General features: G+C 36.0%; 1 protein-coding gene across 2 annotated transcripts; it reads left to right on the top strand.

The window, feature by feature from the left end:
• Positions 1-54048: 54048 nt before the first annotated feature.
• Positions 54049-57283, top strand: LOC140883488 (germacrene A synthase-like). Of its 2 annotated transcripts, none has more exons than XM_073289979.1 (7): positions 54049-54181; positions 54362-54632; positions 54953-55331; positions 55645-55812; positions 55982-56120; positions 56205-56450; positions 56914-57283. In XM_073289979.1, exons 1-7 carry the CDS (start codon positions 54083-54085, stop codon positions 57208-57210), a joined length of 1599 nt encoding a protein of 532 aa, XP_073146080.1. In that variant the 5' UTR covers positions 54049-54082; the 3' UTR covers positions 57211-57283. The 2 variants fall into 2 exon arrangements, with proteins under 2 accessions (XP_073146080.1, XP_073146079.1); XM_073289978.1 differs by having other exon boundaries at positions 55594-55812.
• The last annotated feature ends 14806 nt before the right edge of the window (positions 57284-72089 follow it).

Genomic DNA, 72089 nt, shown 5'->3' with positions numbered 1-72089 from the left:
TGATCTAGAATACATGAACTCTCAAGTATAAATTAATACTTGACAAAAACAACCTATACAAAGGTTCTTGCTTTCTAACATGTTTACCAAATAATAAATACATGTCATCTGCTTAAAACCCGAATCACCACATGCTATCTCTCTTCTCAAGCTATCCAAGCCAACTCTAGCTTGATCATGCCCCAACCTGATACAATGCACACATACAAACAAAGCAACAACCGGATAACTCCGGTGAGAATAAATCTCAGTATGAAAGACATGCATATACATCATTAACGCATATGGAATCTATATGCCATAAAACTCTAAAATCATAAAACATGTAATAACATGTAGATCATAGAATCATCATCGACGCTTAAACTTTTAACACATAATGATTCATCTAAATCAATAGCACACATTCATATCTAGAATAGTGTATCACAACATGCTATCATTTATAACTGCATAATCTAAACCATAGACAACTCTAGTTTAATGCATAAATGCAATGCATGTGCCAAGGAATAGGCTATCAAATCTGATACCAATAAGCCTAGTTCTTGGGATCCCGGGGAATAAAATCTTTAACTAACCACCGACTCTCCCAATCGAGGTGGTGTTAAATATCTCAATTTCCCTGACTTTGGTGCAACTATAGTGAGTCATCTAGCTCTGGATATAAATCTATATTCCGTGCCATGAGTCATCTGACTCTGGAAGTAAATGTACATTCCATGCCACTCAACTACAGTTCTCCAAACGTCATATGCACTCTAAGCCATTCTGCCCTCTGTGCTATTCAAGGTAGGGTTCAAGATGAATGCAACATAAGCTGTATGCATTAATAAAATAAATACTGATAAACATCTTGAACACATAAGTCAATATTCATAGCAACAAAAGCAAGTAAATCACATAAGAGCACTTAAACAACTAAGTATGTGATTTCAGGATAACTCGAAAACCACCACGTTCTCGAGTTGTTCTACCTGGCAAGAATAATGTCAACTCATACCTTTCATCGCGATTCAAACATTTTGAATCTGTTGTCAATGCTGAGCATCTCAAAACTAGCCAAATCGGTCATACAATTTTGCTCATTTCAATCAGTGCTACTTGAAGGTAGTCTTTGATTCAACTTCAAACACTTCAAGTCATTCGAACTCAAACTCATCGATTCAACTTCAATAATCTTCAATTCAAATCTGAAATAGATTATAACATATCTAAACATCAATTTCCAATCTGAATCGATGTTTCTTTAAAGCTTATACAATTCAAATCGTGCTACTACAATCAGAATTCAAACCGACGTCGTAACTATTCGAGTCCGATAAATCTTTTCGATTCAAATATCATTATATCTTCATTCTCAACATAATCACATATTCAATTCATCCACAATAACTTGAAGATGAGCTCTAGACATTGAGAATGCAAAACAATTCAAAATCTTGAACCGGCGGCGTAACGATACGATTTCAGTCTTTCCAAAAGCATAAACATCAATATGATAATCATATCAATCTCATATCATCACCAATTCTACAGCTAAAATTCGAAATATGCAGCCCCATAATTTCAGAATTTCAACAAGTCTTTCAAAAATCGGAAACATGTTCAAACGACGATCTTTTCACGATCCGTCTTAGATATGCTATCGTCGTATATGCTAGAACATGTTTATACAATAAAATCTTAATTCTAACAACAACTTAAAATTCAAACATGGTAGAACTTCACAAAACTTACGTCAAAACGTAGCACTCGGAGCTGTGATCGCAAATATATGTTCAATCGGAAATTCTACCGGGCGGATTGATTTTAATCGGGACTTGAAGGGACAAAAATTGGCTTTGGAACCCTTCTCTCTTTCTCTCGGCCACTTTCTGATTCCTTTCTGATTCACACGTGAAAGGCTAGGAAATATGTGAATTTTGGATATATATTGGCCTATTTGCAGTTTAGTCCCTGAACTTTGGCTTAATTGCAATTCAGTCCCCGGACAAGCGATGTAATTCAATTTCAATCCTAAATAATTTAAGAAGATTAGAATTTAATTCTAAACTCTAAATATTCTCAAATTAAATATTCTCGGATTAAAATTAAATCATTTTGGACCTTATCGCATTTTAGTCCTTGAACTGGTCAATATTTGCAAATGGGTCCCTGCTCGGATTTCATCCTCAAATTAAATCCTTGATATTTATCATCTTGGAATTCACATCTTAAATTTCATAAATATCAATTCAAATATGTTTCATCTTTTAATTTAAGAATTCCGGATATTAAAATCTTAAAATCCGAAAATCCTCAAATTAAATATTTCTGACCCGAAATTGAAATCTCTAATTTTCATAAATTCTAAAATTCATCTTTTCTCTTTTATTCGGAATTTAAATCTTAAATCCCGTAATTAATAACTTAATATTTTCGGGCCTTACAATTTATAGATTATAACATATCTAAACATCAATTTCCAATCTGAATCGATGTTTCTTTAAAGCTTATACAATTCAAATCGTGCTACTACAATCAGAATTCAAACCGACGTCGTAACTATTCGAGTCCGATAAATCTTTTCGATTCAAATATCATTATATCTTCATTCTCAACATAATCACACATTCAATTCATCCACAATAACTTGAAGATGAGCTCTAGACATTGAGAATGCATAACAATTCAAAATCTTGAACCGGCGGCGTAACGATACGATTTCAGTCTTTCCAAAAGCATAAACATCAATATGATAATCATATCAATCTCATATCATCACCAATTCTACAGCTAAAATTCGAAATATGCAGCCCCATAATTTCAGAATTTCAACAAGTCTTTCAAAAATCGGAAACATGTTCAAACGGCGATCTTTTCACGATCCGTCTTAGATATGCTATCGTCGTATATGCTAGAACATGTTTATACAATCAAATCTTAATTCTAACAACAACTTAAAATTCAAACATGGTAGAACTTCACAAAACTTACGTCAAAACGTAGCACTCGGAGCTGTGATCGCAAATATATGTTCAATCGGAAATTCTACCGGGCGGATTGATTTTAATCGGGACTTGAAGGGACAAAAATTGGCTTTGGAACCCTTCTCTCTTTCTCTCGGCCACTTTCTGATTCCTTTCTGATTCACACGTGAAAGGCTAGGAAATATGTGAATTTTGGATATATATTGGCCTATTTGCAGTTGAGTCCCTGAACTTTGGCTTAATTGCAATTCAGTCCCCGGACAAGCGATGTAATTCAATTTCAATCCTAAATAATTTAAGAATATTAGAATTTAATTCTAAACTCTAAATATTCTCAAATTAAATATTCTCGGATTAAAATTAAATCATTTTGTACCTTATCGCATTTTAGTCCTTGAACTGGTCAATATTTGCAAATGGGTCCTTGCTCGGATTTCATCCTCAAATTAAATCCTTGATATTTATCATCTTGGAATTCACATTTTAAATTTCATAAATATCAATTCAAATATGTTTCATCTTTTAATTTAAGAATTCCGGATATTAAAATCTTAAAATCCGAAAATCCTCAAATTAAATATTTCTGACCCGAAATTGAAATCTCTAATTTCCATAAATTCTAAAATTCATCTTTTCTCTTTTATTCGGAATTTAAATCTTAAATCCCGTAATTAAGAACTTAATATTTTCGGGCCTTACAATCTGCCTGCGGGTTCCATCACTACATGGACCCAACTTGTTCAAACTTTTTTGAACAAGTATTTTCCTCCTATGAAGATGGCGAAGTTATTTTTTGTAACGCCCCGATTTTATCTTAATTGAGATTATTTGAGATAATCAGAGTTTCCAGAGTTAAAGAGCCGACTTTTTATTGATCGGGGTCTATTTTGCAAAATTAAGATTTTTCAGAGACTAAAACGCAAATAATGGATTTTATATCCTTTTTTGACTTTGTCTAAGTCACCTTCGTCTTCCTCCTTGCACTCCATCTCCATTAGAGGCGCCCCAAAGTTCCTTCGAGCTTCCAGATTTCAATCCGAGCTCGATCCGTCCGTTGGAAATTATTTCTGAAGGCAGTTTAGCGATCACTGCAGCGAGAGCTTCGTTATATCGTAAGTTTTTCTACGATCAGATACATTCTATTTTTCGGATGTTGTTAGAATCGTTCGAGATTCGAGTATGTTGTTCTTGACAGAGTTCTGATCGTTTATTATCTGTCGGTTTTGAAATATAGCAACATTCGGAATTTTTATGATTTTTGGAAGCCATTTTCGAAAATGAGGTTTTGAAATTTGTTGGAATTTCCTTGTCATTGTTGTATTAGCATTGATACGAGTTGATATCGATATTGAACTGCTGTCCGCGTTTATGGTTTCTTCAGTTAATAGTCGTTATGCCGCCGATTTGAGTTTTTGGAGATTTGAACCGTTTTGAGTTGTTGATCTTTGGCTTGTGAATTGATCGTCGTTGTTGATCATCTTTTTGTATCTGAACAGTTTCGTTTGGAGTGGTCAAGACCGGAGTTAACAGTTGTTGATCGTCAAGAGTTGGACGAAGATCGGTATAGAGATTATGATGCAATCATGGATAGCTCGCATGTTGATCACGTGGCTAAGGATACGTTGGAGATGCCTAGAGGACCAATTACGAGAGGTCGAGCTAAGAAATTCAAAGACGCACTTCAATCATTGCTGATGAACTGTCAAGAAGGCATTGGGAAGCTCGAGGATCACTTTGAAGGATGTTACAATATTATTGAAGTCCAAAGAAGTCCAGAAAGTGGAGAAAATGTCAAAGAGAACACAAAAATAGGTGACACAGCCCGAGACACATGCGCGCCCGCGCCTTGTTTCACGTGCACCCACGCGTCCTTGCGGATTTGAAAACTTTGAGGCAGAACGTCATGCGCGCTCGCGCCACTTCCAATGTGCGCCCGTGCATCAGTCCAGAGAGCCATGCGCGCCCGCGTGTCCATATCGCGCGCCCGCGCCTCGGAGTTTTACACACAGTTCGGTGTGTTTGTGTGCGTGCGAGATTTTTTAAATTTTGGGCATTATTTTCTTATTTTGAGTCTTTTATTCCTATTAGGAAAAATTTAGGAGATATCTTTGATATCTTTATATATATTTTGAATTATTTTGCGATATCTTTTATTATTTTGTAGTTGTATTATAAATACAACAAACATTCATTATTGAATTAATTAAGATTTCAGATTTTATACATAAAATTCTTTCTAGAATTTTTATTGAAGCTTTGTGCTTTGTTCCAAAAATCAAACTTATCAAAGTTCATACTTTGTGGCGTTTGTCGATTAATTATCCTCGTGGGTTGTCAGAAACAGGTTTTCTGAAGGTCCCGTTGTGATCAATCGTTTTTTTCTCGTGATTGTTTGTTGCTAGTTTCAAGTAAACTAGAGGTGAATAATCCAAAATTTTTACTTGTTTTCAGGATTGGGCAAATTTATTGATTTCTTTTGATATTGGATTGAGGGTACGATTTTAATATAATCGTGTTTGCCTTCCATATATTAAGAATTCATATCAGATTACCTTGAGTCGTTGTTGTTGTTGTTGGATTGTTTAATTTTTTTATTAAACCTTTTATTGTAGCATTTCCAGAGTTGGAGCTACTGCATTGAAAGGTAAAAGCAGTCATCGTTAGTGGGATAGCATACTCGGGACAGTTGGTTCTCGAGTTTCCCTTAAAATCACATACTTGCATCAATACTTGTTCTAGCACGAGAAACTCGTATTTTGTTGATTGATTGAGCTCTTGTTATGTGTCTTATGTTTTATGTTTTCTTATGCATTCATCTTGAGCCAACTTTAATTTCAGCGGGCAGAACAGCCCTTTTTGTTTAGACGTTTTTGGGGCTATACTGTGAGTGGTCTGGGTGTAGAGGTTCACCTAGAGTCAGCATACTCCTTATAGTCACACCAAAGTCTAGGGGAGTGGGATACGTAGCACCACCTCGATTGGGAGAGTCGGTGAGTAGTTTTGTGATCTCATCCTCGAGATCCCAAATGCACAGCAGCAATCCCTTGTTTATCAGAATTGATATCCCTATTTTAAAAACATGCATATCATCCGTTTATTTGATTATGTTGTCTTGAAAGCACGTTGTTATTATATTACATGTATTTCTTGTTATGTTGCTTTTACTGGGAATATCATTCTCACCGGAGTTATCTGGCTGTTGCTTTGTTTTGTATGTGTACTTGGCAACAGGAGGGGCAGGACCAAGTCAGCGAAGACCTGGTTAGCAACAAGAGGGAGAGCTAGTAGTGGGACTCGGTTTAGAAGTCTTGTAAGCATGTCTACCTAGTCTATGTTAGGACATGTTTAGATCTTGAACTTCGTTGTTTATGTTGTATCAATTATGTGAACTTTTTGGTTGCATGTTCTAGCCTTGTGCGTAGTTGATCAACTCCATAACTTCATGTATTAATCGGAGAATTTGTGATTGTAATGCATGATTGTATTGTGAATGTATTGGACTTAAGTTTCTAGCAAGTTTTCTGCTGTTTTTGCTTCAGAACTGTCACCGCTCGATCGGTGAGATTTAACCGATCGAGCGGAGGTCTTTTGCTGAGTTTTTGTTTTGCAGTTTTGGTGGCCGCTCGATCGGTTGGATCTTACCGATCGAGTGGAGCTGGATGTTTTCTCGGGCAGTAACTTTTGCTAAGTTGCTCGCTCGATCGGTTAGATCTTACTGATCGAGCGAGGCACTATTTCAAAAAAAAAAATAAGTTTTTGCTTTGCTTTTAGTCTTGGATCTTGAATGCTTAATTATTGTTTAATCTGAGATTAGTTGTTAGAACCGAGGTCTCACATTAAGTGGTATCAGAGAGTTAAGATTCTTGGTTGAACTAGAGTGAGCGGGGTAGTTCGAGTCCGCATGTATTGGCTCCTCGCATTTGTTTGAGTTATTTAAATTGTTTATTTAATTCCATGCGAGCATGCTTTATTAATTGAGAAGTATTTGAATTACAAGATTTTGTGATTTAATTTATAAAGCATGAACTACTTGAGATATAACTGTTTTTTTTATCGGCGAGTATCCGGTATTCCAAGCGGTTGTAAGGGCACCGAATTGTAGCGATTGAGATATCGTGTGTCCTAACCTTTGATTATCAGATGGGTCCTCGTCGAGTGATAAACAGAAAATCACCGCTAGTTATTCCTACAACTGAGCAAGCTAGTACTGAAGTTCATCAGTTGGATGCTACAGCGACGCCTATGGAAACCTTGCTGAAGAGGTTCCAGTCACTTAATCCACCATTGTTGATGGTTACTGAGAATCCAGTTGACTGTGAGAGTTGGTTGGATGACATTGATCAGTTGTTCGATTCCATTGATTACACAGATGACCTCCGAACCAGGTTAGTCATTCATCAGCTTCGTGGTGTTGCTAAGAACCGGTGGATCATGACTAAGAGATCCATGGAGAACCGAGGTACAATTTTTAATTGGTCTCTATTCAAAACTAAGTTTTATAAGCGGTTTTTCCCTGTTTCGTACCGAAAGGACAAGGGAGCGGAGTTTTGCAATCTGAGGCAAGGGAATCTGAACATTGAGGAGTACGTAGCCAAGTTTGACAGCTTGTTGCATTTTGCACCGCACATTGCCGACAGTGAAGAAGCCAAAGCCCATCAGTTCATCAACGACTTGAATTCTGACATTTTCACGTTGGTAAACACTGCTAGACCTGATAACTTTGCGGATGCCATGAATCAAGCAAAGGGAGCGGAAGCGGTTTTGTGGAGACAACGAGGAAATCAGATGGTACCTCAGCAGCAGAGACAATCTCAGAACCAACCGTCTCAGTATCAGAATCATCCACCTCAGTATCAGAACCAGTAGCAGAGGTATGAAGGTGGAAGCAGTGGGGGAAACAGAAGGGATCAGTACAAGGCAAGAGGGAAACAGTTCAAGAGGCAGGGGAACATTTATTCTAGTTCCAGTGGTTCCAAGAAGTTCGGTTCAGGACAGAGTTCTGGATCATCATCCTTATATTGCACCAAGTGTGGAGGTAGACACTCACCAGATCAGTGTGTAGGAGTCTTTGGTAACTGCAACACCTGTCAGCAACCGGGACACTTTTCTAAGGTGTGCCCTCAGCGTAGTAGAGACCGAGCTCAGAGTGGGAGTTCATCTAGACCTACAGCTTAGCCTGAGAGACAATCTTCTGTAGTTCACTCTTTCCAGCCTCAGCAGCAGAATAGGCAGGGAGGTAACCCTAGTGCAAACCAGCCTCCGAGACAGCAGGCTCGAGTCTTTGCTTTGACAGAGGATCAGGCTCAGGCAGCACCTGACGATGTTATAGCAGGTAACTGTTTGATTTTTGGTTATTCTGATCATGTTTTGATAGATACAGGTGCTTCCCATTCTTTTATCTCTGAGAAATTTGTGTTATTACATGCTTTGCCTACTGATTTGTTGCCTACTGTCGTAGCTGTGACTTCACCTTTGGGTGGAGGAATTATTTCTGTCAGATTAGTCAGGAACTGTAAACATTTTTTTGAGGGAAATTTGTTAGAGTTCGACTGTATTGTACTTGGACTGTCAGATTTTGATTGTATTGTCGGTATAGATGCTTTAACCAAGTACAGGGCAATAGTCGATTGTTTTTTGAAGGTTGTCAGATTCAGACCTGAAATGGCAGACGAGTGGAAATTCTTTGGTAAAGGTTCTCAATCTAGAATTCCTTTGATTTCAGTGTTATCTATGACTCGTTTGTTACAGAGAGGTGCTGAGGGATTTTTGGTCTATGCAGTTGTTGTACTTAAATCTAGCCCTGAATTGGTTGATATACCAGTGGTTAGAGACTTTGCTGATGTGTTTCCGGAAGATGTTCCTGGATTGCCACCTATTCGAGAGATCGAATTCAGCATTGATTTGGTGTCAAGTTCTCAACCTATTTCCAAAGCTCTGTATCGTATGGCACCAGTTGAATTGAGAGAGTTGAAGGAACAACTTGAGGATTTGATTGCCAAGGGATACATCATACCTAGTGTATCGCCTTGGGGTGCTCCTGTTCTATTTGTTCGGAAGAAGGATGGTTCTATGCGGCTCTGTATTGACTACCGCCAACTGAATCAGGCTACAGTCAAGAACAGGTATCCTTTACCCTGAAAAGATGACCTTTTTGATCAGCTGAAGGGTTCTTCTATCTATTCGAAGATTGATCTGACGTCAGGTTATCACCAGCTGAGAGTGCGAGAGGAAGATGTTCCTATGACCGCATTCAGAATGAGGTATGGTCATTTTGAGTTTATAGTCATGCCGTTCGGTTTGACTAACGCTCCAGCGGTTTTCATGGGTTTGATGAACCATATCTTTTAGTGCTATTTAGATGAGTTTGTCATTATCTTCATCGATGATATTCTTATCTATTCGAAGAACCGTACTAACCATGCAGAGCACTTGAGAATCGTCTTGTAGATGTTGCGAGTTGAGCAGTTGTTTGCCAAGCTGTCTAAGTGTGAATTCTGGTTAGATCGAGTTGTCTTTCTCGGTCACATTATTTCTGGAGATGGGATTTCTGTCAATCCCAGCAAGATTGAAGCGGTTATGAATTGGCCTAGACCGACATCAGTACCTGAGATCCGAAGCTTTATGGGTTTAGCTGGTTATTATCGCCGATTTATCAAGGGATTCTCTTCTATTGACAAGCCAATTACCCAGCTGACATAGAAGAATGCGCCTTTTATTTGGACTGCAGATTGTGAGGCTAGCTTTGTTGATCTGAAGAGGGGACTGACCAGTGCTCCGATTCTTTTATTCCGAAAGGTACTGGATGTTTCACAATCTATTGTGATGCTTCTAACCGAGGCTTGGGTTGTGTTCTTATGCAGCATAAGCATGTGATAGCGTATGAATCGAGGCAGCTGAAATAGCACGAGACTCGTTATCCGGTTCATGATCTTGAACTAGCTGCGATTGTTTTTGCTCTGAAGATCTGGCGTCACTATCTTTATGGTGAGTCTTTCGAGATCTTTTCTGACCATAAGAGCCTTAAGTATTTGTTTTCACAGGCAGAGCTGAATATGAGACAGAGAAGATGGTTAGATCTGTTGAAGGATTTCGACTGCGAAATCAAGTATTATCCGGGAAAGTCGAATGCAGTTGCGGATGCCTTTAGCCGAAAGCTTTGTTCTTTATCTCTTTCTACTATTGATGTTTCTCAGTTGATCGATGATTGTTGCACTTCTGGTTTAGAGTTTGAAATAGATAGGGAGACTATCAGAGTATTTTCTATTCAAGCCGAGCCGGAGTTGTTTATTGCGATCAAAAAAGAACAGAAGTCTGATCCGATCATTCAGGTTTCAGTAGAGAAAGTCAGATCTGGGCATCAGTACAAATTCCAGGTTAGAGATGACGTTTTGTTTGTGAATAACCGTATTTTTGTGCCTGATATTTCGGAGTTGAGACAGCGTATTCTTCGAGAGACTCATTTCAGTTGGTTCAGTGTTCATCCTTGAGGTCGTAAGATGTACAACGATCTGAAGAACCAGTTTTGGTGGAAGAAAATGAAGAGCGACGTTGCGAGGTTTGTATCTCGATGTTTGAACTGTCAGCAAGTAAAAGCAGAGAGGAAGCGACAGGGTGGTCTATTGCACAGTCTATCTGTTCCTGAATGAAAATGGGATCACATTTCTATGGATTTCGTCACGAAACTACCGCGATCTGTTCGAGGATGCGATGCTATTTGGGTAGTGATCGGCCGATTGACGAAGTCTGCTTGTTTTATTTCGTACAGGATGACGTATCGTCACAATCAGATGGCTGAGTTATATGTTAGCAATGTTGTGAGACTGCATGGTGTGCCGAAGTTGATCGTTTTAGACCGAGACCCTAGATTTACTTCGCATTTTTGGCATAGTCTCTAGGAGGCACTTGGTACTCGATTGAATCTGAGTACAGCTTATCATCCTCAGACTAATGGACAGTTAGAGCGGACTATCCAGACGTTAGAGGATATGCTGCGAGTGGTAGTGCTAGACTTTGGCACTAGTTGGCAAGATTCTTTGCCTCTTGTCGAGTTTTCTTACAACAACAGCTTCCAAGCGAGTATCGGTATGGCGCCTTTTGAGGCTTTGTACGGTAAGAAGTGCCGATCTCCATTGTTTTGAGATGATTTGTCCGAGTCACCTGATTTGGGACCGGATATGCATAGAGATATGGCAGAGCAAGTTAAGATCATTTAGTTGAGAATGAAGTCCGCTCAGTATAGACAGGCAAAGTATGCGAATGTCAGACGTAGACCTCTGAGTTTTGAGCAGGGAGACTGTGTATTCCTTAAGATTTCTCTTTTCATAGGTACTGTCAGATTTGGGAAGAGAGGGAAGTTATCTCTGAGATTCATCGGACCGTACGAGTTCTCGAGAAGATAGGCAATCTTGCCTACAGACTTTTACTTCCTCCGTCTTTATCTGGTATTCACGACGTTTTTCACGTCTTTATGCTGCGAAAGTATCATCCAGATCCTTCTCATATTATTCAGCCTGATGAAGCCGAGTTAGACAAGACTCTGAGCTACTTTGAGCGACCGATTCATATCCTTGATCGGAAGGAGAAGCAACTCAGAACCAAGTTGATTCCGTTGGTGAAAGTTCAGTGGAGCCATCACGGAGTCGAGGAAGCAACTTGGGAGACAGAATCCAACATGAAACAGCGTTTTCCTGAGTTATTCGGATGACGTGAGTTCTTACTGTCTTTAGTTCTTTATTCTATCTTATGAGTCGTGATTCTTATTGATTTCGAGGACGAAATCTCTTCTTAGAGGGGGAGAATTGTAACGCCCCGATTTTATCTTAATTGAGCTTATTTGAGATAATCAGAGTTTCCAGAGTTAAAGAGCCGACTTTTTATTGATCGGGGTCTATTTTGCAAAATTTGGATTTTTCAGGGACTAAAACGCAAATAATGGATTTTATATATTATCTACTCCTTTCTTGACTTGTCTAAGTCACCTTCTTCTTCCTCCTTGCACGCCATATCCATTAGAGGCGCCCCAAAGTTCCTTCGAGCTTCCAGATTTCAATCCGAGCTCGATCCGTCCGTTGGAAATTATTTCTGAAGGCGGGTATCATATCACACTGATCTGAAAACGTGTTCCAACAGATTAATCTGCTCTTGTTGTAAATTTCAGGAACTGATGAATCGCTCGATCAATCTCCTGAATTAGTTGTTTAGAACCGAGGTATCACATTTTCTGACATTATTTCTTACAAGCAAAAGAAGGGAGAGTCCTTACATGCAGCATGGACTAGATTCAAGAAGATGATGATGATGTGTCCTCAACATAATCTCACTCAGATCCAGCAGAAGCGGACATTCTATAATGGAGTCGATACATCAGTGCGTTCTATGTTGGATGCTGCAGCCAGTGGAAGTCTATTCAGGAAGACACCAGCAGATTCTTGGGAAATAATTGGTAATATGGCAGAGAGTAATATTGGGTGGCTGGATATGAAGACAGAGAAGAAGGCTGGGGTTCTAGAGGTCGATGCTTTAATGGCTCTGAATGCAAAGATTGACGCTCTGACACACCAAGTGGCACATATGAAAAAAACGCCAGTGAATCAAGTACAAGGGAATCTGCAATAAGAACAACAGTTGTTTGAAGTTGAAGTGGCTAATTTTGCAGGAAATCAAGGACGGCAACCATACAACTCATACAACAACACCTACAATCAGAACTGGCAGAATCAACCTAAGAAAGAGGTGCAGAAGCCGAGCTTTGAGAAGATAATGATGAAGTACGTGGCTGTACAGAAGCTCGGCTATAGAATCAAGAAGCTATGCTGCAGAAGTTGGAGGCTCAGATGGCTCAGATAGCAACCCAACTATCTACTCGTCCTACTGGAGCTTTGCCGAGTAACACTGAACCAAATCCCAAAGGCGTGAATGCTATCATGGTCGTTACTCGAGCACAATTTGAAAAACCTAAGAAGCAGAGGGACGAAGAAAATATTAAGGATGGGCCAAAAAAATCAGATTCCAAGAAGGATGCGCGTGCTGAAAATTCCTCCACGGCAGGTAAGAAAGGTAAAATCTCAAAATTGGAAGTTAATACTGATGTTAATATTTCTACTTTACCTTTCCCTCGGCGAGCTAAGCAATTATTATTTGATCTTCAATTCAAAAAGTTTCTTGAAATTTTCAAGAAACTACATATTAACATATCTTTTGCAGACGCTTTAGCTCAGATGCCAAATTATGCCAGATTTCTGAAGGATTTACTCAGGAATAAAAAGAATTTGAATGATATAATGCAAGTCACAATTAATGAGGAATGCTCGGTGGTGCTGAAAAATAAGCTTCCAACCAAATCTCAAGATCCAGGGAGTTTTTCTATACCTTACCAAATTGGAAGTTTATCAGTTGATAATGTTTTGTGTGACTTAGGATCGAGCATAAATTTGATGCCTCATGCACTTGTTAAGAAATTAGGTATATGCAACATTGAACCAGCAAATATTTCTATTAAATTTTCTGATGGATTTATTAAATACCCAAGAGGAGTCGTGAAAAATATTTTAGTCAAGATAGAAAATTTTATTTATCCTGTAGATTTTGTTATTCTTGACATAGATGAAAATTGTGAGGTTCCTCTGATTCTAAGGCGCCCGTTTCTTGCTGCTAGTAGGGCCTTATTGGATGTTGAAAAGGGAGAGTTAGTGTTGAGATTGAATGATGAGCAAGTTGAGTACAATATGTTTAAGTCGGCTAGCGATAGCTCAAATTTAAAATTTTGCTCTGCTGTTAATTTTATTGATGTGATTCATGAAGTTGGGGAATGTCAGCAGGTTCAGCTCTCTGAAGGAATTTGTCCCTTGCAAAATCTCTATAGAGATGAAGCATGCAGTTGTAGGATTGATCTGAGCATTTCCAAAATGGTAGATAAACCACCTTGAATGTCGCCACTCAAGAGAGGATTATAGTCGGGCTATAGACTATAAATTTAGCGTTGACTGGGAGGAAACTCAGTGTTCTTACCTTGTTTTTTAGTTTTTTTTTGTTTAGTTTTATTTTTCTCTTTGTTTTATTTTTGTTTTTTATTCCATGCCAGTTTCCCGTGAATGCCAATTCACCCAGTCTGCTACTGTCACCTCAAAAGATGTCGCTGCTAGAGTGTGAAGTGGAAGAGAACGATGGAGATGCCAGCAAATTAACCAGGGGAGTTTCATTTTTTTTTCATTCTGTTTTTGTTGTTCATCTTGCATTTGTTCTTTGTTTGTGCATACTGTTTGTGTTTCTAGAGCATTAAGGGCAATGCTTTGGATAAGTATAGGGGTAGATTAGTTTTGTTTGTGTTGTTGTTTGCATTTATTTGGTCTAGTTTATTGCATATAGTTTGTATTCATGCATCTCATTGTGTTTTTGTTATGTGAATAAGTAGAATGATGAATGTTAGCCGATGATGATAGAGTTGTGGAAAAAAAAAATTTGTTTTTGGAAAATGTTTCTTTTGATTGAACATGAGAAAATATTAGTTGAATCGTGAATCATTTTAAGCACGCATGTTAGACTAGTGTAGTGTAGCGATGTAATTGATGAAGTTCGTGTTTGCTTCACCATTGCAAGGCAATAGATGTTTGTTGATCATGATAGTGTCTTCGAATTCTTGATGATTGTTAAACATTGCATGTATGATCTTGGGTGCACCTAGAAAATTTTTGACAAAATTTTTTGAATAATATTAAGTTAACTCCATCCGGGTTACGAGTAGGAGATTGAAATACTAATTTTTTGTTCTTGACTAAGTATGCGGATTCTATGGGGTTAAAACAATTTGAAATTTTAAAATAACAATTCCATCCGGGCTTGGAAATTGATTGAAATTCTAATCAATTTTCCATAGCTAAGTTTGCGGGCTAAATGGGATTTTAGCTCCATCCGGGCTATAGACGAGGGGATTGAAATTTGAATCCTATCTTAGTTATAGCTAAGTTTGCGGGTAATTATTGGGGCTTAAAAAATAAATCGGGTGCGAAATCCGGCAGTGCATAATTAATCTCAAGAAAGTGAATGTTCTTGTTTGGGATTGTGGGGATGAAAGAGTGCTGGATTGTGACGCTTGCATTGATATGTCATAGGTCGCGAAGCATTCTTAGGATGGATTCTTTTGAATTTGCACGAAACTGAAATAACATGGCACACACGCACGTTTATGTTAAACTAACAGTGTAATGTGAAGAAAATTTTTTTTTTTGGTTTTTAGTTGTTGAAGTTGAACTTGTCGGAGGCTATGTTGTACATGATTCATTCTTACTTATGTCGTTGTTTGCATATTGTTTTTGCATGTTTTGCTCGAGGGCGAGCAAGAGTTAAGTATGGGAGTGTTGATAAGTGCATTTTGTATGCATTATTTCGTGATATTTTTATATCTATTTTGTGTGCATTCATATTGTTTTTGTGTTTTTATGTGTTTTAGTGCATGTGTGTGTATTTGACTCTCCGGGTTAAATTTATAGGAAAATGGATTTTTGAAGAATGAATTACGGAGCAGCCTTGGTAAAAAAATTCAATTTAATTTTAGAGAGATCCAAATCCAATCTCCACCATTCCAAATAAATTCAAGATGTTTTAAAGCTGCTGTCCAAATTTCAGCAAGATCCGACAGCTAGAACTCCGGATATGAATTTTTAAAAAACATTGCGCGGAGCAGAAAAATCCACTCGCTCGAGCGAGATTTGCACTCGATCAAGCGAGCAAGACGTGCAACAATTCCTCCGAGACAGAAATTTGCTCGCTTGAGCAAGAGTCATGCTTGCTCGAGCGAGCGAAGCGTGCCCAGAAATCCTCCGGAATAGAGTTAGGCTCGCTCGAGCGAGACTTGTGCTCGCTCGAGCGAGCCGAGCGTGCAGACTTTTTAAAAATAGAAAATCTTGCTCGGATTGGATGCTATATTTTGAAGACCCTTGGGCATATAAATAACTCATCCATCAGATTAAGGTTTACACAGCGCATTCGAAGGCAAGAGGCGGCTGAACATTATCTTCCATTCTACCTTTCTTCTTTTCGTTTTATTTTTTATTTTCAATTGATGTTTTGGATTAAAAACTTTGGTTTTTGAATTATGTTGAACTTTGAGTAGTTTTTCTCTTTCGATCAAGGCCACGTGATTGGACCAGACAATTTATGTAGAAAACTTGGATGTTTATTTGAGATTTTTAGAATTGATTTTATTTTATTGATTATCGAATTTATATTTGTCTTGTGAATGATCTGGCCAGTTATTTGCTTGCATGTTAATCGATTCCAAGTCGACAGAGGAGGTTTTGATTTTGATCACTTTGATAATCAACATATTGTAAAATCGACTAGAAATAGAATTCGGTTTCAATGTGTGGTTTAGGTGTTTACTGAATTTTCACAGTTAGTCATGCATTCAAATTTGATTAGAATTACGAAAGATTAATCCGTCAATATTTGAATAGGTTTGATTGTTCTAGAAATAGTCCTTTGAACAAAGTAGGAGAATTTCCGTGAATTAAAATTAATTCTGAGTCTTGAATCAACTAATTGTTACATAATTTTTCTGGTACCTACGTGAGTCCTTGATCGAGCTATTTTCCTATCGAATTTAATCCAAAAATATATGTTGTGTTTTGAGTTGAAATTTATTTGTAATTTAATTTCTTAGTTTAAAATCTGAAATCACTCTTATTGATTAGTCTATATTAAGTAGGAATAATCATATTTTGGTATTCATACTGATACAGTCCCTGTGGGTTCGACATCTGGACCTTTGTCCACTTTATTATTTCTTGACTTGGTACGCTTGCCAGTAGATTTTTAATCACACCTATTTAAGCGGTCACGATGCTAAGTACTTTGTATGGGATAACCCATATTTGTGGAAACACTGTGCTGATCAAGTCATACGACGATGTGTACCTGCAAGAGAGGTAATTCATATCCTCACGTTATGTCAATCATATGCTTGTGGTGGGCACTTTGGAGCAAAAAGAACAGCAAGGAAGGTGTTAGATTGTGGATTTTTCTGGCCATCCATATTTCGAGACGCTTACGTTTTCTGTAAGTCATGCGCTCAATGCCAGAAGACAGGTAATATATCCCAGCAAAAGGAGATGCCTCAGCAACCCATTCTAGTTTGCAAAATTTTTGATGTGTGGGGCATCGACTTCATGGGACTATTCCCTAGTTCATATGGATTTATTTATATATTACTTGTTGTGGATTATGTCTCGAAATGGGTGAAAGCTAATGCCACCCGTACTAATGATTCTAAAGTGGTTGGAGAGTTTATCAAGCATAATATTATCTCTATATTTTGGATTCCAAGAGCCATCATTAGTGATAGAGGAACTCACTTCTGCAACCGCACTGTGGCTAGCTTACTGAAGAAGTACCATGTGACTCACAAGATCTCCACCGCATATCATCCGCAATCAAATGGCCAAGCTGAAGTCTCGAACAGAGAAATCAAATCTATCTTAGAGAAAACAGTGAATCCGACAAAGAAGGACTAGAGCTTGCGATTGGATGATGCCCTGTGGGCTTACAGAACCGCGTTCAAGATGCCAATTGGAATGTCCCCATATCGTATGATTTTTGGGAAACCATGTCATCTGCCCGTGGAATTGGAGCACAGAGCATATTGGGCTATCAAGAACTTTTACATGCAGATAGATGAAAGTGGCGAGCATCAAAAGTTGCAGCTGCAGGAATTAGAAGAGATCCGCAATGATGCATATGTCAGTTCCAAAATCTACAAGGAAAATACAAAGGCCTTCCATGATAAGATGATTTTTAGAAGCGAGTTCGAAGTCGGTCAAAAAGTCCTGCTATATCACTCAAGTCTTCGATTATTCTCAGGTAAGTTGCGTTCTAGATTGATTGGACATTTTTTTATTACTAATGTCTTTCCTCATGGTGCAGTGGAGATTCAAAGCTTGGAGACCTCAAAGATATTCAAGGTGAATGGACAGCGACTGAAACATTATCATGAAGGGGTCCAAGCGAATGATGGAGAGGACAAGCCTGATCTAACACTTTAGGCTCCACCAAAGATTGAATAAATCGCAACATACTGTCGAGCTATAGACTGTCAATTTAGCGCTGACTGGGAGGCAACCCAGTGTCCTTCGCCTTATTCCTCTTATTTTATTTTCCAGTTTTTATTCAATGCTTGATTTTATTTCGGATTTTCAAAAAATACAAAAATATATTTTTGGATCTCGCTCGATCGGTCATATTTAATCGATCGAGCGAGAATCTCTTTGGATCGCAGAAGTTTTGCAACTTTTGTCTCACTCGATCGGTCTTCTTTAACCGATCGATCGAGAATTTCTCTGTAACCTTATTGTTTGATTTTAGTTGTCTCGATCGATCGGTCATATTTAACCGATCGAGCGAGACCTCTGTTTACGCGAATTAAATCGCAATGCCCTTTCTCTTCTCTCATTCTTTCCTTCTCTTTTTGTCGTCTGAAATCCCTAAGCCCCAAAACCTTTCATCATAATTTTCTCATCCTTTGTCTTTTCATTCGCAGGGCTTCGCAATATATTCCGGTCACCATCTTCATTCGTGCCGGAATTTCTTTTCTCACTTCTCGGTTGGAAAAATCTCTGCAAATCGCTCCCTCGCAGACGCCTCACGACTCCGCCCCTGTTCTGCCAAGAATCGTCGTGCCTCTGAATTTCCGGCCGCCATCGTTCTCAGCGATCTACCACCACCTGCTCCGATTTCGTTGTCGCCTCTCTCCACCGCCCCTGGGCTTTCTGAGCACACAGTAGCACAGCCCGCCGTCCTTATTCTTGCCCTTCACTCGTTTAATCTCACTCCCATACTATGTCGTTCAAGCGCTCTTGTATCTCCTGTGAATCATCTCAAGTCGCGGCATCTGCTTCCTCAGTGCGAATTTCCGGCCGCTTCGTCAATCAAGAGGCTCGTGACAGGTACGACTTGGATAAAATTCATCGCACACCAATTCCCGAACGTGGAATTGAACTTACTTTTCGAGATGGTCGAGTTGCAATTGATATTGGGCGTCGGCATTGGCGTGTATTTTGCCAACAACCAAAAGCGGCTATAGTCCCGCTAGTGCGTGAATTTTACGCTAACGCGACTGAGAGGGAGGATGGTACGGCTTCTTTACGGGAACAACTTATATATTTTGATGAAAACATGCTTAATGAATTTCTTGATACTCCTGCGGTTGACGATAGTTTGTACACGAAAATCTTCTCTTATATATTTGAGTCCAAAGGTAGATGATTTTTTTAGATAGAGTCCTACATGAATAAGAAAACATTGTTAATTAGGGATAAAACTCAATCATATATATCAAACCATATCTTGACAATATCTTACAAATATATATCTATTATATACCTTATCAAGATGCAATTTAATCAAGGTAAATATCTATCCTATATATAATTCGAATTTCATAGAATATTTACCATATTTCTTATCTTTGTTTAGAATGAAAAACCGAATAATTATCAATTAAACCAAGGTTGGAAATTTCAAGAAATTAAAATTCCTTTCACACAAGTTTAAAGTATGTATTTAGAATCAGAGAAGAACTCCATTAAATACCAAGCAGACGGAAGACAAAGGCATCGATCTTTCTCTTCATTTTTCTTCAAAATAAATTTGTAATATTTTCTTTTAAGTTTATATGTATCGGTATTTTTCGTTATTATAAGTTGGTAAACCATAATCTCCTCCTCTATAAGAGGTTACTAATTTAATAATATTTCGTATGTCTTAATAAAATTTTCGACTTTTGCCCCTCTCATGTTAATTTTATTTACCAATTAAATATATTACTATACGTTTTGATGTAGGAAATGAGTTAAAGATGTGCTAAGTGTTGTTGAAATATGATGTTCTTAAAAAAAACAAAAAATAAAATAAAAATAGAAAATAATGGTAAAATGAGAATTCAAACTGAATTGGGAAGTATTTCGAAGCAAAAAAGACTAAATTTGACCATTAATAAGAAAAGAGATTAATTTGAGAATATACGTACCTAAACAAAGAACTAAAGTGAAAATTATCCCAATTAAATTAGTAGCGTGTGTCATCGATTTTTATGTAAAATAATCTAAACCCATTTAAAAATAATGTATATTCGGAGGCGTGTCTGCTGTGTCATAGGAGATTGTGGGAAATTAATAATGTATTCTCCCGTCGAGCATGTTGGTTCCGAAAAGATATTTGAAATGACAGTTGGCTACAGAGCTTATTATGGGCTTAACGATACCACATACTTGAATCTTGATACTGCCATGAACACAGGGAGAGAGAGATGGTTAAGAATATTAATATATATCACACAAAAATTTCAGGAGATAATTGCAAGTTATGCTGGAAAAAGTCACTATTTGAATATGCTGGAAAAAGTGCTAAATCTATTAACCCGTAGATGGTACTCAAAAGTAGTGTTGACAAATTTCAAAGGACGTACGAGTCGAAAATGAAAATGATATTCATGTCACATAATTAACTCGTGAAATGATATAACAAAAGTTTTTGTATTATTATTCATAATTCATAAAATCAAGGAGCTTTTAATTATAATTAAAAAATAATATTTCTAATTTTCAAAATTACCACGGAAGAACATATCAATAACTCAAGTTCTCTTTGGGTATGTGCTTCAAAAACGTTTTTCATGTTTTATAAGTAACAAAAAATTTAAAATATGTGTTTGAATAAAATTAAATTCTTACAAAATGTTTTTGAAATTTTTTTTAAAAAGTATTTTTCGAGTATAGTTTTTTTTTTAAAATGCATTCTCGGAGTATAGTTTTTAAAAAATACTTTAAATATATTTTTATAATAGAACTATGAAAGATTAAGATAAACAACATTACTTTTGAAATATTAAATATAGAATTATTTTCTAAACACATATTTATTTCTAAAACAATTTTTAAAATATTTTCTAAAAAGTTTTTTAAAAATATTTTTATAAAACTTTTATACGTAGATATTGTCCAGACGGAACATCCTGAATTTTTTATTATATGTACTTTTACGAAAATCAATGCAAAGTAGCGTGCCTATATCGATTTGAATGTAAAATAATAATATATATAATTGGGAGGAGGGTAGTTTGTCATGGGATATAATTGGGAGAAATTATTAACGTCTTATCCCATATATCGACCATGTTATATCCGATTAATAAATTCCATAATCCATTATCGCCCGGTACGTAGCGACAATTTTTTTAGGGTTTCGATGTCGTAGTAACGTCTTATTGTGAGATTGCATTTGTTTTAACTTAGGACACAAGACGTGGTGAGAGAATGATATAATAGACAGTCAAGAACAGCAAAACATTAATAATTTCTCCCAATATCCCATGAAAAAAAAATGATTATGAATAAATGCTTGTTATATAGGACAGACTGTTAGGACTTGCTTATGAGAGACACCTTTAGAATCTTAAAAAAAATGCACCATAAGTCACATTTTGGATAAAGAATGATTATGATGCCCGTATATGACATTTGCTGGAAAAAAAGATAATTTTTATAATTAATTACAATTGACTCATATAGCAAATAAGTTAATAATTTTCATAAAACCAGAACTTATACGAAATAGTTACCAAATAAATCTATTATACTATCTCTTGTGTGGGCCCGATCTCAAAGCGTGTAAAGTAATAAAATTTAGAGAAAGTATACGATGAGCCAAAGTTAGGTCATAGGTGGAATATCCTATTATTTTACTATATAAATAAAAAAAAATTATTTTTTTGATCCTGTATATTTGTCACTCTGCGATTTCAGTCCTTTATATTTTCAGATTTCAGTTTTAGCCCGCTATCTTTATTTTTTTGGCAGTTTTAGTCCTTTTTTCGACGTGATGCTGACGTGACACAAATTCAATGCTGACGTGGAGCTGACGTGTACAGTGTCACGTAAGCATTTTCGAGTAAAAAGGATCGAAATTGCCAAAAATCGAAACATGCAGGACTAAAATTAAAATATGAAAACATAGAGGACCAAATTCTAGAACTCGTCAGAAGATTTATTATAATGATGAAGCAGAATGGAACAAACCTTGGCTTCGATGACCGAGCAAAAGTTTCATCACAGTTCCTTCTCACTAATTAAACTAAATGTTAATAGGAACATACAGTTACAAGTGACGGGATTAGAAGGAGCGGAAGGGAATTAAAGAACACTTGGTTTAGTTGGACAGGGGGGACGTGAAAAGCGTCTTGATGGGTTCATTAGTAAGACCCAAATCTCCCAGTCCATGTAGCCACAACACAAAGCTACGTACTTTTGGATCGGTTTCAAAATGTAAAACCCTGAAAGATTAAGTTTTTAATGATGTCATTGATATTTAAATTCCGAATTTTGGAAAAATATCAATTAGATAATTTATGAAAATTAGAGATTTAATTTTCGAGTTGGAAATATTTAATTTGAGAATTTACGAATTTTGAGATTTAAATTCCGGGATTTTAAATTAAAATATGGAAATATTTGAATTGGATATTTATGGAATTTAAGAATTAAATTTCGAGTTCCGAGAATTAAATTTTCGATTTAATTGCAAAGATAGAGAAGTTCAAGGACTAAAATGCAATAAAGTCCGAAATTATTTAATTTTGATCCGCGATTATTTAATTTGAGAATATTTAGAGTTTTGAATTAAATTCTTATATTCTTAAATTATTTTGGATTGAAATTGAATTAAATCGCTTGTCCGAAGATTGATTTTTAAATAGGCCAAAGTTCAGGGACAAAAGTGCAATTTTCTTGCAAGTGGCCTTTTATACGTGTGCTATGTATGAAAAATGATCAGAATTCGCAGCTCATGAACCGTGCATATCTCAATTTCAGATTCCAAATGATTTCTTCTTCTTAAATCTTTGATATCTTTTACTCCGTTCGTCCGATTTCAAAACCGAGCATAGTTCCGGAATCCTTGCGACAAGAGTTTCGATTTGGAGTAAGTTTTATCTTATTTTCAGCATGTTTTGAAAGTTGGAAGTTGGACAATCAGAATTGATTAAGAATAATTGTTCTTGAGTTTCTATACAGTGTTATATCGAAATCGGTTCGAAAATTGGATACCGTTTACAACTGTTATGATGTCCAGCATTCATTCGAACCCTTGTACATCTGATAGACTAAGATTTTGGATGTATACTTGCTGGTTTTATGTGATATATGCTGATATGAGATTGATATTCGAGTTCGATATTGTTTCTATTACCGATTTTATATCGTTATGCCGTCGGTTGAAGATTTTGATCATGTTTGAGTTTATAGTGCTTGAGCTGAGTTAGATAGGAGTTGAGTGCTGATATATGCAGCATGTTTACACTTCATATCAGAATTCATTTGAATGTTTCGAGTTCGAGAAGCTATATTTCGAATCGTCCAAGAATTGAACAAAGTTTGCAACTAGTTTTGCCTTGAAGTTTGAGATGTGATTGAACATATTTTTATGTGAGTTCTTAGCTGATATAAATAGCTTGATATGCTATATTTCAGATGTCTAAAGAAGCGATTCGGACTCGAGACTGTAGCTTTTGGGAAACGAGATCGAATAGCTCAAGGTTGAAGTTATGCTACCTTGAAGATTAGATGATGAACTTGAGTAGATTTGATTGATATTCTTTGAAGTAGGTTGTTCAGATTTGAAGCAACTACGACTCAACGAAACGAAAGGTATAAGATGACATTGAGTGTCAGGGATTCGATACTCGAGAATGATGCTTCTTGAGTTATCCCGAATAAATCACATACTTGTTTATGTACTTGTTCTTGAGTTAAAACTTATGTTATTGTTGATCCATCACAGGTAGTGGATCTTTAATTTCGATTTTGATATGATATGATATATTGATTGATTCTTTTGTCAAGGTCAGATGGACATTATTTTCGAGTTTGATGAGACGATGATAGATGGATATCCATGTCAAGATCCGATACGAAATCTTGATGGCAGATATTGATATGAAACAATTCTTGATAGCGCGCTATATAAATCTTTTGATTTGAAGTATGATTTGAAGTCTTGATTTAGATATGTCTTATATTACTCTATCCTTGATTTGAAATGGTTAGAGTTGACATGTTTATATTTTAACGCATGTATATGTTTTTTATACTGGGAATTATATTCTCATCGGAGTTTATCCGGCTGTTGTTTTGTTTTGTATGTGTGCATGACAACAGGTGGAGCAGGAGCTAGTCTGAGACGACAAGGGTAGCTCGGGAGAGAGATTTATCATGTGTGGACTCGGGGTTTAGATGTTGAATTGCTGTAACAGATTGAGTTGGAATCAAGTATAACATGTTTATATACTTGTAAAACTTGTTGTATATAGTTCCTTTAATAGCTTTTGCATCATTTGTTAATGTATAAATGCATGACATGGTGATTAGACTTGATTTATATATGGATACATATTTTATACTTTAAATAACATGTATTTGATTGATGAGTTGTAGTTAAGAATGCTTGGAATCAGATTTGACAGCAAAAGAAATTTTGCAGATTTTTGAACAGGGCACGCACGCTCGATCGCATGAACTCGTCGGATCAAGCGCGACATGTGATTTTATCAAACAGAGAATTTGATTTTGAGGCCCGCTCGATCGGGTGAGTTCGTGGGATCGAGCGCGGCCAAATATTTTCCAGACCCGAGAGCTGATGATTTAAACTCGCTCGATCGGGTGAGTTTACCCGATCGAGCGAGGTGCTGAACTTTAAAAAAAAATATTTAAGCTCTTGGTTTAAACATTCTTTTATTGTTTAATTATTTTTAAGTAATCCTTAAATGATTTGAGCCTTAATTAATCATGTTTAGTGATTAATTACCCCCAAGATTTGATTAGCAACCCGAGGTCCCCACAACAGGTGGTATCAGAGCGAGAAAATTCTGGACTAAGATAGAAGAATAGTGAGCGGGGTAGATTGAGTTTTCTTCCTTGCTTAGTTGTATACTAGCATGAGATGATTGAACTACATGTTGAATTACATGCTTTAATTGCTAGTATGGTACATGTTTTCGTATTATGGACTTATCACATGATATTGTGTTTTCGTTGAAAAGCATGTTTTAATATTGAATATCACCTGCTACCTGAATATCTGAAGTGATTGAAAGCAGGTATACTTGAATTCTTTGATCTTACATGCTTACCTGAATCTCTGAATCGAGTGGAAGCATGTGTATTTGTCTTCAGACATCAGAACTAAGTACTGATCAGAGGTAAGCTGATGAGGAGAGAACTATGAAGTTGATCGCAATATCGAGTTGATACATTTGATAAATTTTCTATATGAGAAGAAAGCAAATATGATTTTGAACTACGGAGATCACTGCTTTGATTTGCAGTGTAGGAGCTAGTGGAATTGAGAAATGAAACTTAACTCCTATTGATTTTCTCTGTTAGCTGAACATTCTTGAGAATAGATATGCGATGATGTCGGGCAATACAATGAATGATTATGAATTTTAAAACCTGATTAGGTGATGTATAACTTGATTATGGCATATAGATTGTGGCTATTTGTCTGAGATTGACTGCAGGTTCAGCTCATGAAAATGATGACGCATCTCCATAAACCTGAAGTATAAGCGGAAGAGTTTTTTGGCTATTTTTGTCATGAGATTGAGATGACAAGGAGACCATCCTATATTGAGGGAGTTGCTCTATCAGCTTTGAGAATTTATTAAGCTGGGATTGAGGTAAGATTTAGTATTTTTCTGATTAGCAATATTTGACTTGATTTTGTTAAAAAACCTCGAATCTCTAGCATAATAATAACTCTTCGATATGGAGAATGTCAGAAATTTAGAGTCCTTCAAGATATGGTAAGTGTGAGACCTCGTTTCTAATCCACTAAAAATCAGAGAAGCAAGCGATATGTAAACAAGAAACCAATAATTTATTTTTTTTTTTAAAAGGAGGCTCGCGCGCCTGCGCTGACATCAGCGCGCCCGCGCCTAAGCCCCCCAATTACCAGTGCGCCCGCGCCTAAGGCAGCGCGCCCGCGCTTATGCTGCGCAAAGACTAGCGCGCCCGCGCTCTAAATAAGAGCGCCCGCGCCCAAACCTCGCAAGGAGGCCGCGCGCCCGCGCTGTCCCCTCGCCCAGAAAAGTGAAAGCACTGAAATTTACCCAATCAAAACCTAAACACTTGCATTAAGAGTATTTGACATGCCAAAACAATACAAGAAAGGTTTAGGGAAGAGAAACATTCAATACGGTAGTACCTACATCGATTCTTGCTTACAAAACAATTACGAGAAGTTCGAATAACTAAACATGTTCGCAAAACATAACTAGGTTGACATGCCGATTCGACTTCTAAACGAGTCTCACTTCTATCTCTTTCTCTGGACGCTAACCAGGTCTATGCTGACTTGATCCTGCCCTTCCTGTTGCCAAGTACACATAAAAAAAAAACAAAGCAACAACTGGATAACCGGTGAGAATGATAATCCCAGAAAAAGCAACATATCAAGTAATACAACAATAACCATGCTTTCAAGACAACAACACAATCAATAACAACGTAATGAAATGCATGTCTTTAAACCGGGATATCAAGTCTGATAAACAAAGGATTGCTGCTGTGCTTTTGGGATCCCGAGGATGAGATCATGTGACGACTCACCGACTCTCCCAATCGAGGTGGTGCCACATATCTCGCTCCTCTAGACTTTGAGCAACCATAATGAGTATGCTAGCACTAGGCGATACGACTACGACCTAGGCCACTCAATCATAGTTCCCAAACGTCCACACAAAAAGGGCGGTTCTGCCCGCTGAATCAATGTAGGCTCAAGATGAATGCAGAACAGAAACATAAACATAAGCCACATAAACAACTCAAATAACAACCCAAAATACATGTTCCACATTCTAGAACAAGTATTGATGCAATATGTGATTTGAAAGGGAAACTCGAGAACCAACTGTCCCGAGTATGCTATCCCGCTACGATGACTGCTTTTACCTTTCAATGTCGTAGATCCAACTCCGGAAAAGCTACAACAAAAGATTGTATCAACAACTATACAACCTAAACAACAACAACGGTTCAAGGTAAAACTCTTTACCGATATTCGTCCAACTCTTGACGATCAAAATGTTGTTAACTCTGGCTTGACAAACTCCAAACGAATCTGTCCAGATGAAATACAAGATCAATAACCAAGATCAACTTACAATACAAGTTCAACAACTTCAAAAACGGTTCAAATCTCCAAAACTTAAACCGACGGCATAACGGCTATAACTGAAAAACCCGACAATGCAGACAGCAGTTCAATAGAGATATAACCTCATAACAATGCTAAGACAACCAAAACAAAGCAAACCCATCAATCTCAAAATCCACATTTTCAAAAATGGCTTCCAAAAATCATAACAAATCCGAACGTCGCTCTAATTCAAAACCGACAGATAATAAACGATCAGAACTCTGTAGAGAACAACATACTCGAATCTCAAACGATTCTAACAACATCCAAAAACTAGAATGTATCCGATCAAAGAAGAACTTACAATATAACGGAGCTCTCGCTGTAGTGATCAATAATCTGCCTTCAGAAATAATTTCCAACGGCCGGATCGAGCTCGGACTGAAATCTGGGAGCTTGGAGAAACGTTTAAAGCGTTTCAATGGAGGGGAGGCGGCTAAGGGAAGGTGATGAATGAATAATACAAGTCATTTCCCTTATAAATATCTAATAAAACCGATATTTGCGTTTTAGTCCCTGAAAAATCCAAAATTTTCAAAATAGACCCTGATCAAAATCGAGTCGGCTCGTGAACTCTGTAATCTCCGATTAACTCAAATAAACTCATTTAAGATAAAAATGGGGCGTTACAGTAAGACTTCGCCAGCTTTGAATGGAATTTATATTCTTCTGAATTGATTAATTCAGGTATAAGTTGTAGGCTTTGGCATAAGGTGTAAGACACTCAGAGACCAAAGCTAGCGATTTGCAACATTTTATCTTGAATAAATGAATCAACTTATTTCTCTTGCTCAACATTGAGATATTCCTAGGTAAGGCATTGAATTTACGATGTCCTTGGGATTATGCTAGATGCTTGTAGCAGTATGATGATGGAGATATGAATATTGTTTATCTACTTAGCTCTGAGATGAGTTGATTATGATAATTGATTGAATCCTGAGAAGTGATGGTAGTATGCAAATCAGGTGAAAGCTAGTTGGCATATCTTGAAATGTACTGCATGATGCGATATTGATTTTACATGATAGATGCGACGATTGAGTTTTAAATGGAAATGTATGAACTGAAATGACTCACAGAGAGAGTGAATGAAATGGGAGAATGAATCTGATATGTTTCTCCTCTACTTCTCGAGAAGAAGAAAATGACTTTTGATGTCCCTTGCTTAAATGGTAACGATTGATGTGAAGAGCAATGATGAATTCAGTTATAGTTGAGCCTTTCTTTAATTATTTGACGATATTTAATGCATGCATTTCTTGATTCACATGCTATTGATCATTGATGAATTGCATGATCTGAATTTTGAAGCTTCTTTCTCTTCAGTATCGATTACTAAATCCTAATTCTGGACATTGATATAAAATGAGGTACACTTTGAATAATTGAATCCTTCAATTTGAATTCTTTCTGGTGATCTGGAGTTCCTGTTGTACTATCTGAACATTCCTTAGGACGGTGTCCTAATTGATTAGTGTGTGTAGATATCTCATCATAAAGCCACGCTGTCAACCTTGATTTGGGGTATATGGGGAATAGTACTGATATGGACTTGAATCACCGATGTGACTATTTTTCTTTGGTTCATATTCTTCGATTTATCGAACCTTGATTTGATTTTTCACCTTGAGTTTTGAAATGCAAGTGAGTTGTTTTCACTTAGCAACGATTGTAGTCCAGAATTTATTTGATTTGACGATTCAACTTTGATCACTGTCCTTTGATGCTATCTGATTCTTGATTTCGAATCGATTTTCATTGGCCATTGTTATGCTATCTTTCATCGAATTGGATATATTGATTCCATATATCCTGATATTTTTGGCTCGTAACTGTTCGAGATTGATAGCATTACTCGATTTGAGTGTTTGATGAATATCAACTTGAAACTTAAATAGCATTGATATGAGATCAAACGAGTAGAATTTGAATGAAAATGCTAAATCACGATGTGAGATAAGACAACGGATCAGAATGAATGAAATTAAAGTGTATAATCTGTTGATTGTGCTCGATGTTCTTGATATGGAATATCAAATTCTGAAAAAGCACATTACCACAGAATTAATATCCATTCAAGTGTCTCTAATGAGTATGAATTGTTGGGAAATTAGTACTGATGAAAGAAAATGAAAGCAGATATGACAGAAGTGACTTTGTGATATGAATTCTTATGAATGAAAGGCAAGCACGATTATAACGAATCGCACCCTCAATTCGAATACAAAAGAAATCAAATATTTTGTCCCGACTTTTGAAACAAGTAACAGATTTAGATCTCTACCTCTAGTTGAATCCGTAACTAGCAACAGAGAATCACAATAGAAAAACAATCAATAATTCAATTAGACCTTCAAAGGAACCTGTCTTGACAACCCAAGTGAAAAATCGATTGACAAATGACACAAAGTTGAAGAACTTTGATAAGTTTGATTTTGAATAAAGCAGAAAACTTCAATAAAATTCTAGAGAGAATTTTATGTATTGAGTAATTAATAATCTGAAAATCTTAATTAATTATTCAATAATGAATATTTGTTGTATTTATAATACAACTACAAAATAATAAAAGATATCGCGAAATAATTCAAAATATATCTAAAGATATCAAAGATATCTCCTAAAAAGTTTTCTAGTAGGAATAAAAGACTCAAAATTAGAAAATAATGCCAAAAATATCAAAAAGTCTCGCACACACACGCCGAACTGTGTGTAAAACTACGGGGCGCATGGCTTTCTAGACTAACGCACGGGCACGCATGAGACTCTATCCGGCTATCTTGAAAATATGCAGAACAGGCACGGGCGCTCGTCAGGAATGCGCGGGTGCGTATAAAGTTCTGTCCGCCAAACTTCAAAATTGCAAAGACGCGCGGGCGCTCGGGGAACAAGGCGCGGGCGCGAATGTGTCTTGGGCTGTGTCACCTATTTTTGTGTTCTCTTTGACATTTTCTCCACTTTCTTGACTTCTTTGGACTCCAATAATATTGTAACATCCTTCAAAGTGATCTTCAAGCATTCCAATGCCTTTTTGACAATTCATCATCAACGATTGAAGTGCTTCCTTGAAATTTTTAGCTTGACCTCTCGTAATTGATCCTCTTGGCATCTCCAACGGATCCTTAGCCATGTGATCAACATGCGAGCGGTCCATAATCGCATCATCCTCCCCTTCTTGAAAAGGATTTGTCCTCAAATATCGATCGTCACCTACATCAAACAATGACAAATAAAAAACATTAAAAGTAGTACTCACATTGTACTCACCTGGAAAATCTAATTTATAGGTGTTGTCATTGATTCGCTCCAAAACTTGAAAAGGTCCATCGCCTCTAGGTAACAACTTAGAACGCCGCTTCTCCGAAAAACGTTCCTTCCTCAAATGCAACCACACCCAATCACCCGGTTCAAATACAACCTTTTTTTTACCTTTATTTTCTTGCTTTGTGTATTGCAAGTTCTTCTTTTCAATGTTCGCCTTAACCTATTCATGCAAATTTCGCAAAAACTCCGCCTTTTTCTTACCATCCATGTTAACCCTTTCACTCATAGGCAAAGACATCAAATCCAAGGGAGTTAAAGGATTAAAACCATACACAATTTCAAATGGCGAAAAATTTAATAGTAGAATGCACACTACGATTATATGCAAACTCAAAAAATGGCAAACATTCTTCCCAACTCTTCAAATTTTTTTTAATTATAGCACGCAACAAAGTTCCTAACGTCCTATTAACAACCTCAGTTTGACCATCCGTTTGAGGATGACATGTAGTCGAAAACAGTAGTTTAGTACCAAGTTTGCACCATAATGTTTTCCAAAAGTAGCTCAAGAAACAAGTATCTCTTATCAGACACAATACTCCTAGGCATGCCATGCAATCTTACAATCTCATTAAAGAATAGATCCGCAACATGAGAAGCATCATCAGATTTATGACAAGCAATAAAATGAGCCATCTTAGAAAATCTATCAACCACCATAAACACCGAATCCCTCCCCTTCTTAGACCTTGGTAATCCTAAAACAAAATCCATAGAAATATCTACCCATGGTTCTCTAGGAACGGGAAGTGGAGTATACAATTCATGTGGTTGTGTCTTAGACTTAGCTTTCCTACAAGTCACGCATCTCTCACAAATATTCTCAACATCATGCTTCATATGTGGCCAATAAAAATGTTCATGCAAAGTCATAAGTTTTAGCCACACCAAAATGTCCCATCAAACCACCCCCATGTGATTCCCTAACTAGTAATTCACGAATAGACGATTTGGGCACACACAACTTATTTTCCTTAAACAAATATCCATCATGCATGAAAAATTTATCTTTTGGACTATGCAAACATGACACATAAATCTCACCAAAATCAAGATCATTAGCGTACAACTCCTTCACATACTCAAATCCCAAAAACTTAGAATCTAGAGTAGATAGAAGCACATACCTTCGTGATAGAGCATCCGCTACCACGTTTTCCTTCCCTTGCTTGTACTTGATAATGAATGGAAAAGTCTCTACAAACGCTACCCACTTGGCATGTATCTTGTTCAGCTTTTGTTGTCCTTTGAGATGCTTCAAAGACTCATGATCCGTATGAATCACAAATTCTTTTGGCCTCAAATAATGCTGCCACGTTTCAAGCACACAAACCAATGCATAAAATTCTTTGTCGTAGGTAGGATAATTCAGCGCTGCTTCACTTAGCTTCTCACTGAAGTATGCAATTGGTCGTCCTCCTTGCATCAAAACACCTTCAATCCCTACACCTGACGCATGACATTCAATTTCAAATGTATTAGAAAAATCAAGTAATACAAGTAAAGGAGCATTAATTAATTTTTTCTTAATAATATCAAAAGACTTCTCTTGCTCCTCGCCCCAATGGAATGAAATGTTCTTCTTGATCACCGCAGTCATAGGAGCCGCCAAAGTGCTGAAATCCTTCACAAATGTCCTATAGAAACTTGCAAGACCATGAAAACTTCGAACTTGACCAATAGAGGTAGGCGTTGGCCAATCTCAAATTGCACTTACCTTGTCCTCATCAACTTTGACACCTTGAGCACTCACAACAAAGCCAAGAAACACAAGCTCTTTTGTACAAAACACACATTTTTTCAAATTAGTATACAAATTTTCAGCCTTTAGTGTGATTAGCACAATTATCAAGTGTTCAACATGCTCATTAAAATTTTTGCTATACACCAAGATATCATCAAAATATACCACAACAAATTTGCCAATATAATCACGCAAAACATGATTCATCAATCTCATAAAAGTACTAGGTGCATTAGTTAACCCAAATGGCATAACCAACCACTCATACAACCCATACTTAGTTTTAAAATCAGTTTTCCATTCATCACCTTCTCTCATCCGAATTTGATGATAACCACTTTTAAGATCAATTTTACTAAATATTCTAGAACCATGCAATTCATCCAACATATCATCTAGTCTAGGAATAGGATGCCTATACTTGATGGTAATATTGTTAATGGCTCTACTATCAACACACATTCTCCATGAACCGTCTTTCTTAGGGACCAACAAAACAAGTACATCACAAGGAGACATGGACTCTCGCACAAATCATTTATCGAGAAGTTCACATACCTTCCTTTGTAGCTCTTTTGTTTCCTCCGGGTTACTCCTATAAGCTGGAAGATTTGGAAATGCACTTCCGGGCACAAGATCAATTTGATGTTCAATTCCCCTCAAAGGTGGTAATCCTTGAGGTAGATCCTCCGGAAATAATTCTTCAAATTCCTGCAAGAGAGAAACAACATTGCTCGGAAGATTTCCGACTATATCACTTGTGTTAAGGAGAATCTCCTTATAGAAAATCAACACAAGTGGAGTATGCACATGTAAAATCTCTCGCAACTCACTCTTTTGGGCCATACATATTTTTTTATCGGCCTCTTTCCTCTCAATTTTTTTTCATCTTTTTTTCTCTCAATCTTTTTTTCTGAGGTCATCTCACTTTTTTGTTCACTCTTTTTTTTGGCCTCTTCTTTATTTTTCTTTTTCAAATGGTCCTCTAACACTTGCTTTGGAGTCATAAGTAACAATACAATAGGCTCTTTTTTCAAGGTAAAAGAATAACGATTTTTAAAACCGTCATGTATTACCTTCCTATCAAATTGTCACGGCCTACCCAACAAAATATGACAAGCTTGCATAGGTACCGCATCACACAACACTTCATCTACATACTTACCAATGGAAAACGGTACCACCACTCGCTTATGCACTCTCACCTCCGAGCTATCATTAAAACATTGCAATTTATATGGTAAGGATGCTTAATAGTAGGCAAACTCAACTTCTTCACAAGCTCATAACTCGCTACATTAGTGCAACTACCACCATCAATAATAACATTACACACTTTGTTATTCACAAAGCATCTAGTATGGAATAAATTTTTCCTTTGATTTTCTTCCTCCTCCTTTTGTTGCACATTCAACATTCTCCTAGTCACTAACAACTCTCCAACCACCGCAGCATATCCCTCATCATCGGGATCCTCCAACGCAGGCATACCATCATAATTTTCCTCCTCACTCTCCGACTCAATCTCACCACCAAAATTCATAATCATAATTTTTTATTAGGACACTGACTGGCAATATGACCAAGACCTTGACATCTAAAGCATTTAATATCTCTAGAACGATTAATAGGAGTTTCAGATTTACCTTGCACTCCTTGCTTTGGTGTCTTTTGCTTGGTGTCAAATTTTGGTTTGGACATTGACTTGACATCCTCTCGTTTAGCAACGTTTGGACGTCAAGGAGCAGAAGAACCTCCAACAGTAGAACTTCGACCCATGCCTCTTCTTTTGAGCTGTTGTTCCAACTTCATGACAATTTGCACTATCTCCTCAAAATCCATGCAATGTCTAAGCTCCACTTGGTCTTGAATCTCCTTATTCAAACCACATAAGAAACGTTTCATAGTTGCTTCATGATCCTCTTCAATATTAGCCCGGATCATAGTAACTTCCAACTCTTTGAAATAATCTTCAACACTCTTTGGACCTTTCTTCAAGTTTTGTAGCCGCCTAAACATGTCACGATAGTAATAATTCGGCACAAATCTCTTTCGCAAAATTTGCTTCATCTCCTCCCATGTCTCAATAGGATGCTCTCGATTCCTCCTCCTAAAAATAACAAACTGATCCCACCAAATAAGAGCATAAACCACAAACTCAACAACTGCCAATTTTATTTTTTTCGCATCACTGTAGTTGTGACAATCAAATATGGACTCCACTCTAATCTCCCACTCCAATTAAGCCTCCGGATCAGACTTCCCATGAAACGATGGAATTTTCATCTTAATCCCACTAATATTTCTATCTTCTCGACCCCCTTCAATGTATCTCCCTCTCATCGCTCCCCTTCTATTTCTTTCACCCTCATGAGCCCTCCTATTTCTACCCCAATTTTCACCAAAACTTTCTTCATCCTCACTACCACCAACTTCAAGTTTACTTATCCTCTCATGCACCGTCTCCAATTCAACCCTCATTGCTTCCCTCAACATCTTAGACAAATCATCTATTTGGGTCTTGGAAAACCCTTGGCTAGAACTATCACCTCCTTCTTTATTAGAACTCATTGTACCTGTAAGAAACGGTTAGTAATAAAATTACCTCACACAAATTCTCACAAATCACTCCAAAGAAATTCACTCAATCACTCTTTTCTTTCCACTCTAAATTTATGTCGAAGGGCTTTTTGCTTTATGATTTTGTATCAAACTCACAAATCCAAAACTTGTAGAAGCTTGAAAACTAACTTCCACGGGTTGCACAAAAACAAGAAGAAATTTATGGACTTGAATTTCTGACTTGCACCCAAGGATGAACAAATGCAAAGTAATTGACCACAAGTTATCTTGCTTCTTCAATATTTTTTTTTTGAAGCTTTTTCGGTCCTTCAATATATATTTTTTTGACCGATTTTTTTTCACTATTTTTTTTGACTTATTTTTCCGATTTTTTTTCTCTTTTTTTTTCTAGATAACTTGTAGCACTAGAAACGAAGACTTGGGCAACAAGATTGACACAGAAACGACTTAGAAATTTGGAATAGAATAGACTCAGATGAAAGACGAAAAAGGAACAACGAAGAATACGAAGAACACGATAAACGAAAAGATATGAAGATAAGATACTTACTTGGTTCAAAACCTTGGCTCTTGATACCAACTGATATGAATTCTTATGAATGAAAGGCAAGCACGATTATAAAGAATCGCACCCTCAATTCGAATAAAAAAGAAATCAAATATTTTGTCCCGACTTTTGAAACAAGTAACAGATTTGGATCTCTACCTCTAGTTGAACCCGTAACTAGCAACAGAGAATCACAATAGGAAAACAATCAATAATTCAATTAGACCTTCAAAGGAACCTGTTTTTGACAACCAAAGTGAAAAATCGATTGACAAATGCCACAAAGTTGAAGAACTTTGATAAGTTTGATTTTGAATAAAGCACAAAGCTTCAATAAAATTCTAGAGAGAATTTTATGTATTGAGTAATTAATAATCTGAAAATCTTAATTAATTATTCAATAATAAATGTTTGTTGTATTTATAATACAACTACAAAATAATAAAAAATATCGCGAAATAATTCAAAATTTATCTAAAGATATCAAAGATATCTCCTAAAAAGTTTCCTAGTAGGAATAAAAGACTCAAAATAAGAAAATAATGTCAAAAATATCAAAAAGTCTCGCACACACACAAACATGCCGAACTGTGTGTAAAACTACGGGGCGCGGGCGCGCATGGCTTTCTGGACTAACGCGTGGGCGCGCATGAGACTCTGTCCGGCTATCTTGAAAATATGCAGAACAGGCGCGGGAGCTCGTCAGGAAGGCGCGGGCATGCATAAAGTTCTGTCCGCCAAACTTCAAAATTGCAGAGATGCGCGGGCGCTCGGGGAACAAGGCGCGGGCGCGCATGCGTCTCGGGCTGTGTCACCTATTTTTTTGTTCTCTTTGACATTTTTTCCACTTTCTTGACTTCTTTGAACTTCAATAATATTGTAACATCCTTCAAAGTGATCTTCAAGCATTCCAATGCCTTCTTGACAATTCATCATCAACGATTGAAGTGCTTCCTTGAACTTCTTAGCCCGACCTCTCGTAATTGGTCCTCTTGGCATCTCCAACCGATCCTTAGCCATGTGATCAACATGCGAGCGGTCCATAATCGCATCACTTTGCAATACTGCAATTTCCAACAAATGAAGTAGAAAAGAAGAGATCGGATGATCGATGAAACAGATTAGCAACTGTCGAGTCAAAATATAAACAATGATTCGAAAGATTTTTCGTTTTCAATTACTCAAATCATCATGAGTTTGAGATTTGAAGTCGAGTATATTTCGAAAAATTCAAGAATGCGTTGTATTAAATGTGATACAGATATAAATAGTTAGATGTGAAGAAGATATTGATGTTATGAGATTTCAGGAATTGATTGCAATCTATGGTCGAGATCGAGACTATAGGTTTATTTGATAGATTGTGGCACCGATTTTTTTTTTAAATTTTGAGTGTTTGGTTGAATGTGATTGCATTATACCATCCTTGAACGATGGATTGTCTGAGATGACTATCCAGATTTTTGAGAAAATGCACAGAACTTTAGTATCTGATTTGATACTATTTGATTGATTTTGCCACTTGATGATGATAATTATTGTGACAGTTATTTGAGAGAGATAGAGATAATGATTTTCATTATGAGATGAGAAAAAAATCGGAAATTCTTTGTATTGAGATAGAATTTTTGACGTATCATCTATCAGACCCGATATGGTGTGAGAAAAATACATAATTTGAAGACTGAATTGTATAGATTACGAATAGAACAGATTAGATAAAGTTGAGAAATGAATGATTTGAAAGATGAAACAGAATGTTCAGCGAGAAATGCTTGTTTCTGAAGCATCGTTTGCTTTTGAAAGAGATGCCAAAAATGATTTGATAATAGATTCTCGTGAGTATTGACATGACAATGAGAATCTAACTCATTAATCTATACTGATGTGATGTGATTCTTGAGTATAAACTGACGAACATCAGCTAGAATCTTCCTGGTGAACTGTAAATAAGGACAGCAGAAACAAATCAGATTTTGAGCTAATCCGTTCTTCTGCTACTGATTGTGATTCAGAAAAGGAACAGTTCACCTGTGAAATCATTTAGTGACTACTGAAGAATGAAATAATTATGATTACAGAAGTGATCAGAAAAACAAATGAAGAAGAAAAGATAACAGAAAAGATATATACACCTCACAGCATTGAAATGAAGAATAGATACGGATTTTGAAGCTGTGAGTGGAATGACAATATAAACTAGATATATGTTCTTTGCAGAACAATATAGCAGAAGAAATATGTCATCATCAGAGATGAATTACACTGTCTACGATGTTAGATAGAGTTGAGGGTTCCATTAACATAATTGATTGTACTTCAGTTCAAGACGATCAGATATGGTTTATGTGTCTAAGAGAAGGAAGTATCTGTGATGTTCTTCCTATGTATTTTAATCAGTCAAGAAAGAGTCTGATATGATTCTGAGATAAATCGAGTATGTGATAGATCCTTGACTAAGCAAAAGTACAACAGAAAATAGATGCAGAATGAAGAGATAAACTGAAAAGAGATACTGAGGTGAAAGAATAAGTATGAGATAGATAATTGAGGTGAGAATTACTTTAGATAATCATTCAGTTTATAAGATTTGATAGACCGATTGAATGTGATTTCGAGAACGAAATCATTCCTTAGAGGGGAGGAAATGTAAGGCCCTGAAAGATTAAGTTCTTAATGACGTCATTGATATTTAAATTCCGAATTTTGGAAAAATATCAATTGGATAATTTATGAAAATTAGAGATTTAATTTTCGAGATGGAAATATTTAATTTGAGAATTTACGGATTTTGAGATTTAAATTCCGGGATTCTTAAATTAAAATATGGAAATATTTGAATTGGATATTTATGGAATTTAAAAATTAAATTCCGAGTTCCGAGAATGAAAGAGGATTTAATTCGACGGTGAAATCCGAGCAGGGATCAATTTTCAAAGATAGAGAAGTTCAAGGACTAAAATGCGATAAAGTCCAAAATTATTTAATTTTGATCCTCGATTATTTAATTTGAGAATATTTAGAGTTTTGAATTAAATTCTTATATTCTTAAATTATTTTGGATTGAAATTGAATTAAATCGCTTGTCCGGGGACTGATTTGCAAATAGGCCAAAGTTCAGGGAGCAAAGTGCAATTTCCTTGCAAGTGGCCTTTTGTACGTGTGCTATGTATGAAAAATGATCAGAATTCACAGCTCATGAACCGTGCATATCTCAATTTCAGATTCCAAATGATTTTTTCATCTTAAATCTTTGATATCTTTTACTCCGTTCGTCCGATTTCAGAACCGAGCATAGTTCCGGAATCCTTGCGATGAGAGCTTCGATTTGGAGTAAGTTTTATTTTATTTCCAGCATGTTTTGAAAGTTGAAAGTTGGAGAAATCAGAATTGATTAAGAATAATTGTTCTTGAGTTTCTATATAGTATTATATCGAAATCGGTTCGAAGATTAAATGCCGTTTACAATTGTTATGATGTCCAGCATTCATTTGAACCCTTGTACATCTGATAGACTAAGATTTTGGATGTATACTTGCTGATTTTATGTGATATATGTTGATATGAGATTGATATTCGAGTTTGATATTGTTTCGGTTACCGATTTTATATCGTTATGCCGTCGGTTCAAGATTTTGATCATGTTTGAGTTTATAGTGCTTGAGCTGAGTTAGATAGGAGTTGAGTGCTGATATATGCAGCATTTTTACACCTCATATCAGAATGCATTTGAATGTTTCGAGTTCGAGAAGCTATATTTCAAATCGGCCAAGAATTGAACAAAGTTTGCAACTAGTTTTGCCTTGAAGTTTGAGATGTGATTGAGCAGATTTTTATGTGAGTTCTTAGCTGATATAAAAAGCTTGATATGCTATATTTCAGATTTCTAAAGAAGAGATTCGGACTCGATACTTTAGCTTTTGGGAAACGAGATCGAATAGCTCAAAGTTGAAGTTATGCTACCTTGAAGATTAGATGATGAACTTGAGTAGATTTGATTGATATTCTTTGAAGTAGGTTGTTAAGATTTGAAGAAACTACGACTCAACGAAACGAAAGGTATAAGATGACATTGAGAGTCAGGGATTTGATACTCGAGAATGATGCTTCTTGAGTTATCCCGAATAAAACACATACTTGTTTATGTACTTGTTCTTGAATTAGAACTTATGTTATTGTTGATTCATCACAGGTAGTGGATCTTTGATTTTGATTTTGATATGATATGATATATTGAATTGATTCTTTTGCCAAGGTCAGATGGACCTTATTTTCGAGTCTGATGAGACGACGATAGATGGATATCCATGTCAAGATCGGATACAAATCTTGATGGCAGAGATTGATATGAATCAATTCTTGATAGCGCGCTATATAAATCTTTTGATTTTAAGTATGATTTGAAGTCTTGATTTAGATATGCGTTATATTACTCTATCCTTGATTTGAAATGGTTAGAGTTGACATGTTTATATTTTAACGCATGTATATGTCTTTTATACTGGGAATTATATTCTCACCGAAGTTTATCCGGCTGTTGTCTTATTTTGTATATGTGCATGACAACAGGTGGAGCAGGAGCTAGACTGAGACGAAAAGGGTAGCTCGGGAGAGAGATTTAGCATGTGTGGACTCGGGGTTTAGATGTTTAATTATTGTCACAGATTGAGTTGGAATCAAGTATAGCATGTTTATATACTTGTAGAACTTGTTGTATATAGTTCCTTTGATAGCTTTTGCATCATTTGTTAATGTAAAAATGCATGACATGGTGATTAGACTTGATTTATATATGTATATATGTTTTAGACTTGAAATAACATGTATTGGATTGATGAGTTGTAGTTAAGAATGCTTGGAATCAGATTTGACAGCAAAAGCAATTTTGCAGATTTTTGAACAGGGCACGCACGCTCGATCGCATGAACTCGTAGGATTGAGCGCGACATGTTATTTTATCAAAAAGAGAATTTGATTTTGAGGCCCGCTCGATCGGGTGAGTTCGTGGGATCAAGCGCGGCCAAATATTTTTCAGACCCGAGAGCTGATGATTTAAGCTCGCTCGATCGGGTGAGTTTACCCGATCGAGCGAGGTGCTGAACTTTTAAAATTTTTTTTAAGCTCTTGGTTTAAACATTCTTTTATTGTTTAATTATTGTTAAGTAATCCTTAAATGATTTGAGCCTTTATTAATTAATCATATTTAGTGATTAATTTCCCCCAATATTTGATTAGCAACTCGAGGTCCCCACACAAAAGAATAAGGATTTTGCTGATTGAATAGCACCAAGGCAATCATGATGCCGAAAGTGATAGCGATCGAGAACATTGTGGACTTCATTTCCCCATTCCCATCGGCCCATATTCCTTCGACCGGAAAACCACAATGCAAGGTTTAGAATCATAGAAACTCGACATGGCTTGAGGATTTACCCAGATTCATGGCGAGGAGGCAGAAGTGAAGGGAAAGAGGAACCAGAGAATGGAGAAAGCCCTTAGGCCATCTCCAACCCAAATCCTTTAAATTTCTTCCTCTATCCTCTAAAATAGAGATCCGTGATCTCCATTTTCAAAAAACTTCTCCAACCTATATCCTCTAAATATTACCAAATACACCATTTTCTTTTTTTTTTCTTTTACAATATATATATATATATATATATATAATAAAATAATTGCATAATATATTTTTCAACTGTATTATTTTGATAAGGTTAAAATAAAAATCGTGCAATATATTAATATTTATGTATTATATTGTTAAACATATTAAAAATTAAATTGTACTCGACTTTTTTTAAAAAAAAAATTACATTTATTTGGTAATTAAATTGCAAACACATCAAAATAATTGCATTGCACACAACAAAAACATTAATCATACATACAAAATATAAATTAACATAAACATAAACGATGCATAAAAGTTTAAAGAACAATACACCAATTGACAATTAGAAATACTAATATTCCGAATTACTATACTCCTCCCACAAATGGTCGATAAGAGCATCCCGAAGTGCATAGTGAGCCGACTTATCTTTTATTTGACAATGTCGTGCAAGAAACTCTTGAAATCGAACATGCTCATCATGTGCCATTTCAACATATGGGGTGGGTGCTTCGCGATGATTTGTGACTGATACATGATCATCCCTTTCATCTTCAATAATCATATTATTTATTATTATGCATGTTGTAATGATATCATGCAAGACTTGTTTGCTCCAGAATCGGGCTGGTCCAGTAGTTATTGCCCACTTTGATTGAAGTACACCAAATGCGTGTTCAACATCTTTTCGACAACTTTCATGTTGTGCTGCAAAATATTGTCTCTTTGGATCGTGGATTGTGTATTGTTTGCACTAGAGTAGCCCACTTTGGATATATACCGTCGACTAGATAATATCCCGTGGTGTATTCTTTTTCTTGTATAACATAGTTAGTATGAGGAGCTATCCCGTTGGCCAAATTAGCACATAAATGAGATTTTGACAACACATTAATATCGTTGTTTGAACCTGGCAAACCAAAATATGCATGTCATATCCCCAACTCGTAATCTTCTACGACCTCCAAAATGATTGTTGGTTTTTCGCTACGACCAGCATATTGTCCAGCCCAACCGGTAGGACAATTTTTCCATTTTCAATGCATACAATCGAGGCTTACCAGCATCCTCGAAAATCCACGTTATTTTCCAATACGGAGAATCCATTCAATGTCCTCGGTATTGGGAGACCGAAGATACCAGTCACCAAACACCTCCACCATAGCCCGACAAAACCTTTTCAAACTTTCAATTGCAATAGACTCACCGATTTTAATATACTCATCTATTGAATCTGCCGCTGCACCATAAGCTAAGATTCGCAATGCAGCAGTTATCTTCTGGTGTGGTGATAACCCGGGTCTCCCTAACCCATCTACTTTCTGAATGAAGTAATTGTCATGCTTTTCAACGGATTCCATAATTCGCAAGAATAGGCGGCAAGACATTCGAAAACGTCGTTTGAACATTGACTCATTGTACATTGGAGACTCTGAAAAATATTCAGTGAATTAGCGTTGATCAGCGGCCAATCTATCTCGATTAATCACAATATGGCCAGGAATCGATCCTTCATGTTGCAAATTATCACTTTCTTGGAAGTAATCGGCGACAACGGTTGCACTAATTAGTTGGCTTAAAACCATTTTTTGTTGGTCAATGAGATGAAACTCATTCTTTATCATGGCACTAGGTTGCTCTTCACCATAGATGGTGGCAAGGGTGCATTGAAAGAAAAATTTGAAGGACCTTCCTCATGAAAATTCATTTTTAGTAGCATGGGTTAATGAAGACCAAGTCCTGGTTCTTAAATACTCATATTCAGTAGGATGAATAAATTTCACGTGTCTTAAATTGTATATTTGCAATAAAAGACACAAAACATGATGTGTCTAGTTGGCCACTACTCACGGGTAGTGGCAAGTGATGTAACTAGTCATTTATATATATAACATATATTTACATACCTGAATACTTGATTCTCCATAAATTTCACGGGTTGTGTCATTGGAATAGAATCCAAAATATGGGTTGTCCACTTGTGTCATTTATTTACAATAAAATACTCCAGTATTTGTCAAGGTTTGTCTATTTTCAAGTAGTCATGTTTTCTAGTAGCAGCTGGCACGGGTTGTCTAGTCGCGATAAGAGACAACTCAACTGTCAACTATTGCACAACTTTATCTATCACGTGTTGTCTACAATCGTGCTTTAAAAGACATAAAAGATGGGATGTCTAGTTGGCCACTACTCACGAGTAGTGACAAATGATGTGACTGGTCATTTACATCCAAATATATATATATATATATATATTATATATATATATATACATATTTGAATACTTGATTCTCCATAAATTTCCCGGGTTGTGTCATTGGAATATAATCCAAAATATGGGTTGTCTACTTGTGTCATTTATTTACAATAAAATACTCCAGTATTTGTCACGGTTTGTCTGCTTTCAAGTAGTCGTGTTTTCTAGTAGCAACTGTCACGGGTTGTTTAGTCGCGATTAGAGACAACTCAACTTTCAACTATTGCACAGCTTTATCTATCACGTGTTTTTTACAATTGTGCTTTAAAAGAAACAAAATATTGGATGTCTAGTTGGCCACTACTCACGGGTATTGATTACTGATGTGACTACTCATCTTTGCATATTTTTTTAATACTTAGTTCTCTAAATATACACCTTCAGATTGAATTTGCGTATCTCAATAACATACATCCAAGTAAGTTGATTTGGAAGTGTCGGATCATATATCCTTTAATCTTGATCGTTGAACCAGATTTGTTATCCAAAATTATTGGGCTATAAATAGAAGTGACATTCTTCGCATTGGCATTATCAGATACATAAACTAAATATTAACCATCCTCCATTTTGGAGGATTTCTCCAAAATGGAGGATGATTGGAGATGCCCTAATTTGAAAGAGACAAGGAGATTAAAAGTTAAAAAGAAATTGGTTCATCCTATCCTATTACTTCAGCGTAAGAAATTATAAATTTAATTTGATAACTTTTTACTTCGTCAAATACAAAATCCTAAGTAAAATGTTACTTAAAATTTTAGTGAAGCCCGTGTTTTTTAATTGACGAAGTTTAAAGTGCATTTTACTTCATTAATTTTAGAGAAAATAAGTTTTTTGGTCCATTAACTTGTCCATGTTTTGGTTTTGGTCCATTAACTTTTTCGATGTGGGTTTTGGTACACTAACTTTGCATTTTCAGTGTTTTTTGGTCCAACTACATACGTGTCAACTTCTGATTGGTCCAAAATGATGACGTGGACCAATCAGAAGCCGACACATATGCAGTTGGACCAAAAAACACTAAAAATGCAAAATTAGTGTACCAAAACCCATATTGGAACAGTTAATGGACCAAAATCCAAAGGCGATACACTACAACAAATATGCTCATTAACAACACTGAAAAGACAACGGTTTTATACACAAACTGTTGTCTTTTTGCCTTTAACAACGGTTTTTACAAAAACCATTGTCGTTAACCGTATTTTTAATTAAAAATACAACGGTTTTTAAAAATCAGTTGTCTTATATTCGTTAAATACAACGGTTTTTAAAAACCGTTGTCAATGAGCGCGTTTTTGATGTTCTATGACAACGGTTTTAAAAACCGTTGTCTATTAGAGTTTTTCTGAAGGTCTAAGACAACAGATTGTAATCTGTTGTCCTTGTTATTTATTTATTTATTTTTTATTTTTAATATTTTAAAAAATATAATAATATTTAAAAAATATAATACATATAACATAAACCCATATACTGTCTGCCTTAAGAAGAATCGAGAGAAACCCAATCCCTAGCCAAACCCTTCGCCCCCTTCAACCCAGCTCACCTCCGGCGCCGATGGATCGCCGAAAAATGGTTGTCCGACCTCTTTGCACCTAGCCCAAGCCTTGGCAACGGCAATCGTGACTTCAATCGTGAGTTTAAAGCTTGGATCGGAGCTTCAGTGTCGCGACTTTCACGTGTAAAGTTTGTTGCTTTCTTCTCTTTCTTCGGGCTCATGTTTCTAGGTATTTTTAGTAGATGTTGAGAGTCTAGATTTATTGTTGTTTGGGTTTTAGGTGAATGTCGAGAAAAGGTGAAAAACGAGACTCTATTTTGTGTTTTTTTTTGGGTTCTTTCATTAGCTCATCCGTTTGTGTAAAACCATTGCCTGTGATATTGTTTTCGAGTTCATACCACAAAACTCATGTTACTCTTTGGTTTCCTTGTACAATGTGTGTTGTTTATCAACAAAAGTGGAACGCTGGTGTTGCTTGCCTATACCTACGTTCTCGGTACAGCCTAAACAATCCATTTCCCTTGATTTGGATGCCTCAACCTCTGAAATTGGTTTGCGCTTTGCTGTGAAATCTCTGCCTACTTACCCCACCAGGGAGCAGAGCCCTCTGGATGGTGATATTTTTTATAGTGCTGACACTGCGACTAAGACTCTTCGTCGCATTCTTAATCTTGATATAACTGATAATTGACAGACTTGGAGCAACTAGTGCTCGTGTAAATATGAAAATTAGTGTACTTTGTGAAGTCTGTTTTTAAATTCCATATAGACTTGGAGCAACTAATTTAAATTCAATGATTGAATTCAATGATTGAATTCATGTAATGGCTTATTGTAAACTAGCCCAGGTCTATATTGTGCAATTGACAGACTTGGAGCAACTAATTTGTGAATTCATGTACTTGGAGTGAAGTGGTTTGACAAATGATTGATCAGATAGAAAAATTCCAATGTTATGGTAGGATCTTGTGCAAATTTTGAAACGCACCATAATATTATTTGTGATCAACCGGCCTGGAATAAATTCACTTTGAGATCCTGCTATGATTTTTGATAATACCGGCTAGAAACAATTTGTGAGAGTTCTGGAGACTATCTTCTGGAGAAAATTCATCGTCGGGGGCAACTGGAAATGCGTTAGTTTCCGAATCTGATTCACTGATTTAACGTTAACCGTGTTGAATGATGGATCTTCGAGATCCGAAATCGATTATTTTATGAGTTCAATTAGTTGTTAATCCAGATATTTGAGTTTCACTTGCGTATTTTTCAATCATTTTTGCAGAGGTAATTTGTCATGTTTTAGCTGATTGTTGGTTTTGATGCAATAATTGATGCGTGTATATGTCTGTGTGAGCATGCTCATGCGTATAATCGTATAGATATACATAGATGCCTCGAATTTCCTCACTCTGCAAATTTTGTTGATTCCATCTACGAACTTGCATTTTCTCGGAAAATTTATACAATTTATTATTTATTTTGTATGAGGGTTGCAATTGGCGAGTCGCTCATATGGCTTAGCCCTTCTGTATATGTACATGTTTTGTGTACTAAAATTTGGAAATGATAGTGTTATTTAAAGATTGAAATTCTTTGTAGAATGGAACTATCGAAGAAGTGAAGAAGATAGTTTCAACGCTAAATGCTGCTGAAGTTCCATCTAAAGATGTTGTGGGTCAGTATATGTGCACAACTACTCTCTCTTTAACCGTACTTCATGGGGGCTCGCAGTTGGCTATATGACGGAATTTATTCAGGATGTAGAAGAAATTAGATGAAAGCTTAAGTAACAGCAATTTATGACATGACCTTGCATGAGTATTCTGTTCCCTACGTTCTTCTAAGTCTTAATGTTGAGGATTCAAGCTCCATAAACCTTGCATGTTTATCTCTGAAAGCAAGAGATTAATATTTTTCTGTTGAGAAACTTGTATAGTGTATACAACAAAGACCAAGAATCGTGTTCTGTTGTGCCCTTGAACTACCTAAAGTTTCCATTCTTGATTTTGAATACAATTTCCTGTATATGAGCTTGGGCCACTCATATTTGAATTTAAAATTGTTTTGTGGAACTATTCCTAGAGATTGAACCAGCATATGATTAGTTTAATAATGAAATTCCAATAATATTAGGACGTCCATTTCTAGCAACTTCAAATGCTTTCTTTTTGGTTTTTTAGCTTAAGCACTTTCTGTTATGCAATCATGCAAATTAGATTTTCATGTTATTACTTGCTGGAGTCACATTGATGTTTTGCCCTACAGAGGTGGTTGTAAGCCCTCCTTTTTTTTTTCTTCCTGTCGTAAAAAATCTCCTTTGACATGATTTTTCTTCCACACCTAGGCTCAAGGTGCAGTAATTCAGCGATTTTTATGCAAAGCATGTGCCATGGCCGATGGCTGTGCCATGCATTAATAATTAATTATAATCATATATGGTTCATAAATTTGAGATATAATAGATTTTCCTCAAAAAGAAATTTTGAAATTTCTGTATATCAACTAGGCAAGTAGTTTTAATTAGATAATTAATGTATAAAATTTCTCAAAAAGAAAAAAAATGTAACTCGATCACTATAAATAGAAGAAGTGAGTTGGAAGATTAACATCACAATCAAATTTTGAAAACCGCAGAAAAATTTCAAAGAAAAGTCAGATATTATGGGAGTGAAGGAAGTTGATGTGCATATGACTGTAGGAAATGGTGCAACTAGCTACGCCAACAATTCTGCCCATCAAGTAATGTTTTCTTGGCAACCAATACTTTTCATAAAAAATGTTCATACTTCTCTGTGTGTTTTCTTGGCCATAATGGTGCGTGTTCTAAATTGATACAGGATTATTTCCAGCTGTGTTAGATAACTTCAGTGCCAATGTCTCTGTGGATGGGAACTGATCTGTGAATCTTGTCTGTGGTATACTGCTGGTAAGACAATCCTCTTCTTCATTTCTTATTTTTGATTTTTGAAATATGAACATCAAAAAGTGGTTCTATTTTGTTACTGTTTTCTTTGCCATTGAATTCTTTTCACAATTTTTTATTATGTTCTAGGTTGAATATCAAATCATAAAATTTATTTTTCTGAGAAATTCGCTCCTTTTCACTCAAATACTGGACATTAGTAGAATTAGTTCTTTCCTTATTTTTCCATAGTCCGTTGATTGGTGGATTAGATCAATATTTAAGGATTTTATTATAAAGATTAGAAACTAGTGTTAACTGGTATATTTCTTCAACAAAATAGAATGATAAAACATTGATTAATTTTTTTAAGTTTTGAAGGATTAGACTCAGTGCTGGTTGCTTATTTGTATGAGTAATGGACAAAGCTTGGATGTCAAAGAACAGATTATCACATGAATATGAGGTTGGGGTAGACTCTTTTCTGCAATTTGCAATGCAAAATGCCAACGATCCAAATGAAATACCTTGCCCCTGCACAAGATGTGGTAATCTACAGATGAAAGATGTTCGCACTATAAGGGCACATTTGTGTTCTAATGGCATGGATTTAACATATCATACATGGATTTGGCACGGGGAAAGATCTACGGTCAAGAACCCAATGAATGATAGTGATCAAGTAGGACCAGATGAACACAAATATTTTGCCGAGGAAACTATAGATATGGTACATGATGCATATGATAGCTATGCTGAGAATCCAAGCCAATTTCATAAGATACTTGAAGATGCCGAGAAACCTTTATACTCTGGATGCACAAAATTTACAAAGTTAACAGCACTTGTGAAATTATTTAATTTGAAAGCAAAATATAGTTGGAGCGATAAAAGTTTCACTGACTTGCTAAGTTTGTTAGGAGAAATGCTTCCTGATCACAATGAAATGCCTTTATCCTACTATGATGCAAAGAAAAGCTTCAGTGCATTAGGAATGAATTATGTGAAAATACATGCTTGCCCTAATGATTGTATCTTGTACCGGAAAGAGTTTGAGGACTTGTCCAATTGTCCTATTTGCGGTATGTCTAGGTGGAAGTTGGGTAATAATTCTGTGGTGAATGAAGGTACTCCTGCAAAGGTTCTTTGGTACTTCCCACCTATTCCTAGATTTCAAAGATTATTTCGGAACAAAGAGGTGTCTAAAGAGTTAACTTGGCATGCTGATAAAAGAATTTGTGATGGATACTTGCGTCATCCAGCTGATTCGCCGGCTTGGAAAGTAGTGGATCACAAATGGCCGGATTTTGCATCGGAGTCAAGAAATCTTAGATTGGCCATATCAGCAGATGGGATCAATCCCCATAGTTTGATGAGTTCTGCATATAGCTGTTGGCCAGTTGTGATGATCACTTACAACCTTCCTCCATGGTTGTGTATGAAGAGAAAATTTATGATGCTGACTTTATTGATTTCTGGACCCAAACAACCTGGAAATGATATTGACGTTTATTTAGCACCTCTAGTTGATGACTTAAAATGTTTATGGGAGATAGGTGTTGATGCATATAATGCATATCGGAAAGAATATTTCTCGCTCAGAGCTGTCTTACTATGGACAATCAATGATTTTCCTGCTTATGGGAACATGTCAGGTTGTGTTGTGAAAGGATATCAAGCATGCCCTATCTGTGGGGAAGAAACATATTCGACCAGGTTGAAGCATAGTAGAAAAATGTCATATACAGGTCATCGAAGGTTTCTTCCTAGAAATCATCCTTACCGAAGGCAAAAAAAAGCGTTTAATGGGAAACAAGAGTTTAACCCCGCACCAAAACCATTAACTGGGCTTGAAGTGTTGGAAAGAGTTGATAAGATTAACTATCGTGCGGGAAAAATGAGTGGGAAGCTTCAGCGCAAGGAGTTGGAAACAAAATCATGTTGGAAAAGAAAATCCATATTCTTTGAACTAGAGTATTGGAAACATCTACATGTTCGACATGTGCTTGATGTGATGCACATTGAAAAAAATATTTGTAAAAGTCTTATTGGTACGCTACTTAATGTTCCAGGAAAAACAAAGGATGGGGTAGCCGCTAGACTAGACCTTGTGGAGATGAATGTGAGGACTGATTTGGCACCAAAGACGGAGGAGAATAGAACTTTTTTGCCAGCAGCTTGTTTTACACTAAGTAGGACTGAGAAAAGAAAACTTTGCAATTCTTTGTTTGAATTAACAGAAATGGTAAAATTGAACACTTCAATGAAAGAGCGACTGTTTTGGCAGATAGGTTGAGTGGTTCATCGAGAAATCAACTAGTTTTGGTGCCAGTTAATGTTGGGTAAGCAAATGTTATAATATCATATGAAATTGATTTTTGGAAACTGTTTAGGGAAATGTATGCACTAATAATATATTGTTACGCATAGGTTTCATTGGATTCTCACTGTTATTGATCCTTACGTAGAGATGGTTTATTTTTTGGATCCACTGAGTCATCGTAATCGTTATGAAGACTGGAAATATGTAGTGAATATGTGAGTACATATTTGTTTTTATCGATGACTTAATTATGTGATTCAACATTAATGTGTTAATATTATGTATGAAGGAGCTTGAAATTGTTTAATTCTAACAAAGAAAGGAAAGGCAGAAAACAGACAATATGGGAAACAGTAAAGGTATGTATGCATGTCTACTTGTGATTCATCTACAAATATTATTTATAGATGAGACATTCTGCTTTCTTCTACACAGGGTCCTCGACAACCAGATGCAAAACAATGTGGTTATTATGTGATGAGATTTATGAAAGATATTATTGAAGGAAATGTTAACAGTGAAAAGCATTCACTGTCCGCTATAGTAAATCTTCTCAAATAATTGTTTTGTTATTTTTTTCCAAAGTCATTTACATTTATTTGGGTAATAATATAATTTATTTGTGGTTTGAAGTTCGTGAAAACAGAGTACTCAATGGAAGAAATTAATGAAGTTCGTTCCGAATGGGCGGAATGCATCCAAGATTATATTCATTAATAGGTACGTATATTTATGGACGAACAACGGAAATTTTACAGATAAGGTACTCTACCTATGACTGTCAGTGTGAATTAAGTATTGTTTTATGCTTATCAGATTTAAATCTCCAGCTGCATGTTTATGCCAAGACCTACAGGACCTGATGATTTTGTCGTTTGCATGTAGAATATTGGTGAGTCCACTTAGTTGCTATTTGTCGTTTGTGCTCACATAATAAATATTGGTGAGTCCACTTAGTTGCTACTTCTACTGGCCAAGTCTTGCCTAAACTTGTAGAATATTTTCCATATGCATGCTGTGAATTATAGGTTTGTTGAATTATGAAGTGGTATAACAAGACGGTTGGCAGAGTATTTAAGTGTTTTGTTTAATTTGGTTATGCATGCATAATTATGAGTTTTCTTCAAATGTTCTGATTTTGGGTTTCCCGAAAATGGCAAATCATCTTTCTTTGATGTTGTCTTCCCCCCCTTCTCTTCCACGTGAATTGACTTGGTAGGTTTCTTGGGAGAAAGTCCCATGCTACAGTTTTTTCCAGTCCCCTGAGCTCTTAATGCAGCCACTTTTGACTTATGTTTCTTTCCGAGAACATGTTCGTTTAGATCGTTTTCGCTGGTGGCAATAACTTGGCAAAGTGCACACCTCCACTCCTCCTTAGATTTCTTATTTGCACTAACATCAGCAGGAAGCTCAATATTCCCCGATTTATGAGCGTTCACGACTTCGCTGAATTACAACCCTTCTTCCTCGGACCATTCTCCTTCTTCCGTACTTTTCGAATCACTTCTGCTTGAGTTTTCTTCAAATGTTCTGATTTTGGGTTTGCCGACAATGGCAAATCATCTTTCTTTAATGTTGCAGCCTTCCCCACCTTATGAGCAGACAAAGATAGTGCTTTAAGTTTCTGCTTGAGTTTGAGTTGTATGTGATGTATCTTGGGCCACATGGAAAGATTGCTGTTAGATTAAACATGAGCAACTTAAGCAACATGTCCCGATTAAGATTGATTGGGTGATGCCTTATTTGATTGAATTCCATAAAGAAAGGGATGTAAGTTTGATATTTAATAGAGATAATCACCTAAGGAAAAAACATGGAAGAAACCGTGAGTGGGAGTCTTTAGACTTGATGTGGTGCAGGGTACGACGAACTCAATGGATGTTTTAGTGTGGCTCTGAAATATTTTTAGCTGCCGTGTTACACAACTTAATTTTTTTTTTAACATGGAAGAAACCACGTATTGTTGTTTTTTTTGCATTTACTGATTGGAAAGAAAATCTTGAGGTGGGCTGTGGAATTTTGGCCTGTTTCTTTGAGATGTTTACTGTTCAGAAAGATTCAGTATTTTTTAAGCTGTTTTTGGGAATTGTAATGGGGAGTTGCTTGAGTAGCCATTCCAAGTTAAATCTGAGAGCCTTTTTCATTCTGACACAGGTAATTTGTTCATTTCGACATTATTGATCCATAATTTCGTAATTGGCTTGTAACACTATTTGGTATTTGCTGTTACTTGTAGTTTTGGCTGTCGGGTGACTGGAAGTCATGTCGGGCATGGGCATGAAGCTGTGGAATGAACTTGCTGTTTTGGGAATGTGGAATGAACTTGCTGTTTTGGGAAATTAAGGAGAAGCGCTTTGTTTCAAGATCGAACTCTTAACAATTGAGGAGAAGCTGTTTTTGAAAATCATGATCGAAAATACTTGTAAATTGGTCAGATAAGTAGATCTATATTTTTTGTACAACTTCCATGACATGTTGGGTTCGAAATTACTAGCGCTACAATTTCTATAAAAGTATTTAGATGTATGTCACAGCTTTTGAGACTTGAAGATATATATTATTTCACATATTTTATGTATGTAGTAAATATTTTATTTTGTATGGGTATATACCACTAATTAAAATAGACAATGGTTTTTTAATTCATTGTGAATAATAGCTCTTGCGGAAAGGCAATTTAAGACAATGGTTATAAACTGTTGTTAAAAATAACATACGACAACGGTTTTAAAACGTGGTTGAATAATAAGCAAACGACAACGGATATAAGAAGTTGCATATATGTTGTCGTAACCTACATAAGACATCATTTTTAAAATGTGGTTATTTCTAAACATACGACAACGGATATAAAGTGTTGCAAATCTGTTGTCGTATGCCAACATAGACAACGGTTTATAACTGTCGTAAAATACAACTTAAGACAACGGTTATAAACCGTGGTCAAAAGGTGTGGTATGCCAACATAGACAACGGTTTATAACTGTCGTAGAAGACAACTTAAGACAACGGTTATAAACCGTGGTCAAAAGGTGTGTACCACAACAGATATTTAATGTTGCATATCTGTTGTCATATGTTGGAATCCACAACGGATATAAACCGTTGTCGTATGTTATACTTACGACAACACATAAAAGTACAACGGTTTTTCGACCCCTACGACAACGGATTAAAACCGTTGTCGTTTCCAGTTTTTCTTGTAGTGATAAAGTTACTGGACTAAAAAACTTATTTTCCCTTAATTTTATTACCGCAGTAAATAACTATGTATTACTTCGACAATAGTGATCGACGAAGTAAAAAATAGCGAAGTCTTTTAAGACTTTTCTACTAGTGCGATGAGCCAAGTTAGGTGGAATCGAATCCTATTATTTTACTATATAAATAATATAAATTTTTTTTTGAAGTCAATATAAATAATATAGTTTTAGTGGCTTGATTAATTAGCTAGGCTCTATACATATATATCCCGAAGTGTTCTCGTATTTTTCTTTTTCTTTTTTACTTTTTTTTTTTGAAAAAAAAAAAAGACTAGCTAGTATCGTAAAAGAAGAGTTTGATGTAAATAAATATATTTTGCCGAATATGAAGCTATAACAAACCGTTACGGGAGAAGTGCTACATCCATTGGATCCATGCAAGATTAAGAACTACATTCTCCAGAAGATCATGATTGTGATCCCCCTCTCATATTTAATTTTTGAAAAAAAAAAACAGATAATTCAAAATTAGTTTATAGTTGGTCACAATTAACCCATATAGTAAAATGAGTTAAACATTTTCGTAAAACGCAGACATACACAAAATAATTGCTACATTATAAGTGCAATCTCGTTTGTGTGGACCCAAGCTCGGAGCATGATATTTAATAAAACATAGAGAAAGGAAAGGATGACTAGATGAGTTAGGTTAGGTGGAATAGATTCGTATTATTTTCCTTTATAAAACTACATTTAGTATCTTGATTAGGCTATAAATAGGATACACATCCCGCTATTGGTACTCAAAAAAATTAGAATCCTAAAATAAGAATTTTATTCAAAAGCTACTACATACCGTACTCAACAAAATGGCGGCCATAATTTCGGAGGAAATTGTTCGCCCGATCTACAAATTTTCTCCAAGCCTATGGGGGGACCAGTTCTTGAATTTCACATTTGATAATGAGGTACAATTTTATTTCTATTTCGGAAGTTTATTGAACTGTTTATGTGCGATAGATTATATATATCTTTACAGGGTTTTTGTAGAAAATTATCTGATGAAACTTTATTTAATTTATTAATTCATGCACGTCAAAATTATGCTAAAACATGACCAATTGGTGAGTAATATTTTTACTATACAGATGGCAGAAAATCATTATAAGACAATTGAACTGTTGAAAGATGAAGTGAAGACTAAGTTAACAAATCCAGATAGCAAAATGGTGGACATTATGAATTTGATCGATACACTAGAACGCCTTGGTGTATGGTATCACTTTGAATTCGAAATCGAACAAAAATTGGAATATTATTTTGGTCTGAATACAGATTATGAAGATGAAGCCTATGACTTAAACACAGTTTCAGTCCATTTTCGATTATTCAGGCAGCATGGGTTTCACATAACCTCTGGTACGTCCCACACGCACATATGATATTAAGTTTCTTTGCATTTTGCCCTCCACTGCAGGCCATTTTAAAATAATTTAAATATTCTTCATTTTTTTTCCCGTGAGACAAGGAAATTTGACAATTTTACTTGCTTGCAGCATGAATGGGCACAAGGTGTTCAGCCGTTTCCAATCTTAAGTAAATGTATCATGCATTTATCTTTAATAATATTGTTGTTAGATTTACACACGAGGTGGAGATGACACGATTATCTACAGATATGTCATTGCATATTGCTCTCCAAGGATATATAACTATTTTTATTGTTTATGTTCAAACAGATGTCTTCAGCAAATTCAGGGGTGGTAATGGAAAATTCAAAGAGTCCCTTGAAATTGATGTTAGGGGGTTGTTGAGTTTATACGAGGCAGCACATTTGAGAAAGCACAATGAAGCCATACTAGAAGATGCCCTTGTTTTCACTAAAAACTGCCTCAAATCCATGGCACCAAACCTCAAGCATTCTCCCCTCAAGAAACAAGTAGAACATGCCCTTGTCCAAGCTTTACATTTCGGGTATCCAAGATTTGAGTTGTACCATTACATTTGTGTCTATGAAGAAGATGAATACTTGAGGGATGAATCGCTTCTCAAGTTTGCCAAATTGGACTACAATGCATTGCAAATGCTGCACAAAAAAGAACTCTGTGAACTCTCGAGGTAACATTGCTCTCAATAACGTAATGACAATTAGTGCAAATTAAATTTAGCCACATGCATACATGCAACTAACCGTGGGAGAGGATTACCTTCGGATGAAAATTTTCATATTTATGAGCTATCTGCGTGTTTAGTTCTCTTATTATATATCAGAAATGTTGGCAATCATGTTCAGGAGCTGAACGGCAATAGTTTGATTTTAAATCAACTTTGAAATTGAAATACATTAGGTTAATTATATATTTTTTAATTTGTTTCACAGGTGGTGGAAAGAATTGAACCTTACATCTAAACTTCCTTATGCTAGAGACAGACTTGTTGAGTGTTACTTTTGGGCTGTGGGAACATATCATTTGCCTAAGTATTCTCGAGGCCGAGTCATGTTGACGAAAAACTTGAAAATGCTATCTGTACTCGACGATACATTTGACGTTTATGGTACAAAGGAAGAATTAGAAGCCTTTACCAAGGCAATTCAAAGGTAAAAGAAAGCATAAATAGCTCTAGTAAGTAATAAACATAAATCGTATCTACTTGACAATATTATGGTCATGTTTATAGTTTGTGTCACTTAACCATTGCTCATGGTTGCTAAGACCAATTCATCCCAATTGCTAGCTTAATAATTAATTCATTGTTGGTTGTTTCAGGTGGGATATTAAAGAGATTGATCTACTCCCTGAGTATATGAAACCACTTTATTCCACCATGTTGACACTCTTTGAGGAATTTAAGGAAGAACTAGCTGCAGAAGGAAGATCCTATGTAGTACAATATGCCATAAATGCAGTACGACTTTTTCACTTCAAATTATGAAATAAAAATAATTTCTTCTTATATATTGAAACTAAAAGAACTGTTATTAATGTTTAGTTCAAACAACAAGTGGCGAGCTACAATGTTGAGGCCAAGTGGTTCATTGAGGGTTACTTGCCACCGTTTTCTGAGTACCTTAGCAACGGACAAACAACTAGCACTTACCACTGTGTTTCCAATGCATCACTGCTTGGAGTTGAGTTTGCCACCCTGGATGAGTTTGAATGGCTTAATATGATGCCAAGGATGCTTGTGGCAAGCCAAAAAATCTGTCGATTAGTCGATGACATATCTACATATGAGGTACGAGTGTCCATGATACCCATATTTAACTACATAGAATCTGCAAGACAATTACTTCAAATATATATTTTTATTTCGTGAAGTTGTGATTTTGGAACACAACTAGTTCAAATATTATAAAGGTAATAACATCAGGTCTAGGCATGCAATAGCTTGCTTACTCGCTAGGTTGGAGATTCGCTCCCCACACATAAACGTCACGCGCTTTAATTTGTATGCATAACACTCGATCGTTCTAATTGGCGACCTAACTCTGTGTATATATATATAGCTAATTTTTTCATGCCAAAGCTAGTAAGGAAACTCATAATCCCTTTCAAATTTTTGTCGTTTCCATTGTACAAGTGATCCTACCCTACTTCTTACGATTATAATAGCTTCAAATGGTGATCATCAAAAGTTGTTTAAAGTGTTAAATAGAATATTTAATATTCAAGATTTTAAATTACTTGTATCATTGTAGATTGAGAAAGGAAGAGGGCAAAAATCCACAGGTATTGACTGCTACGCGAAGGAAAATTGTCTGACAGTGGAAGAAGCCATGAATAAGATTGTTGAAATAATTACAGATTCATGGAAAGATATAAATGAAGATTTCAAGAAACCATTTCTGTGTTCGAAAGAGATCCTTCTCATGATCCTCAACATCACAAGGATTATAGATGTAGCATACAAGAACTATGAAGATGGATATACTGAGCCAGAAAAGGTCTTAGAACCCCTCATCATTTCACTGTTCGTCGAATCCTTCAAGATTTAAACATTTTAAGTCGTGTTAGTGACTAATAATGTGTTGCAAGAACGATATCTCTTGTGTTTGATGAAGAATCATGTTATCTTTTGGCGTTGAATAAATTTGAAGAATTATATTCTTCAAGCTTTTTAATTCAATATGTTTTGGAATTGGCATCGTTGTTCACTATTGATATCACATGAATTTGCTGGAGTACCATTTTTTCCGTGCCCAAAACTTAGCATAAGTTATAAATTTTTTAATTTTGAAATTCAAAATTTCTTGGACACTCCTATGATTTAATCAACATAGGGTGTTATAAAATTTATACCTTAGTGAAAAATTCATTTGACACCAACTATTTCGGGATTAGAGTAGATAACTGTTGTTGTAACTCCCTACGAACAATCAACTTGAATAAGCCTTTCTTCAATTTTCGAATCAGGTCCACGGCTAGATTGTTTGTTCCTCTTCGAACTAGCACTAGAGAGAAATAAAAATTCTTTCGTCGAGATTTCAAACGGACAAGAAAACATCACACATAATCCTCTATCAATTAGAAGAGGGTGGCCAATTCTTGCATATAGAAATTATGGTTGTTTTTTCGAAAATCATATATGTATATATTATGTATTTTTCTTGGTATGCAACTTGTGAGTTAATGTAATAATATATCAACTTTTGTATATTATTATTATTATTATTATTATTATTATTATTATTATTATTATTATTATTATTATTATTATTATTATTATCAAATACATATATATATATATATATATATATTTATATATATATATATATGTTCAATTTTTTAATTTACTCTGAGGGATTCTTCTCCTATGAAACAAGCCCTAGCTCCCAAATCGTTTCTTCTCCTTCGTTCCAATTCTACTCGCGGCCGCCGATTTCTCTCCGATATTGGTCAGCGAAGGCAAGGAGACAACCATTATCCTCGTTCGACCTATGTTGTATGTCATATTGTTGATGACAAATTTTGTTGCTTTAATTTACGCTTTTGGCAAACATGAACAATTATTTAGTTTAATTCTTAATGCTTCAGACTTGTTTTAATTAAAATGTGTGATTTCTCAAGATTTTTCAAGAGCTCTGTTCTATTTTCGATGTGCTTTTATATACATAATCACTCCATTGAACTTTCATGAGTATACATTACATATATTGGTGCTTTTCAATGTGTTTTATAGTTGAATCGTTTTTTATAATTTATTCTCTTAATTGATTATATGAAATTAAAATCACTAATTTGAGTTTGTTTTTTAAATTAATAAGAAAGTGGTTATACCAATCCCCATCAAATTATGGTAATGATATCTAACCTCGGGTAATTTATTTTTATATCGATTGAAACAGGTTGATATTGTAGCTTGACTTAAGTGGTGAAATGATGAGTACGTAGTTTGATTTCATTTCAGTTTAAAGGTCGAATTTTGCAACCTATGTTATACAATTATGATTAATGTCTTGGATGGTCTATCGTGATATAGCCGCTTCTTTCACCCCTACAAGAAAAAATTATTTGAGCTCAAGTTCGGGGTCAACATCAGCTGCCACTTCAAGTTCCAGTCAAAAACTGAGGCAAAGCGAAGAACTTGCAAAGTTGATGGATGCTCAGTTACATTTAGCTAATGAGTATTGTAATAATGCATTAAAGATTGTTGAGATTTAAGAATTGTATCAGATAAAAGTACCGAGTCTATGCAATTGTTTTCCTTATAGATGAAGATTTATTTGATTTTTTTTGTTTGATGAGTTAGTTTGTTTACAACATTAAATGGATTATTCTTAATTTTAATTTTTTTTGTTTGGATGAGTGGATTTTGATTTTTTGATGGCATCGAGTGGATTAGTGTCATTGTAAGTACTAATAATTTTCGTTTGAATGTGTATTTTTAGAGGGTTCTTATTTATTACATTGAGTGTTTGTTTTAATTGATGATTAATTTGAGAAACATTTCCCATCCATTTCTTGTTTTAATTGGATTAACCATCTTACTTTTCATGAACTTAATAAAATAAGCACGCATTCTCCATACTTTTCACATCACCAACTTAAAAGAGTTCAAATTCATAAAAGAAATCCTTCAATCCAAACAAATCTATACTTTCAAAACCAAAATTTTCTTTCTAATAATCAGCTAGAATTTTTATGCTTACTGTAGCTTCGGAAACTACAGGTTCATTTGTATTACGAATACATATAGAAACATAAATTTCCCACCAAAGCCAAAACAGTACGCATCCATGAATAATAAACAAAAACAAAAACTGAAAAAATATAGCAACAGTTCACATCCATGTTAAAACAGTACGAATCCATATCGAAGCATACATCAACGACAAGTATCTTTCATCAAAATCAAAATACAAACTGAAATCCAAATCTAGTCTCATATGACAATCCAATATCATCGTTAATCCAAAAGTAGCCACATGAGAAAAGACATTAAATTATGCTAGAAATTCACATGTCTAACCAATAAGACAAAATACATGCTAAAACCAATGTCAACTATTCACTGAAGCTTGTGAAGTTGATCTTGTACTCTTTCTTGGTACTGTAATATCCCTTGCATTTCCTTGGACTGGAGTTGAATGACTCTGCTTCTATTGATTACCTATGCATGCTCTTAGTCTAGAACTGTGACAAAGTTTTTCTCCCCTTTCACAAACACGGGATTATTCATAAGCTGCAAAATAAAATTTATAAGCCTCTGCTCAAGTTGAAATGTTATTAACTCACTTATATTTATGCTAGAAATTAACTAACTATGATTCGTGCATTATGGCCTCAACTCAACCATTGCAACTAAGAAATCTCACCAGGACATAAACATAACATCTACCAGTGCTGAACAAAGTTTATTGTAAGCCTATGCTCAAGTTCAAATGCTATTAACTTGCATACATTTATGATGTTCGACGTTCCTTGCCCTCCAGTTTGCACACCACCATGTAAGGCTGGCCTTCCCACCTATATTCAAATAATTTATATTTATATTAATAGTAGATGTGAAAAAATAATAAATTCAAGAGTTTTAGATGTATAGAATTTTTCTTTTGCAGTGGCCTAGAATCAACTGTTGCTCTTGATTGACTTTGTTGTGTTGGAGGCTCATTCACATTGTCCCTTGTTTCTTTGCACGCCCTTTTGTTATGTCCATCTCCTCCACATTTCCTAAACTTAGTATTTCTTCTATCCCCATGCATATGATGTCCGCTAGGTACTTCATTTCTTTCTCTCCTTCTCAATTTGGCAGGTCTGCCCACTTTCTCTTTGTGCACCGGAGGTAGTGGTGGTGTCAATTCACATTCCGGCAATAAATCAGGACCAATAATGGGAAAAATAACATGCTCATAGCATCTCTTGTATGCTTCGACCATATAATAAGGACTAACATATTGCAGTGGATCTTGATGCTTACACCAAAGGGCACACACCACATGTAGGCAAGGGATGCCAGTCAAGTCCCATTTTCTGCAGCTGCAAGAGTTCGTACCAAAGTCGACAGTGTGTTGTCCAGATGGTCCATTGATCTGAAAGTGCATAGGATCAGCTTGTAGTGGGCTATGTTGTGCTGCCTCCATGTAAATCTTTGCCAAAACATTTCTAATTTTAGGACAAATAATCTTGCCCCATTTCTTAGCCTTCTCTCTGTTAAGCTGAAAACGAACCATCAACAAATTCCTTATATTTTCAAACATCGGAAATATCGGCTTCTCTCGAGCATCCAATATGAGACTATTGAAACATTCACACATGTTATTCAAAAGTACATCACACTTAGGAGTGGTGGTGAAATGTGACTTAGTCCAATGTTCTTCTAGTTTCTTCGACAACCAATCATAAGCCTTCTCATCCATTTGTTTCATCTCATCCATCCTTTTTCGAAATTCAGCAACTGTTGTTGTTTTTGCAGCTGCCCAAAGTGAATTTTTAATAGATATGCCTTTGAAACCATCTCTTTTCATGTTAGTGTGTAAATGTATAACACAAAAAAGATTCTCCGCAGCAGGAAATAAACTTTCGAATGCTGGAATTAGACCTTTTTGTTTGTCTGACATGAAAGTCCAGCCATATCCATTGCCAAAGCCTATGTCAGAGTCCAATATATGTAAGAACCACATCCAAGTGTCCTTTGTCTCTCTTTCAACCATCACATAGCTAATGAGGAAGATATTATTGTTGGGATCTAGTCCAACCGCTGTTAACAATTGTCAACCATAAGTATTCTTCAAAAAACATCCATCAACCCCTATTAAAGTTCTACACGCTTTCTTAAAACCTTCTTTGCATGCAGAAAAACATATGTACATCCGCTGAAATCTCGGGCCATCGTTATCCTCAGTCAATTTTAAGATCACTGTGGCACTTGGATCAACACTTTCAACTCAAGACAATAATTTCTAATCTTACTAAATTGTTGTTCAATGGTTCCCTGCACCAGCTCAAGAGCTTTCCTCCTAGCCAAATAAGCTTTCTTCCTTGAAACACTTAATTTCAAGCTGGAATACATCTGGTCTTTAAATGGTATGACCCCCAATTTTGAATTTGATTTAAAAATTTTCGCAAAAGTTTTTCCCAACCAACAGGAACTCGCGGTTCTATTTTTGTTTTCCCAAAAACAACCATTGTGTTGCGACTTAAAAGTCTTTACCTGCCAACAAATATCACGACCCATTGGCGAGACATAAATCACCCAATCACGGTCTTCATTTTTTCACCGACCCCTAAGCCTCTTCTTATCGACTTTGACGAACCGAACTGATTTCCCTCGTCTAATGCAATGACTTTCGATGGAAAATTTAGCCTCATCTCTTGAGCTAAAAATCATTCCAACCTTCAAATCAGGATTCCTTGCATCCTTAATAGGGTCGAACAAGGGAAATTTCTGTGATTTACGATCATCACAATTCTAATCCAGGTTACTATCTAATCCATCACTATCAACACAATTATCATCACCTTTTTCATTCTGCATCAGAGCTAAAGCCTTATTAGGAATACCTCCATAATAAAAATCATTGTATCATAATTCATTCCAATATCATGATCAACATTACTATCAAAAATCATATCATCTTCTTCAAACTCATAATCACTATCATGAAAATCACCATCTTTCTCAAAATTGGCATCTTCATCTGATCCACTTGCCTCTTTATCTGTACCTGTTTCACCATTGCTACCATTCTCGTCATCACATTCATACCCTATATAAATCTCCACTTCATGGTTAGCTGAGATAGTATCTTTAATTCTTAAAACATCCGCACCAGTCTTCAGATATCTAACCTTTCTCGAATTAGACCTCATTTTGTGCCAAAATCTAACCTTCTTCGGCTATTCAAAGCCTAATTCCTCAGAAAATCCATGCAAATGGAGCATTTTGATTTTAGTGCTGTCTACCCAGTCATAATATTCAATATTTCCTCCAACTTATTCTTTGGATGTACTTATGCCCTTAATTGTTCCATTATAATACATTTTCAAACTTACAAATGAATCTTCTCCAACATTACCCGTAAATAAATACAATAAGCAATTAAACAAAAAAAATTAACTATTTATTTTATCAAAGAATAAGTAATACCATACCCCGGAGTGCATCTCAAGAAGCATCTGCTTCGTCTGGCCATCAGAGATCAGTGTCAGTATCTTTCTTCCCGCTACATTGTAAAAATAACAAAATCAGTATTGAATTATCCCATTAGGCCTGCTGATACAGAGAACAAAACTATAAGCATTGCATTGTTTTAAACCAACAGTCTTCGATACAGGAAACAAAACTATAAGCATTGCTCTATATTTTCTTGCATATGAGTCTATTACATGTTTATATTTCTAAATGATAAAATTAGAAAGCATAAAATTATTTGCCATTAATTAAATCATCTTAAAAAATTTGATAAACTATAAATATATACTCATGAAAATTCAATTAAGTGACTTTATATATAAAAGCACATTGAAAATGGACCAGAGCTCTTGAAAAATCTTGAGAAATCACACTTTTTAATTATAACAAATCTAAAGCATTAAAATTAAACTAGATAATGGTACATGTTTGCCAAAAGCATAAATTAAAGCAACGAAATGTATCATCAACAATATGACATACAATAAAGGCCGAACGAGGATAATGGTTGTCTCCTTTCCTTCACCGGTTGATATCGGAGAGATATCGGCGGCCGCGTGGAATGAGAACGGAGGAGAAGAATCAATTTGGGAGCTAGGGCTTGTTACGAAGGAGAAGAAGGGCTGAAAGAATGAGCATCGGGCTCTAATTTGGGTAATTTAAGAGTCACTTGCACATTACGTGTAATTTACGTATGATATTGAAGGAGCAATGACGGTAGGGACAATTTTTAGAACAAAACTAATGTATAAGGGGAAATAAATGGGAACTAAATATTTTGAGGGATATAATTGGGAAACACCGGAAACAAGAGGGACATAATAATGTATTTGCCCTTACTCTGACAATATTAAATCATATATATAAATACATGTATTGTATCCATATATATGCATACATATATATACACGTTACTTATATATATATATATATATATATATATATATATATATATATGTGTGTGTGTGTGTACACATATGTATATGCATTTATAACATGTATGCATCACACAAGCTCTTTTATTCCAAGTGATCCAACTAGAATAAAAAAATCAATCAAATCTATTTAAGACTTAAATTAATTTGCATGATGGGCTTGTACTCTTACAAGTACATGAATCATGTGTCGTCCATTACAACGTCCTCATCATAATCTCAATCGATGATCCAACATCACCGATGTGTCAATTTTAACTTGCTTGTTATTATGATGCGAATTTTAATTTTCGAAATCACTGAAAGCAAATGCTAAATTTGGAACACTTCCACTTAAATTAGGATAGTTCAATAAAATTTCTATATGATCTTATAAACTCATTTATAAGCTTATCATTTGATCCTATTAAACTTATTTATTATGCATTAAACTCTTTGAATTTATTATCTCAACAGGAATAGGGAAACCAGTGCTTGTTTGACCTTCAATGGTTCAGGAGCTATAACCGTGGGTTCACAACTCTACATGATTTAGGACGTTGTCCTTTATGTGGGCCTACCCTAACTCACCCCATTCTATTCATCAACACATCATAAATTTCAAAATTTATTTCTGATTGCTCCCATCGAATCATGGTAATAGCGTTCAGTAGAATCACTCCATGATTCTTTTTGTACCACTAAAAATGCCTGCAAAAATCAATCAATTATGGTTATCGTACAGTACAGTTCCTCATCTCACATATCTCGATCGAATATGTGATCATTGGTTCATCAAGGTTTGCATGTAAAGTTCGATAACAATGTAACACATCTTTGAGAATACATAGTGGCATCACATGTACAACTAGAGAGCCACTTTACCCTACTACACATCTCATACCCTGGCTATAGATTCCATGCACTATTATCTCATAAGATCACACATCCATACCCATAGGTGAGCGGTGAATTCCCGACTACAATGTACTGGCTCCTACACGTGTTGTAACTGTACCTAATATCGCCACCTGATGACCCTCATGTAGTCGGTAAACGGGTCAAAACATAGTCATAGCATCTAGAACCTCAGTATTGTCTCGGATCATAAGGACTAATGGTGTACAACCATAGGCCACATATTATCCACTCGATGAATGATAACCACTTGGGAAGTCAGAGGGAGGTTAGTTCAGTGAACTCATCGTATGTGAACTAATCTTTATGTTTAAATATCTCTATGTCCATACCAATGAAATGTGGTACAAAAAAACACAGATTCTAGTCTAGAGCTCGAACGATTCTTATCCTTATTTTGGATGGTCCAATCAGCTAGGAACTCGATTTAGAATACACAGTACTTTTATGTGTTTCATGATTGTTATCACATGTACAACCTCATATTATTTACTATAGTATATTCAAGATCTTTAACTATGAAGCTTGCATGGGTATGTAGATAAAGTAAATGCCAAAATTGAATAAAAGAGTAATTATATTAAAATAAAGATTGTTTATTGCACTTAAGTCAATAAAATTTCTTGACAACAGTTGTCTTGTCGAGCATCTACTCTCACAATCTCCCACTTGCCCTAGAGACAATTGGTCATGAGTTTTAATCTCATTGTTTTGTGATGCTTCTCAAAAAATTATTCTAGAAAGGGCTTTGTAAGCGTTTCAACAATGTTATCTGTAGACGCAACTCACTCGATAGAAATATCTCCTCTTCCCACAATCTCTCGGATGATGTGGAATTTACTCAGTTCGTGTTTTGATCACTGATGAGTTCTTCACTCCTTTGTTTGCGCAATTGCACCAGTGTTGTCACAGACTCACAGTACACTTGAACTAGATCAACTCCATTAGGAATAACGCCCAACACTTGGAAAAAATTCCTCATCCACATTGTATCTTTGGCTACAGCATGCTAAGTTAGAATATTTTTGGCCTTATTGAGCATGTGATTTTTTACTATTCCGTATTTTCGTCTAAAATTCGAGTTTTTGAGCATTATGGTATCTACTTATGTATTTAAGACATTTAGCAGGAAAAAGACAAAAATCGGAGCACAGGAAGTGCTATTTTGGACTTTTGGGCATAACTTTCTCCACCTAACGGATTATTTTTACCGCCTAGGCGGGATAAGAAGAAATTTGAAGATGTCGGGCAGAATTTTTTCCACCTAGGCGGGAATTATTTCCGCCTAGGCGTAGTATGTTGAAAAAAAGAACGTTGGGACAGAATTTTTCCCGCCTAGGCGGGATTATTTCCGCATAGGCGCGATACGTGTTTTTGGGAAGGAAAATTATTTCGGAAATTAAGTAAGGAAAGATGGGAAGTGAGGACTCTTGGCACATAAAAGAGTCAAGAATAGGGTTGAAAAGGGGACTTTCGGCGGCTGAAAATTAGAGAGAAGCTAGAGACGTACGGAGGAAAATAGAAGAATCTGCGGGCAACGTTTCTTCGTGTTCTAAAACCTCTTTTAGTTAATTTTTAGTACTATTTATGAATTTTGATATTTTTTATGGATATGATGCGTAGTTAAACTTATTTTGTTGCGATTTAGGGAATCCAACCTCGAATTTGTCTCTTGAATATTTATTTTCAATTTTTGACAAGTTTTTAATTATGTTATTTGTTTAATTTGAATTGTTGGAGCGTAGCTAACTTCTTCAGTATTTTATATTGTGATTTATTTAGAAATAAAAATTCATGATAGGAACAAAGAACATAATGTAGTATCCCGGTTTCATTTTACAAGATTAACTTGCTAATCATGTTTAGATTTAATACAACATGATTAAGGGATTTTAATATGATCTAACGGACCAAGGATTTGGGTCCAGAATGCCCAAAAAATAGTTAATGGGCTTATTGGGCTCAGGTAGTTCTGAGGATCCAAATTGGGTTCGGAGGGTCCGAACCAGGACAATTTGGAGGCACGATTGGAGTTTGGATGGAGGGTGAGATCGGGATCGGACGGTCCGAACTCTCCATGGAAAAGTGTCAAACAGATTTAAACAAGTGTATCAAACGTAAGAGATCGGACGATCCGAAGATGGATCGGACCGTCCGAACTTGCATGCATGCGACGTGGATATCATGCAAGGATCGGACCATCCGATTGAGACCTATAAATAGGGGTCGAGATTGCCTCATTTGAAATCATTCAAAACCACTCCTTGGCCCATGTTAACAAGATTTTAAGAGCTTTTGGAATTATAGGAAGATTTACCTCAGTCTCGATGTATGCACAGTCATAGCAATGAGTATAACTACCAGAAGAATATTCAGATTTTATTTGAGTCTTCTAGAGATTATTCTTGATGATGGGTTAGTGTCAAGGGATGTGATGAGTTATTGACCGTTAAATTCGGTGTCTACTAGCAAGTATACTAGGTCAAGTAATATTAAGTGGATTTAAGTCCAAGTGTCAAACCCGCAGAGACTGTTATTAGTAATTACCAAAATATAATTATCTTAACTTAATCTAGACTAACCAATAAAAGTGATTTTCAGAATTTTAACTAACAAATAAAATTATAACTAAAGTGAAATAAAAATAAAACACAACAATAATTTTAAGGTTTGATTCAATAATGAGAAAATTTCGATCAAGGACACACGTAGGTACCGAACAAATCATGCAACAAGTAGTAAATCTAGGACCCAGATTGAATCTTAAATTACGGAGAATTCTCCTAATTTATTTTACAGTCTATTTCTAGAACAGTTAAACCTTTTCAAATATTTACGGATTAAAAATTTCTAATTAATTTTAATCAAATTCAAATGCATTAAGGAATTATGAAAATTCAGTTTTTCCCCTAAAGCCGCACAATGAAATCGAATACTATTTCTAGTCTATTTAACCTTGTGTTGATTATTGGAGTGATCAAAATCAATTCCTAACCTTTCGACTTGGAATCAATTAACATGCAAGCAAATAATTGGCCAGATCATTCACAAGACAAATTTAAATACAAAAATCAATAATACTAAAATAAAATCTGAAAAATCCCAAATAAACATTCAAGTCTTCAACATAAAATTGTTTGGCCCAATTACGTGGCCTTTATCGAAAGAAAACGACTACTCTAAATCAAACATAGTCTAGAACTCAAGTTGTTTGATCCAAAACATGAATAAAAAATACAAAATAACAAGAGAAGAAGAAGAATGAAGGAAATCTTCACTCCAATTGTTGTAGAACCGCCTCCCTCTGCTAGATCACGTCTCTCGAACCCTCTTTTTGATGATATATGACTTATTTATACGCCCCGTATCTTCAAAAGATTGAGTCTACTCGAACAAGGAATTTTATAAAAATAAAACTCTGTATGCCCAGCTCGCTTGAGCGGTAGAAAGTCACCGCTCGAGCGGACAACTTCCTACCGACACTTCTTTTCTTCTCCACTCGAGCGGTAGAAAGTCACCGCTCGAGCGACAAATGTTTTGCCCGAATTTTTTAAGCTCTTTCCAAGAATTCCTACAAATGAACCAAGGAACATGTTATGTAGACACAATGCATAATATATGACCAAACTAATGAAAAACATAAATAATAAAACATGAATGCATGCAAAACGACACAAAAATATGTACACAAAACACGATTATCAATTCCCTCATACTTGAACCTTGCTCGCCCTCGAGCAAGACCAACAAAAACAATATTCAAACACAAACATAAAAAGGACGAATCATGGACATCACATCCTCATAGAAGTTCCAACATAACCCAAACAAACTTGCAAATGCTTTTGATTTTCCATAATATACCATCAGTTTAGCGTGAACGTAAGTGTGTGCCATGTTATTCAAACTACATGCGACTTCAAAAGAATCCGTTCTACGACTTCTTAGAGACCTATGACAAATCAGTGCAAGTGTCACAATCAAGTGTCCCTTCCTCGCAACAATCTCTAACAAAAACACAATTCCCTTGAGATATTTTACGCACCTCCGGATTTTACACTCGGTTTTCTTAAGCCCCAATAATTATCCGCAGACTTAGTTATAACTATGATAGGATTCAAATTTCAATCCCCTCGTCTAGCCCGGATGGAGCGACAATCCCATTAAACCCGCAAACTTAGCCGTGGATAGGTGATTAGAATTTCAATCCCTTTTCAAGCCCAGATGGAATTGTTATTGATTTTATTTCAAAAATTTAAAATTTAAAATTATTAACCCTATTTAATCTGCATACTTAGTCAAGAACAAGGTAATTATGATTTCAATCCCTTTCTCATAACCCAGATGAAGTTAAATTTTTCACAAAATTTTCATAAAATTTTGTTCTAAAAAACAAATTTTAGTAGGTGCGCCCAAGATCGTACGTGAAATGTCATAAAATCATTGGAACTCAAAAGACACTATCAAGATCAACAAACTCTTATTGTCGTGCAATGATCAAACAGACACAAAAATCATCAATTATATCGCTACATTTCACTGGTTTAACATGTGTGCTTAAAAATATTCACGGTTTAATCTACGGTTCACAAAAATTCATTTTTTTTCATAAACTTAATCATCATCGACTACCATTCAGCATCCTACTTATGCAAGAAAAAACAAACACTAGACGAACGAAACACAATGACAAATGAAATGAACTATATTCATTTAACTAAACAATATTAATGCAACACAAACATGACAAACAATGCATAGCTAAACTACCCCACCATACTTATACAAAGCATTGCCATCAATGCATTAAAAACACAAAACACATAAACACATAAACATATAAACAAATAAACATATGAGAATAACTAAAACAAAATGCAAATGAAAACAAAGACTCCCCTGGTTCATGTGTCGTCTTCCTCCTCAACATCGGGTGGTGGTATGGGGGCGGCGTATTGGAACAAGAACGACGATGGATACTGTGGAGTGGCTGGGAAAGTACAGGAATCCAAACCAAGCTGCGTAGTCATGCGGCGATCATGGAATCCATGGCCTGAAGATGTGCAGTCGTAGCGGCCATGTACTCATTCTGATAATGAGCAATGAAGTCAGCTCCTGAATAGAATCCACGGTGGGGCGACAAGGAGTGTGAGATCATCATGTAGGAGCTGCGCTAGAAGATGCTCCACCGCCCGAAGGAAAATCCTTGGACAGCTTGGCCTCTTAATTGTTGACTGTCGCTCTATCCACAGGTCGCATCAGCTGAATCCACTCTTATCTCGAACTTGGTCACCGGCCTAGATACACAGCTTGGATATTATGGTAAGAAAGAAGAGACCCAATGACGGAGTGTAAATCAATCTCCGTATCTCGCAGGTGGCCGGTTCCAAGTGAAGGTAGAACTCCGAGAAGTGCTGGAAAGTGAACGGATCATGCCATGTCTGTCATAGCACAATTGGGCAATTACTTCGTTAAGGTCCGGATCGGCCTTAAGACTCTAATATAAAATATCATCGACAACCAGAGTTTCAAGTAAGGTACTGAGCACATTCTCATCAAACGAAACAATTCTGCCCCTCACAAATGCTTTCAAATCCTCATGCTCTGCCGCATTAGCATAAAATTCGCACACGAGAGGGACAATGGCAGCCTTTGCTTGTTTGCAAAAATTCTCCCAATATCTATCCTCAAGATCGACTGCTACTCCACTTTCTCTAAAGTTAAGCTCGATACCTCTCTCGGGTATGGTTGGTCAATGGAGTTTAGCATGATCGTACCTGTATTTCGTCGCTTGATTTACGAGCTTTCTGGCATGACTCATCGATGAAGCGGGTTCCGCGGCTTGTTGGCTAGAGGATTCTTCGGTGAGACGAACTCTCTTCGGAGGCATGATTCTTGGTGATATATGGTGAAAGCGTGGAGAGTGCACGGTTGATCGGACATCGGGTCAGTGGAGACCATAGAACAAGGCGGGGCACGACGGTGATGACAGCTGCAGTCGGCGTTTGAAAAAATAATACTAGGGGCGGCCGGAGGAAACAACAAGGGCGGCGTAGAAGCAGCAGAGGTGACGTCGGCGGATGAAGGTGATGGGCACAGGTACAACGGTGATGTGCAGCAACTGAAGGCCGGAGGAGATGTGCAAGTGAACAGCAGGGGCGGCCGGTTGGCTGCAGGGGTGGTGCACAGCGATGGTGATAGACACCGGGATGATGATGATGGTGATTGGTGATGAGGCAGAGACGGCGGAGTAGCCCTGCAAATTATGAGATGAATTGGTGAAGATTGTGAAATTGGATGCTAGGTTATACGGGAGGGGGAAAGAAAATATGAGAGAGGGAATGGATGGAAGAGGATATAAATCTGGCCTCGAAACATCCTCGCTCGAGCGGTAAAAAGGGTCTGCTCGAGCGAGGGTTGTGCAATGTAATTTTTGTCAGCCAACAAACATCTCGCTCGAGCGGTAAAAATACTCCGCTTGAGCGAGGTGAAAAGTGACCAAATCCCAGGACACATCTCGCTCGAGCGGTAAAAATGGTTCGATCGAGAGAGGTGAAAACTGCCTCTTTTTTTATTTTTTCAAAATTTTTCGAACGTAAATAAAAACCAACAAAAAATTAATGTATACTATAACTAATAAAATAAAATCAAGGGAACAAACACTGGGTTGCCTCCCAGTCAGCGCTAAATTTATTGTCTATAGCCCGAATATACTTATTTTTCAATTTTTTCGATCACGGTGGTTCATCCACTGTCGTGGAAGAATGTGTTGCAATTTGGCTCCTTCCTTTTGTTGTATTGCTCTCCAAATTTTTCATGGGTTCGATTCCTGCAGATAATTGAACCTGCAACCTTTCAGCAACATGATTAGGAAGTATGTCATTAAAATTTATGGTAGAGAAATATTTTGAAATTGAGCTATCGCTAGCCGAATTAGGCATATGGAACACAACTTGTTCTTCATTCTTAGAATTAACTCTCTCTTTCCAACATCAATCAATGCTCTACTCGTGGCTAAGAATGGATGCCCTAAAATTAGAGGAACCTCACAATCTTCATCCATGTCAAGAATAAAGAAATCTATAGAATAAATAAACTTGTCTATCTTGACTAAAACATTTTCCAATATTCCTCTTGGGTATTTAATGGACCTATCAGCAAATTTAAGAGAGATATTCGCTGGTTCAATGTTGCTTATATCCAATTTCTAAGCTAGTGAATATGGAATCAAATTTATGCTCGCTCCTAAGTCATACAATACATTATCGAATGAAAAACTTCCAATTTGACAAGGCATGGAGAAACTCCCTGGATCCTGAAATTTTCGTGGGCGCTTATTCTGCAGCACAGCCGAGCACTCCTCATTCATTGTGACTTGCGTCAGATAATTCAGATTCTTTTTGTCTATCAG

Source organism: Henckelia pumila, chromosome 2 (genome assembly GCF_033568475.1).
Source record: "Henckelia pumila isolate YLH828 chromosome 2, ASM3356847v2, whole genome shotgun sequence".
Taxonomy (NCBI): Eukaryota; Viridiplantae; Streptophyta; class Magnoliopsida; order Lamiales; family Gesneriaceae; genus Henckelia; species Henckelia pumila.
The sequence above is the reverse complement of the archived record's forward strand: the minus strand, read 5'-3'. Positions and strand labels throughout refer to the sequence as shown.

Excerpts from the sequence above, each read along its gene's own strand:
- LOC140883488 (XM_073289978.1), top strand. The coding sequence starts at position 54,083 with ATGGCGGCCATAATTTCGGAGGAAATTGTTCGCCCGATCTACAAATTT. Across the intron at positions 54,182-54,361 it reads ATTTCACATTTGATAATGAG|ATGGCAGAAAATCATTATAA; the intron begins GTACAATTTTAT and ends TTTACTATACAG. Across the intron at positions 55,332-55,593 it reads GAACTCTGTGAACTCTCGAG|GTGGTGGAAAGAATTGAACC; the intron begins GTAACATTGCTC and ends TTTGTTTCACAG.